The sequence below is a fragment of the Salvelinus sp. IW2-2015 genome, linkage group LG11 (genome assembly GCF_002910315.2).
Source record: "Salvelinus sp. IW2-2015 linkage group LG11, ASM291031v2, whole genome shotgun sequence".
In the NCBI taxonomy this organism is placed as follows: domain Eukaryota; kingdom Metazoa; phylum Chordata; class Actinopteri; order Salmoniformes; family Salmonidae; genus Salvelinus; species Salvelinus sp. IW2-2015.
The window spans coordinates 9113667-9185755 of record NC_036851.1 but is presented as its reverse complement, the minus strand read 5'-3'; the positions used below and the strand labels follow the sequence as shown (position 1 = coordinate 9185755).

Genomic DNA, 72089 nt, shown 5'->3' with positions numbered 1-72089 from the left:
GCGGCGTAGCTATCTGTCTCATCCTCGGACAGATGAGTGACTGACTTCATCTTCCAGGGACAATCCTCGGACAGATGAGTGACTGACTTCATCTTCCAGGGACAATAAAGGGGTTCAGTGGCATCAGTTCTCAGCGTCTGGTATACCTGTTTGGGCTGGCAATTTTTTTCAGCTTCACCTGCTATTCACGTCGAATGTCTAACAAATAGCCTAGGCTACAAAAGAACACGCAACAGCAGAGGAAATAGTTACCGTTGGCAACAGAACATCTGTTTGGACATTTGGGACAGATTCTCAGAAGATGTGTCTTCATTCGATTTACTTTTCCTAGACCGACTTTTGATAAGCACTGACTCGATAAATAGGAGATAAACACTTAGAAAACGTATTTTCAAGGCGTCAATGAACTGACAATACATCAAATTAGCCTTTTGAAACTGGATGGATAGAATGTTTCAACTTCTTTAGATAGACAGGTTTCCCCCAATGATGATCAGCAAACCATCGCCAAGGACTTTTATCCTTTATTATATGTTGTATGCCGTCTGTACATGAAATTAGAAATGTTTTGTTTCTTCAAAACCCGAGGATATTCCAGGAACAGGACGGGGTCTCGAAATGGGATACTATCCCGACACCCCTCAAGGATATACTTCACCTTTATTCTGCTGCTTCTCATCTTCACACCTAGAGCAGATTCTTCTTGGTGGTGAGTGGTGTCTTTCATATGCACTTGATGCTGCAGAAATAATCCTATCATTTCTATCCAAGATTACATCTATAATTGAAGTAATTGACATCCAAGATTAGATATGAGTTTCCAGTAGTTTTGGATGACCAGTTGTCTTAATTAGCGAATTATAAGACGTTCCAAGACCTTACAAAAGTTAGGCCTATTTATGTTGGCTATTTAGGAGTCCAAAATATAAGTTAGGAGAAATCATATGGCCTAATGCATATATGCTATAACGGATGGATTAAATATACAATTATAAACTGGGTGGTTTGAGCCCTGAATGCTGATTGGCTGAAAGACCTGATATATCAGACCATATTCCACCGGTGTGACAAAACATTTATTTTTACTCTCCTAATTATGTTGGTAACCAGTTTATAATAGCAATAAGGCACCTTGGGGGTTTGTGGTGTATGGCCAATATACCACGGCTAAGGACTGTATATCGAGGCACTCCACATTGCGTATTGCATAAGAGCAGCCCTTAGTCGTGGTATAATGACCATATACCACACCCCTTCGGGCCTTATTAATGAATTAGAACCTTACTGAATTATATAAATGTAATAAATAAAGCAAAAATTATAAGCTCATCATTAAATATGCAAAACGTTTTGAACAAAATCAAATATAAAGCATGTTTGGATGTCAATGAATTTGTAATTTTTCCTTTTTCAAGAGCATATTCCAGGTATCTACATTTGCTTTTCACTTAAACCTTGTTTATATTTATCCCAAGCCTGAGAATGATAATTATGTATTGGGGTGGCAGGTAGCCTAGTGGTTAGAGCGTTGGGCCAGTAACTGAAAGGTTGCTGGATCAAATCCCCGAGCTGACAAGGTAAAAATCTGTCATTCTGCCCCTGAACAAGGCAGTTAACCCACTGTTCTCTGGTAGATAAGAATTTGTTCTTAACTGACTTGCCTAGTTTAAAAAAAAAAGAAGAGATATTTGAATTATCCTAGGAATGCAGGAGATTGGGAAATAACTGACAGTTATATATCAGTTATGTGGCAAACAAATTCAAGATTTGAATAGTTTAACACAATAAAACCTTTGTAGTCAATACCTCCATCACACCTTAGAGTCAAACCTATACGCTGCTGGTACTTGTGTACCAGGCTCCAATTCCAACAGCCACAGGGAGGAATGTGTCTGGATAGGAGTTTTATAACATCAATAGTCTATAAATTGAGATCAACCAACAGCAGCACACTGTCTGGTGTTCATGAAGATTAATGGACTCGGGGACTTTCCGCTATCAATCTTGCATATTAGAAGTGGCAGGTGCAGGCAGTGGTGCATGAAAAAGTGTTCCTTGATGATTTCTCTTGAGGGTAAGAACCAAGGGTGTATAAAGGAAGTGCCTACCACCTCACTGCTCTCATGCCACAATACTCCAATCTTACTGCACAGAACATGGTAAACCAGCTTTCAGCTAGTGGCAAAATAAAAAATAAATAGTTGATATAGTTGATCATCCAAACCACGATAATACCACATACATACATTTTTAAAAACTTTTTTATTTTTTTATATTTTATGTAGACAACAGTGAGACATTTTAGAAATGGATATTTTCATAAAAATATCCCTGTGGTATTGTTGAAAAAGCTTCTCTGTCTCACAGAATATTATTATAAAAAGAAGGCCGTGCAATTAAACAGTGAAGTGAGGCGGAGCGGGGAGACATGGTCGATCTCTCCAAGGATCTACATATTTATCTAATCATGATTTATATAGTCCGGGGGTTATTTCCATCATGATTGTGATTATTCAGATAAGAGGTAGTGTGTTTTCTGGTGCGCTGGATTGCTTGTCCTCTCTCCAAACTAAGTATGAGGCGCAGAGACAGTCAGGGTCTTTTGGCTCAGTTCTCTACTCTCTCTATGGAGAGAGTAAACACTGTGTGCCTCCGCTCTGCTTTATTGCTCAGACTCAGGCAGCAGGAAAGGAAGGCAGATTTTTTTGGGGGGGAAAAGGGACAGCCATAACAGGAGTGGAAACACTTTTCTGTTTCTGTATCGGTGGCACGACAGATAATGTAGCTGTGATTAAGCCTGGCAGTAATGATGTCCGGTCGTCGCAGGGAGAGGGAGAGTTAGAGGAGCGTGCCAGCTTACAGGAGACAATGTCACACTGCACTTGGTGTTCCTGTTGTAGTCTCAGGGGTCTCTCGTAGTTAACCGTGTGGATTCTTTCCTATCTGTGAAAGAGCACCTGAAGGTCTCACATTTCATAACACTGTCCTCTGGTGTACCATTTATGGCATCTATAACCGCGTGGGATTGACAACGAAGCGGGACAGAGTTGTTAAATGCACAATTTGTAAGAATTCCTGCTGTTCAATCGGCAATTAAATTCATGATGAATACCCATTGATTCTTGAAGAATATAACTTGTCACACATCTTACTCGACCTAACTTTAAAATCTGTACGCCTATGTAGATATTCCATGAAAAAATCTGCCGTCTCCAGCTACAATAGTCATTAACAATTGTCTACACTGTATTTCTGATCAATTTGATGTTATTTTAATGGACAAAAAAAAAGTTTTTTTGTCCATTAACTTTTGAACGGTAGTGTTTATACAAAAGTATGTGGATACCCCTTGAAATAAGTGGATTCGGCTATTTCAGCCACACCAGTTGCTGACAGGTATATAAAATTGAGGGTACAGCCATGCAATCTCCATAGACAAACATTGACAGTAGAATGGCCTTTCTGAAGAGCTCAGTGACTTTTAAAGTGGAACCGTCATAGGATGCCACCTTTCCAACAAGTCAGTTTGTAAAATGTATGCCCTGCTAGAGCTGTCCCGGTCAACTGTAAGTGCTGTTATTGTGAACTGGAAATGTCTAGGAGCAACAACGGCTCAGCCACGAAGTGATAGGCCACATAAGCTCACAGAACTGGACCACCGAGTGCTGAAGCGCGTAGCACTCACTACCGAGTTCCAAACTGCCTCTGGAATCAACGTTAGCACAAGAACTGTTAGTCTGGAGCTTCATGAAATGGGTTTCCATGGCCGAGCAGCCATGCCAAGCGTCGGCTGGAGTGGTGTAAAGCTTGCTGCCATTGGACTCTGGAGCAGTGGAAACATGTTCTCTGGAGTGATGAATCACGCTTCACCATCTTGCAATTTGATGGACAAATCTGGGTTTGGCGGATGCCAGGAGAACGCTACCTTCCCCAATGTATAGTGCCAACTGTAAAGTTTGGTGGAGGAGGAATAATGGTCTGGGGCTTCTTTTCATGGTTCAGGGCTAGGCCCCTTAGTTCCAGTGAAGGGAAATCTTAAAGCTACAGCATACAATGACATTCTAGACAATTCTGTGCTTCCAACTTTGTGGCAACAGTTTCAGGAAGGCCCTTTCCTGTTTAAGCATGACAATGCCCCCATGCACAAAGCAAGGTAAATACCGAAATGGTTTATCAAGATCGGTGTGGAAGTACTTGACCGGCCTGCACAGAGCCCTGACCTCAACCCCATCGAACACCTTTGGAAAGAATTGGAATGCCGACTGCGAGCCAGGCCTAATCGCCCAACATCAGTGCCCGACCTCACTAATGCTTTTGTGGCTGAATGGACGCAAGTCCCCGTAGCAATGTTCCAACATCTAGAGGTAAGCCTTCCCAGAAGAGTGGAGGCTGTTATAGCAGCAAAGGGGGGGACCAACTCCATATTAATGCCCATGATTTTGGAATGAGATGTTCGACTACCAGGTTTCCACATACATTTGGTCATGTAGTGTATCTTGTTCTTTAACACGTTTTTTTAATGGACATCTGTTTTTGCACAACAATAGTCCCTGGCAGCTTTACTGGCCTACTGACAATGCACCTGTCTATCTGATCTGCAGGTACATTGGAGCCCTGGGTGCACGGGTGATCTGTGACAACATTCCAGGCCTGGTGAACAAGCAGCGCCAGCTGTGCCAGCGCCACCCGGATCTCATGCAGTCTATTGGGGAGGGTGCCAAGGAGTGGATCCGCGAGTGCCAGCACCAGTTTCGTCACCATCGCTGGAACTGCAGCACGCTGGACCGAGACCACACTGTCTTTGGTAGGGTCATGCTGCACAGTAAGTCTGTTTCAGTGTGTTTATCTCTCTGTGTGTGTTCAGTATTCAATCACTTGCATCTTGGATGTAAGATTCACTACATTAATCTGATTCAACACGTACAAGTTTTCAAATTGGTGGTTGTAGGCAATAGCAGAACATTCTGAGGGACCGCTTCCTTGCCTTTTAGACTTACAGATATTCAAGCCTTAAGGGTATAGCTATGTATATCTCAGCTCAACACATAATACAACAGTTCACTTCCATATATGTCTCCTTTGTTTGCCCCTCCCCAATAAGGTAACAGGAGAACGTACTAGTTGTCATTTCCGGTTGTACAATACCCAGAGAGAATGTGTGCCAGTAAATGTATCTAGTTTCACCTTCTCCAGGAATGAGGAGGGTTGGAGAAAGTGGATATTCTCCGAAAACTAGTAGCAGATAGAGTGATCCACAAGGGTGATGTCTAAACAGTAATAGGAGATGTAAATATTTGGGTAGATGTTTCTGGCAGGCAGACAAAGCCGTACTCCCTGACATATTGCCTGTGTTCTGGTTCATTGCGTGAGGAGGAATGAAAACTAGAGGTGGGTGGGAAAAGCAGACCAAATAACCCTGAATCTGCTCTCCTCTCAAATGAAAACATACCTAGTGACTGAGAAAGCTGCCATCTGTGCAAATTAAAGAGTGACAGATGTTTATTAAGCCTTCACAGAAGGCAGGAATCGTGGTCACAGGAAGGCAATAGTCAAACACAAGTAGGCAGTCAAAAACTAACAATACCTAACAACCATAAAGAACTGAACTAAATATGGAGCTGATGAGACACAAACACAGGTGAAATTAATTAACAAAAATTAAAGACAGGGCTACGTTCCAGAACAAAGAAAAAAAAACACAAGATTGACTAAGAAAAGAAAAGCAGAACCTTACAGTTCCCCCCCCAGGGAAACATGGGGGGTTGGTAACCAAGGACACACTGAAACAGAGTAAGGCGGAGGGATGAGTGCATGAGTGAGTTCTGAGCATATTCGGCCCAGGCTACATAACGACTCCAGTCGTGTGGAGAGCCAGAACATTTTTGGCGGAGGTACTTCCATATTTCTTGGTTCAGGTGTTCTGTCTGCCCGTTCGTCTGGGGGTGGTACCCGGAGGAGAGGCTGAGGGCGACCCCCAGTCGGTCACAGAATGCTCGACACACCCGGGAGACAAACTGGGGTCCACGGTCAGAGACGATGTCCTCTAGAAAACCCACGTAATCCCTTACATCGAATGCCAGTGAGGACCACCAGAACTTCCGGGCTAGAAGTTCAGTGGTTTGTGTAATGCCCGGATGTCCTGACCCCAAGGACGTGTGACACCATTGCATCAGTTGGGGTCTAACAGCTGCTGGTATGTAACTCTTCCCAGCTGGTGTCTCAGGAGGGGCTGGTTCTGAGGTTAGGGCTTCTTGTATGGCTGAGTGAACCTCCCACTGTACCGGTCCCATAATGCAAGAGGAAGGAAGAATGGGTGTAGGGTCTGAGTTACTGGTCGGAAGGTCAAACTGGCGGGAGAGAGCATCAGCTTTTACGTTTTTCTTTCCAGGGATGTAAGTAACATGAAAATGGAAGCGTGTGAAGAGAGCCCAGCAGGCTTGTCTGGTGTTTAACCTCTTGGCCCCTCTGATATATTCCAGATTACGATGATATGTTAGGACGATAAACAGATGTTGTACGCCAACCAGTGGCGCCACTCCTTGAGGGCCAGCTTGATGGCGAGGAGTTATGTTCCCCACATCGTAATTCCTCTCAGCAGGGGATAACTTCCTGGAGAAGAAGGTACAGGGATGTGATTTGGGAGGTGTTCCCACCCACTGAGAGAGTATGGCTCCTACTCCTACTTCGGAGGCATCCACCTCCTGGGTGAAAAGAAGGGTCAAATCAGGTTGGCGAAGGACAGGAGCTGAGGTGAAGAGGCGTTTCAAGTTGTTGAACACAGTCAGAGCGGTATCAGTCCATTGAAGGGTCTTGGTCTTTTGGCTGGTAAGGGCAGTGAGGGGAGTGGCAGTAGAACTGAAGTTCCGAATGAACCGGCGATAGAAGTTGGAGAACCCAATGAAACATTGGAGGTCCTTAACGGTGGTGGGTTTGGGCCAGTTACTGCCGGCGGTGACTTTGTTCTCCTCCATGCTGACCCCTCCAGGTGTCAGTACGAAGATGAGGAAGTTTACCGAGGTTACATGGTGCTCTTTTCAGTCTTCACATAAAGGTTATGGTCAAGGAGCCGTTGAAGAACCTTTTGCACATGCTGTATGTGTTCCTTCAGGGAGTAGGAGTAAATCAGGATGTCATCAATGTAGACGATGAGGAAGCTTGATCATATCCTGGAAAGTTGAAAGTTGGAAAGTTGATCATATCCTGGAAAACCTTGTTCATAAAGGATTGGAATACGGCGGGGGCGCTCGTAAGGCCGTATGGCATGACCAGGTATTTGTAGTGCCCTTGAGTGGTGATAAAGGCCGTCTTCCATTCGTCATCTTCACGTATACGGACAAGGTTATATGCACTTCGCAGGTCGAGTTTAGTATAGATGTTGTCGCGGCCCACTTGTTCAAGGGTCGCTGGGATCAGAGGAAGAGGGAAATGGTTCTTGACCGTGACGTCATTCATTGAACGATAATCAATACATGGACGGAGACCACTGTCTTTTTTTCCAATGAAGAAGAAGCTGGACGCAGCTGGGGGAAGAAGAAGGACAAATTAAACCGTTTGAGTGATTCATCAATGTAGTTCTCCATTGCCTCATTTTCCGGGATAGATAGGGGGTAAACACGACCCCTCGATGAGGACACTCCAGGGAGTAAGTCAATAGCACAGTCTCCTGGGCGATGTGGTGACAGAGTGGAGGCCTTGATTTTGCTGAAGACATTGCTGTACTGGGCGTATTCAGATGGTATGGTGGGTGGCACTGCCGAGGCAGAGTCATCAATGGTGGTGGCTCTGCAGGGTAGGCTGAGACAACTGGAGAAGCAGGTAGAAGACCAGGACAATAGTTCACCTTGTTGTCATGAGATGGCAGGGTCGTGATGACAAAGCCAGGGGTGTCTGAGGATGAGTGGCTGTTTGGGGGATGAGAGTCCCATGAGATGAATGGTTTCGGTGTGGAAACTCCAATCTGGAGGGTGACGCTCTGTGTCAAGTGCGTGATGAAGGCCGTGCCCAATGGCTGCCCATCTAGGGTGTTAATCCTTAAGGGAGGGTTGACAGGTGTTAGATCAATGTCAAGCTCTTGTACTAGCTGGTGATCGATAAAATGACCTGCTGCTCCCGACTCTATCAAGCCTTCTACGTACTTGGTAACCCCCTTCACGGTCATTAATACTGGGACGGAGAATTGCTTCTAGGAGATATTTAGAAATAAGGACACACCTACCTGCATGGCAGCGAGGGGACCCTTCTCATCTCTCCGTGGGGGGCGAACAGGGCAATGGCTGAGTAGATGATCTTTCCCTTCACAGTATAGGCAGAGCCCTTCTTGGATCCACTTTTGACATTTGATACACGGGAGAGGAGCATGGCCCAACTGCATGGGCTCTGGAAGACTCGGACGGGATCATGGAAAGAGAAGGTTTCGGGTTCCTGGGTGGCAGAGTTCTTCAGCGGTCGGCGATGAGGTGGTCGATGGAGATGGACATACGAATGTATTGATTTAAATCCTGAAGGTCACCTCTACAGGCCAGCTCCGCCTGAAGTTCCCTGTTGAGCCCTCTTCGGTAGACGGTAAGAAAAAGCAGCCTCATTCCATCCACTCCCTGCAGCCATGGTGCGGAACTCGAGGGCATACTTGGCGGCTGAATTGCGTTCTTGTTGAAGTTCTATAAGGAGGTCTCCTATAGGACGACCGGAGGGAGAGTGATCGAATACCTCTTTGAAGAGGGTGTGGAAATGGGGCTTGAATCCAAGTTCTGTGCCGTTGGCAGTCCATCTGGCGGTGGCCCAATCCAGGGCTTTGCCTGTGAGTAGAGACACAACAAAATCCACCCTGCTCGTTGGTGGCGAAGTTAGTGGGGTTGTACTCAATGTATTTGTTGCATTGAGAAATCCCTGACATTTCACAGGTGAACCGTCATATTTTCCAGGCATGGGTATGAATGAAGGAGGGCTATGGGTTACGATACCTGGCATCGGAGGAGTAGGGATAGGCTGGCGGAGAAGACGGCAGATTTCCTCCATAAGCTCCTCTTGCTGGGTTAGGCGCAGCTCTAGCTCCGCTGAATCCATTCCGTTTTTAGGTGAGGTATTCTGTAATGAATACTCAGGGAGAAAAAGGTGTAGATTCACGCGCAGGGCGCGGCAGATGTTTATTAAGCCTTCGCAGAAGGCAGGAATCGTGGTCGCAGGAGAAGGTCAAACACAGGTAGGCAGTCAAAACCAAACAATACCTCACAACCATACAAACAGAAAGAACTGAACTAAATCGGGAGCTGATGAGACCAGGTGAGAAACGAACACAGGTGAAATCAATGAACAAAAATGAAAGACAGGGCTACGTTCCAGAACACAAAGAAATAGGGCTACGTTCCAGAACACAAAGAAACAGGGCTAGGTTCAAGAACACAAAAAAAAAACAGAAGGGTTGACAAAGAAAAGAAAGCAGAACCTTACAATAGGCCTGCTGTACATGGCAAAACATCAACTCTTAACACAAAAACTCATGTGAAAATGTGAACTCAACTTGAACGGGGAGCAGAGCAGAATCATTTCAGTTTGAGACAAAAAATATAGTATTTGTTATACATACATGATTGTACACGAACATTGTACAGAGACAACCAAACCTATTTGATTCAAATTTGTTTGTGCTCTACATTACATTCTATATAAATGTTAACAGTGTCTGCGTTCCAAGTTTCAAGGAGCGTAGACACTGTTTAAATTCAGATAGCATGGGACACAGCACACACAAGCAATATTTGAATCAAATGCTGTGTAACGACATGGTTACTACAACGAAACAAACTTTGCTGGTATAGTGTAACCGGCTGTATGAGACTGACTTAGTTTATATATAAAACCAACCTGGGGCCACGTGTTTGAAGAGTATATTGTTACAAAAAATATGTCTAAAAATAAGCAAAATCAAAAAGGGTAATTTTGAGATAATAATATTCATATTTTTAATGTTGAATAAATTAATGTGAAAATGTGTATTTCAGAATCTAGACATGCTCCATATTTGAGAGAACACTATAAGGAGGATAATGACTCCAAGATGTTGTCTGTATCATGTGTGGTTCACAGAGCATAGGGTCTTACAGGAGGCATGTATAGGTTTAAAAAGGGTCTAAAATGGCAATTTTCATCATTATTTTTCTCCCCCAATTTTTTTATACAAAAGGTAAAAAGGATGTTAAACACCCTTCCTCCCAATGAAGTTCCTATGTGAGAACTTAGCTCCCGCTGGCGTGGAATCGCCCAATGACATCTTCTTACACATAATCTCCTACCATCATATCACCCCAGGTAGCCGGGAGGCAGCGTTTGTGTACGCCATCTCCTCGGCGGGTGTGGTCTATGCAATTACCAGGGCCTGCAGCCAGGGGGAGCTCAAGATCTGCAACTGCGACGCCCACAAGCGAGGCCGAGCTAGAGACGACAGGGGCGACTTTGACTGGGGCGGCTGCAGCGACAACATCAACTATGGCATCAAGTTCGCCAAGGCCTTCGTCGATGCCAGGGAGAGGATGGTGAAAGACGCTCGGGCGATGATGAATCTACACAACAACCGCTGTGGGCGAATGGTGAGCAATGGCTTCGGGGTTAAGGTGCCGTTTTGCTTTTTTGATACAGGCAGTCCCTTTAAACTAGCACTAGCATATGCTTTAACTACAGTGTAACAACATTGTTACTACAGTAGAACAAACATTGCTAGTACAATTTAATCCACTGTTGAACTGAATTTTTATAAATACTCTAGACATGAATAGTGAGTGTACTAGATCGGCCACAGGTGAGGCTTTGTCTCAACCTCTAACAAAATTGTCCAACCTTCTTGATTTCAGGCAGTGAAGCGCTTTATGAAACTGGAGTGCAAGTGTCATGGTGTCAGCGGCTCCTGCGCCCTCAGAACCTGCTGGTTGGCCATGTCGGACTTCCGGAGGACCGGGGACTACCTCCGGAAGAAGTACAACACGGCCATCGAGGTGACCATGAACCAGGATGGCACAGGGTTCATGGTGGCTGACAAGGACTTCAAGGGAACCACCAAGAATGAGCTGGTGTATGTAGAAAACTCCCCTGACTACTGCCTCATGGACAGAGCAGCAGGTGGGTCAACTCATGCAGTTATATATGTTAGGTAGGGCCAGGAGTTTTTCCTCACCACATGACCTGGCAGAGAAAAACCCAGAAGATTTAGCAATGTCTAAGTGGAAATTAATTTGAAGAGAAATTACATTTCAGTATATGATTCAACATAATATCCCATTTAGTCATTATTAAAATGTATGGGACGTTATTTAAGTACTTATCACCAAACTTGGGGAAAATATTGTCATCGGAAACCTTGTTGCTCTAAGTAAAAAGTATTACCCAGACGCTAGATAATACAGAAGCCTACGCATCAAATACAGCTATGAGAATCCCAGACTCATCTGCCGAAGGCCTGCATACCTGCATAGCTTAGAGTTCAATTATTTGACCTTTAACTTCTCTCTAATTCCAACTGTGTTTTCTCTGCCTTGGTAATCTCTGTCTCTCACGCCCCTCATGTCCCATCACTTCAGCAGTGTCCATAGAGCTCTAGAACAGCTAACAGGCTCTGGTCGTGATACTTTGGATGTATTGTGTGTTACTGGCATTATCCTCATCTCTGTTAGGCCTATAGTTATAGGTTGACACCTAGTAAATTGCTGTTAAGAAGAGGAGCTACGCTACGCCCCTAGCCTACTACAAGGTGAAGCAATAATCTATTGTATAGGAATTCACAGCCTAAGGATACAACAGGGTCATTTTTGAAATCCTTCTGTGGTCACTATTAAGCTCCACTCCCAAATGCTCAAGGGGAATACCTCCGCTCACACCTATTCTCATACCCCTTCACTCAAGGGCCGGCTGGTCTGTCTTGTGCTCTCTCCACAGGCTCCCTGGGCACGGCAGGGAGAGTCTGCAACAAGTCATCCAGAGGCACGGACGGCTGCGAGGTCATGTGTTGCGGACGGGGCTACGACACAATGCGAGTCAAACGAGTCACCAAGTGCGAGTGCAAGTTCAAGTGGTGTTGCGCCGTGGAGTGCAAGGACTGCGAAGACATGGTGGACGTTCACACCTGCAAGCCACACAAGAGACCCGATTGGTTGGACCTAACCTGACCCTGAGGCCCGGCCTTTCAAAGGATCTAGCAGTGGCCAACTGCATTGTGGGATATGTAGTCCCTACTCCCGACTCATTTCTGACCTCTGGCATGGTTCTCATTTGACAACCCCTTCTAAAGTGACATCCGAAATAACTTTTTGCCAAGGGGCCGTATCCCAATTTGGATTGGATGGTGCAGTACTGTATGGTTCTGTCATATAGGAAGGTAGTCTAAGAGAGTGGTTGGGCCAGGAGAGGGGATAGTTCCTATTTATGTTTTTGTTTGATCTTGTTGATCTGGGGAAATACTATTGTGTGCTGCTTCCAAGGTGCTGAGGACAGTTTTTTCTACAGAAAATAATTTACACATGATCTGTTGTGGACATGCAGCACAGGACATTATACTGTGAGCACACCAGAGATGGAGTTAGAATTGTTGCGTGGTGTATGTGTTGTTGGTTTTTGCTTGGTTTAAGACTATGTTCTCTTTCTAAACCGGTGACCACTTTGCTCAGTGTTTCATTGGTGTTACAATGAAAAGTGATAAAGAACTGAAATTGTACTCTGCTTGAGACACTGGACATGGAAAGACTGACTTGTATTCAGTAGTTAGGAGCGTGAACTTTCAGAAAAAAAGGACATCATGCCTCACCCGACTGGTCAAATGCATCAGAATGGATGTACAACAGAAAGTTAATTCAACTCTAACATCCAACTGTTACCACGGGCCAGAGAGCTGCACTATGGACACTAATATAGCCCAATATTGAGCAAAGAAATTCATTTAAACAAATGTTTCTGTTATATGAGTTAAGTGAAACAAACATTGTCGTCGACCGAGATGGATAGTATGTCTTCTCTCCCTTTAGTGTGACAGTTACCCTATCAACCTATTATTGTACGTGTTCCTAAATGAATACGGTATGATGGACGGTAGCTGTCATCTCTTGCTCATTATTTATCACTGGTTACTGAAGCTGCTAGCTGCTATATCTCCCAAGTTAGCATTCTCACTATGGGGCACTTTCATTATGCATCCGTACGCAACACTATAGTCATTTCACTCTCAGGGTTGTTTTTTAGGCTACATGGGGCTCTGACTGATCTATGAGATATGAAGTACTTTGTGAAACCCAGGCCAAGATGTTGCATGACGTAGAGGAGCTGAGAACCAGAATTGATTTTTCAAATCAACATTCACAAATGCACATAGGCCTATAGGGCCAGCGGGATATGACCAATTGAGACCGAACAAATGGTACAACGATTGACCGAAAGCAGTGAGGTCCACGTGACGATCACAACTACTTGTTAAAGACGTTTGTAAGATGAATGAGATTTCAGTTTATGTTAAAAAGATCAACATTTTCAAATGCAAATTGCCATTGATATGATTTTAATGCAATGTTCTCAGAACGGTAGGGAGTCACGGGCCAAGTTGTGCTGTGGTGTTAGTTGGAGTGTTATTGTCACCTTGGGAGGACCCTAAAATACCACACTTGTTCTATATTAAACCTTGTTGATCCTTCTGTCATTCACATCAGATCTCATCCATCCTCATATCGCTGACCATGTGACACTGTCATTGTCACTGACACACAAGGTGATATCACTGAATCTACTACTCGCTGTTCTTGAGTAAATCATTAAGTTATGATAGATTCAATTCCTCCCCCCCCCCCTCTAATGTCAGAGCTAGGCTCGGCACTCAACGAATCCGTGGTGTAGGTCCTCTAATTACAGCATTACTCTTCCCCGAGCCAAACATGGGAATTATTTATCTATTTCATAGTCTGTGTCAACCAGGGGATATTATGCAGACTGTTTTCTTTACACAGAGCATTATTGTAAAATGATTAGTCACATTAATCACGTTCGAAAAAAAGCTTTTATTGGTCTCTAAATCTTTTTAAAGGGCAGCGCAACTGTGTCCTTGTGGAAATGTCCTGCCAAATCTCATGTAGTGAACAGTGAACAGGGAACGGGAAGCGCTTGCTTTGCTTACATCAGTCTTCTGAAATAACCAGCGTGTCACCGTCTACATTCTCCTCCCATCATTGTGATATCTAATGGGCATCTATTTAGTGACAGCATGATCACTCTAAAATTGTCTCGGGGGGGGGGGAAGAAAGTTGAGGATGGAAGACCTAAATGTTTGGCACTAAGTGACACAATGTCATTTTGTTGCCCTTCAATAAAAATAAATGAGTCTGTCATAGACAGGGGCGTAGGAGTGACTCTGACAACCTGAGAAACAGGTTGTAAATGCTAATTTCTAGTGACTTTTGAGAAAAGGTTAGAGGCAAATCTTCTCTTACAAACGGGCAAATTTACAAGGCTAAGGGGGCCCTTGCAGAGGGGCACATACTCTGGTACAGTTCAATCAGTCTTAGGGCCATTGCCATTCATACTGTACTGAATACCAGTCTGTTCATGTGGATATATTCAATTAAACAACCATTTTGTACTCATTCGCTGCTACTGTATGATTAATTTCCTATTATTTTCTCACTTCCCCTGTGTCAGGTTGTTACTACTGCTGCTCTACATATTGTATGGTTGGAAACTTAACATAATATTTTCCACTTATAATACAGTTATTATACTGTATTATAAACTGGGTGGTTCAAACCCTGAATGCTGATTGGCTGACAACTGTGGTATATCAGACCGCATTTATTTTTACTGCTCTAATTACGTTGGTAACCAGTTTATAATAGCAATAAGGCACGTCAGGGGTTGCGTCGTGCCTAAGAACAGCCCTTAGCTGGTTATATACCACACGCTCTCGTGCCTTATTGCTTAAATAATAACCAGCAACATACACAGTTAAAAACTGTTTTACACTGAACAAAAATATAAATGCAACATGTAAAGTGTTGGTCCCATGTTTCATGAGCTGAAATAAAAGATCCTCAATATTTACCATGTGCACAAAAAGCTTATTTCTCTCATATTTTGTGCACAAATTTGTTTACATCCCTGTTAGTAAGTATTTCTCCATTGCCAAGATAACCCATCCACCTGACAGGTGTGGCATATCAAGAAGCTGATTAAACAGCATGATCATTTTACAGGTGCATCTTGTGCAGGGGACAATAAAAGGCCACTCTAAAATGTGCAATTTTGTCACACAACACAATGCCACATGTCTGAAGTTTTGAGGGAGAGTGCAATTGGCATGTGTCCACCAGAGTTACTGCCAGAGAATTGAATGTTCAATTCTCTACCATAAGCCGTCTCCAACATCGTTTTAGAGAATTTGGCAGTACATCCAACCGGCTTCACAACCGCAGACCACGTGTAACCACGCCAGCCCAGGACCACATCCGGCTTCTTCACCTGCAGGATCGTGTGAGACCAGCCACCCAAACAGCTGATGAAACTGAGGCATATTTCTGTCTGTAATAAAGCCCTTTTGTGGGGAAAAACTCCTTCTGATTGGTTGGGCCTGGCTCCCCAGTGGGTGGGCCTATGCCCTCCCAGGCCCACCCATGGCTGCGTCCCTGCCCAGTCATGTGATATCCATAGATGAGGGCCTAATTAATGTATTTAAATTACCTGATTTCCTTATATGAACTGTAAGTCAGTAAAATCTGTAAGGAGTGACACTGGAGAGAAGCAGGTACAGGGAGTCAAACATTTAATAGGGAACAGACATAGAACAAGACAGGAACAGCGTCAGAACACGGGTAACACGGACATATGACAATCCCGAAGCAGGGAACAGAGCTTGGGAACGCCAGGGGGAGGAAGAGTGGGAGCAGTCGTGACAAAAATCGCTATAGTGTTTATTTTTCTGTTCATTTTAATAATAATAAAGATTATGCATGAAAGGTCAAACTGGCCAGTAGAAATTGAAATCGAAATTGAAATATCATCATGGCTGCCTCTCTCCTGCATGAAGTTAACACATGCAGTACACCCTCTAGACATAAGATGCTATCATTTCATCAGAGATAAATCATATAATTCAGATTGTTTCACACTATGACAGAGCATCAGTCTGTGAACTCTATGGGCTCTAACCTGTTGTTTTGTGGCCTCGCTGCATGTCTGTCTGTTCATGGCTGTCACTCTCCTGCCATGATCATGATGGCACCAAACAAAGTCTTAACACATGGAACACACCTTCATGACCCATAATCACTGTGATGAAGTTAAAGACATCTAAGCTGAAAGCACTCAAATTTGCCATCTGGTTTGCCATGGGTGGTTTCTCTTTTTTTGACTGGTGGCATATCCATTGCTACCTTGCTGACCCTATGCTGAAGACTAAGACAGTGATTGAGCAAGTAATTCTGTAGCTAGCAAGTATTCTTTGCTTCAAAACATTCACTATTAGTTTTTCAAACAGACAGCATTAGCTAGTTAGATAAAACCTGACACAACTAAACATGAATAAATGGTAGTTGTAAAGCTAACTAGCTACAAGCCAGGAGAAAGTTTATAGTTGCTCACGTTCATTCTAACGTATCAAAGTTTATTCACATTCATACACTTTTTAGTTCAACTTACTTTGTTGTTGCCAACAACAATGACTTTCCCTGGTGCGGTTAGTGATGATGTTGGTGCAACATGCTTTTATCTCACTCTCACACTGCCACACTGCTTGTAACAACCAAGAGTGCAACCTGGACTCAGAGCATTTCGTATTATTATGTTAGAAAATCTGAAATACTACATTTAGTATGATATGTTACCTTTGGTATGGTTACATAAGACAGATGGTTACTTAAGGCAAAAATGAAAGTAGGGTGGTTGGTTGGGATGGATGGGTAGGTATATATTGCAAATGTCTAGCAACCCAAAGGTTACGAGTTGGAATCTCTTTATTGGCAACTTAAGCATTTTAGAAACTTTTCAACTACTTACAACTTTTTATCTACTTTGAAACTACTTAGCATGTTAGCTAACCTTTCCCCTAACCCAAACGTTAACTATTTTATCTAACCCTACCCCTAACCCTTTAACCTAACTATTGATGTACCAATATGACATTTTTGGCCAATACCGATATCGGATATTTTCCTTGCCAAAAAAAACCAGACACCGATAACCGATATTTACAATTTTAGCGGCCTTTCAAGCATTCTAGTACAGTTAAATAGTTAACACACACACACATGGACGCAGCGGTCTAAGGCACTGCATCTCAGTGCAAGAGGCGTCACTACAGTCCCTGGTTCTAATCCAGGCTGTATCACATCTGGCCGTGATTGGGAGTCGCATAGGGCAGCACAAAATTGGCCCAGCGTCGTCTGGGTTTGGCCAGGGTAGGCTGTCATTGTAAATAAGAATTTGTTCTTAACTGACTTGCCTGGTTAAATTATATATATACACACACACACACACACGCACACACACACACACACACAGACCACAAGTTATTTTGTTGGCATTTACATATATCGTCATTACCAGTAAAACTTACTCAAAACCTATTTCTTTCACTTACTTGCTGTGCTGTTTCGTTGTTCATTTGTTCAGTCGTTTCATTCTCAACCAGGATTGCTATGGAACGCCGTTTGGGTCTTTGCGTGTCAAAAAATATACTATTTAACACTGTTTGAAGTGTCAAATAACACTATTTGACGTGCCAAATAAGCTTGTTGACCAACCAGGACCTAAATATGACTGCACGTCACATAACAATTTAACACGTTCATAMATTTTTTAAGTAGTTATTACACATTGATTACACTCTCACTCGTATTTCATATGTCACAACGATTCATCGATACGCATGCTATGATGCTGGTAAAGTTGTCTCGCGCATCTACAGTGCTGGTCATAAAAAAATCTAGCTAGCTCATGGATGCAAACAATGTTCTTCCCCAAAAACATAGCAAAAGGGCATAATCTGTTTCATTAGCTATAGTTCGCTAGCTAACTATATAGCTAGGTGTCATTATCTAAAATAACCCTAATTTATAAGACAGTTCTTATTTGATTAATGGTGGTCGGACCCATCTATGTGAAGCTAGCCACAATAAGGATTAGCTACAATAGTGGACTTTGCGGTTAGCCTTCAAAATAAAAGTATGGCATAATTCTACTATTTGTATTAATTTACATCACTGTCAATTACATACTTTTTGAAGGCAAACCGCAAATTCCACTATTGTGCCTAATCCTTATTGTGGCTAGCTTCACAACACATAACCCGGTCAGGTCGAGCCTCACTAGCCAGATGAAGCTAGCTGGCTGCTTATAATGTCAGCTTTGGGCAACAGGGTTAAGTAACTGGCTAGCTATTATTTTCATGAACTGAACTTCAATGTCCATAGTCGAACATCAAGTGGAAACCTAGCTAATACTTACTCACAAGGATTCCTAAATCATTGCTAAAAATAATGTAAATGACTGTAGTTTCTACTGGCCATTGTTTTCAGGCTGGTTGTATTGGTGCTAGCTACGTACCAAGCTAAAGCTAGCTACCCCAGAAGTTGCGGTAGAACAAATTATGCTTTATTACCAACGCGGTATTGTAAACACATCGTTCGTGGCCGGTGTTTGCTTGTTTGCAGACTTTTTTGCACAGCTTTGACAGTCTTTTTTGACACACAAACACCCAAACAGTGTTCCATAGTATGTATGTTGTGAAGCTAATAGCAGTGACTCTATTACTGTGTAACTCCGGTAGGGCAACATCTGAAAAATAGCACACTTGGTAGTGTGTACTGGTGCGCGACCAGTCGGCGAAAGCCAACATCAGCCACGACAGAGAATGGTTAATTGTCATGGGCAATGAATTCCATTATCTTGGCATTAATGGATTTCGCCCTTTGAGTGGTCTCGCTGAAATTTTCTTACTCATTCAAATGACTGCTCGACTTGTTGATTGCTCGATCCACACAGCAGACATTGTGGGCTAGGTTAGGAATGCTCTGTTGCACATGTAGCTCAAAATTTTAAGTGGCGTCATTACATCATGTACCTACGTTATATACAGTAGGAAGGTTACATAAACTTAGGTTGGAGTCATTAAAACTCGTTTTTCAACCACTCCACAAATTTCTTGTTTAACAAACTATAGTTTTGGCAAGTCGGTGCATGAAACAAGTAATTTTTACAACAATTGTTTACAGACAGATTATTTCACTGTATCACAATTCCAGTGGGTCAGATGTTTACATACACTAAGTTGACTGTGCCTTTAAACAGCTTGGGAAAATCCAGAAAATGATGTCATGGCTTTAGAAGCTTCTGATAGGCTAATTGACATAATGTGAGTCAATTGGAGGTGTACCTGTGGATGTATTTCAAGGCCTACCTTCAAACTCAGTGCCTCTTTACTTGACATCATGGGAAAATCAAAAGAAATCAGCCAAGACCTCAGATTTTTTTTTTGTAGACCTCCACAAGTCTGGTTCATCCTTGGGAGCAATTTTCAAATACCTGAAGGTACCACGTTCATCTGTACAAACAATAGTACGCAAGTATAAACACCATGGGACCACACAGCCATCATACCGCTCAGGAAGGAGACGCGTTCTGTCTCCTAGAGATGAATGTACTTTGGTGCGAAAAGTGTAAATCAATCCCAGAACAATAAAAAAGCCAGACTACGGTTTGCAACTGCACATTGGGACAAAGATTGTACTTTTTGGAGAAATGTCCTCTGGTCTGATGAAACAAAAATAGAACTGTTTGGCCATAATGACCATCGTTATGTTTGGAGGGGAAAAAAGGAGGCTTGCAAGCCGAAGAACACCATCCCTACCGTGAAGCACGGGGGTGGCAGCATCATGTTGTGGGGGTGCTTTGCTGCAGGAGGGACTGGTGCACTTCACAAAATAGATGGCATCATGAGGGAGGGAAATGATGTGGATATATTGAAGCAACATCTCAAGACTTCAGTCAGGAAGTTAAAGCTTGGTCGCAAATGGGTCTTCCAAATGGACAATGACCCCAAGCATACTTCCAAAGTTGTGGAAAAATGGCTTAAGGACAACAAAGTCAAGGTATTGGAGTGGCCATCACAAAGCCCTGACCTCAATCCTATAGAACATTTGTGGGCAGAACTGAAAAAGCGTGTGCGAGCAAGGAGGCCAACAAACCTGACTCAGTTACACCAGCTCTGTCAGGAGGAATTAGCCAAAATTCACCCAACTTATTGTGGGAAGCTTGTGGAAGGCTACCCGAAACATTTGACTCAAGTAAAAAAAAAATATATATATATTTTTTAAATAACCTTTATTTAACCAGGTAGGCCAGTTGAGAACAAGTTCTCATTTACAACTGTGACCTGGCCAAGATAAACCATACCAGTGCGACAAAAACAACAACACAGAGTTACACATAAACAAACGTACAGTCAATAACACAAAAGAAAAGAAAAATAGAAAGATCTATGTACATTTTGTGCAAATGTAGAAGAGTAGGGAGGTAAGGCAATAAATAGGCCCTAGAGGTGAAAATAATTACAATTCAGCATTAACACTGGAGTGATAGATGTGCAGATGATGATCTGCAAGTAGAGATACTGGGGTGCAAAAGTGCAAGAGGGTAAGTAATAATATGGGGACGAGGTAGTCGGGTGTGCTATTTACAGATCGGCTGTGTACAGGTACAGTGATCGGTAAGCTGCTCTGACAGCTGATGCTTAAAGTTAGAGAGGGAGATATAAGACTCCAGTTAAACAATTTATAGGCAATGCTACCAAATACTAATTGAGTGTATGTAAACTTCTGACTCACTGGGAATGTGATGAAAGAAATAAAAGCTGATATAAATCATTCTCTCTACTATTATTGATATTTCACATTCTTAAAATGAAGTGGTGATCCTAACTGACCTAAGACAGGGAATATTTACTAGGATTAAATGTCAGGAATTGTGAAAAACTGAGTTTAAATGTATTTGGCTAAGATTTATGTAAACTTCTGACTTCAACTGTAGGTATGCACGTCAGCTTTGACGTCGGTTTTGCACATCGGCGTTAAACTAGACATCCGATATATCGTGCATCCTTAAACCTAACTCTTAAACATAACCCTTGCCTTAACCCCTAACCCTAATCCCTAGCCTAACTAATGTTAGCAACCTAGCCACTTAGGAAGAATTTATAATCATAACATATTGTATGTTTTGCAAATTTGTACATATAATACAAATTGTAATTTGTAACATATCATACAAAATGGGTGTTTTGATTTACTTACAGAATAATACGAAATGCTGTGAGACCAGGTTGGAAAGTGAGAACAAAGCAGTCAGTGGGGGCAGGGGAAGTGACTCACTTTCCAGCAGTGGAGGCCTTTAAAAATATTTTTTTTTACCCACTTCGTACATTTGGGGAGACATGTCCCCCCCTGTCCCCCTGGCTCCTACGCCCATGATCATAGAGTATTAACTTCTTAAATCATCTACCAAAGTTGATTGCATTAAAAAACAGTTTTATCAGTATGATGAATGATTAGGCTATAATTACCCTTTATTTATTACAAAAAGTTAATGGGGGCCTACGGCCTTATCTGTCCTTTTTAACAAATCCTGCAGTTCACCCTGCACTCCTTGCCAAATCTGTTTTGTTGAGTAATAGAGGAAAATATGTATGTTTACTTTTAAAAGTTGTCAAATGGCTCCCGGGACTGCATGCGGAAACGTGTTGAAAGTTACCTATGTCTTTGAGAAAACAGTCTGCCAGTTTCATTAGTTTAGTTTGGCCCTGAGCAGAGCCCCATCAACTGTAATCAAGATTTGTAGGTGCACACACTGGTCTTCACTGTGCTCTACAGAACAGCAGCTTCAGCCAAGTGACATCAGCACTAGCTGCTGAAAGAGAGTCAAGTCCTTTTCTTTCGCATCCTAAATTAAAGCTTCATGACAACACAGGCCCACATATCACACATAACCCAAATACGTAGCCCACCCTAACGCATGTAATCTACGATGAACTGCTTAATGGTTACGTTGGCTCATCCCTAATCTTATTTATTTCATAAATTCAACACCATATGAATCATACCACACTGATGTAATCCCATAATCACCACATATCCCGGTTCTGGTCACACTGTGCTGCGGCCTAGGAGGCTGCTTTAGAGTTGGGTGGTGGGTCTGTCTTTGGTTGGGCCGTGTGCTTATTACTTACCTGTCTGTCCGATCCAACCGCAGCGCTGCATAGCAGCGAGCTCAGGGTCAGTGCCAGTGAGAGGTCCCTGGGGGAGATTTATAGGGGAGTTTAGTGTATTATATACGTGACCTTCCGGGGCGTGCATGGCAAGGCTCCCAGGCTAGGTTCATGGTCTATTAACACACTCCCTGTCCGGGTGAGATTACCGGGCTGGCGGCAGAGGATTAACACATAAAAACCCTTATCTAGTGAGTCAACTGTCAAGAATGCGTCCCTCGCCGGGTTTTTGTCAGATGCAGGAGGCGGAGGTTCTGTCTGTCTGTTGCTGTAGAGAGGATGAACCGAAGATGGATACGAAGATAGTGTCTGCTCAGTTATAGGCCAACCATTTTCACACTCATGTTCACACAAACCGTATCATGCTGGCTCAGATTTTTTTGTCTTTTCTAGTATGGTTCCAGCAACTGTGGTGAATGTGAAACCAGGCCGGGGACGCAGTACATCTAAGCTTGGCTCAGTAGTGTAATAAGGTATTATTCTCCCAGCCATTCAGAGACTTATTAGCCTGGCCCCAGATCCATATTAAACCAACACATCTCACTATTGTTGTATTGCCTACATATTCAGAGGAATTGGCTAAAGCACTTAGACCAGGGACCAGGCTTGTGGCTATGCCTATATGACCTAGTTTGTCTACCCCGAGGTAGACAGCTTACCCTCTCCTCTCCAGCTTCTGACCTCTGACCACCAGCGTTGACCATCTAGGCCAGCCAGCTCCAGCGTTGTTTGGTTTAGTTGAGGTGACACCAAGTATATACAATACATCAAAAGGATGTATCAAAGGGACTTGTGTCCCACATCACTCTATTCAGTCTTCAAGTGCAGGAACACACCAAACGATCATCTCTATATATGTTATCAGGGGTCCCAACCAGAAGAATGAGGGCCAACCAGAGAGAATCAACTCCAAACCAGGGGTTGAAACCGGTTCAGGGAACAGAACAGAAAAATAACATAATTTCCCCGATGAACAGAATCAGAACTGAGAACGAAAGTGATCTATACTGTTCCGGAACAGAACCATTATTTTAAAAGAACAGAAACTGGTTAATGTTATTTTATATTCTAGGCATTTTTTTCCAGTCCCACAAAAAACGCAACCAAGTGCCTATGCAAAGCCCTCACTCTGAAACGTATTCCTGTGTCTGCCTGCCAGCCAGCTGAAAATCTTATCCAATGTGTGTGTAGGCTACCTGCCCTTTCCCCCTCCGAAGCAAAGTCTAGTAGCCTACTGACGTTACAAGCGTGATTCAGAAATTAGGGAGAGAGATTTGTAATTAGAGAAAAATTGATTAACCTTTTCAATGCTAGTTAAGGATATTATAGGCAGCATGTTTCACATTGGATTTATTAACTTCAAAAAGGTAAGATGTGTTTTTATTTTAATTCTGGTGTCGCTTTGCACACACAAGCTTGTTAGCTAGCTAGTTGGTCCAACGTTAAGCCAACTCTCTGAAGTTCAAAGACATTCAAAGTTCCTTCACAGAAGCCGCTCCTCTGTAGGTATAATTCTGTGGGCCTGATTCAGATAACGAATGTCATAACAACAAGATGCCCAGTGCTTCAAGCCAAGCCTCCTCCACCCTCTGTTGCTCTCTGCCCCACTCACAAAATTTCAGTCGCACCTTGCGCCTTACACTCATTTGTCTAATGCATGTAAATAGCTTGCCCGCTCCATAGCAAGCTACTTTATCCATATTGATTGGTGAAGCAATTTAATGTTGAGCTAAATGTAAAAAAATAAAAATAATTTAAGATTCAGAAATTTATTAACAGATTATTAAAGTTCTGAACAGGTTTGAACCCCAAAAATGTAATGGTTTATATCGTTCCTTTCTGTTCCATTTGAAACCTCTTAACCTGTCTAGGACTGGGGTTCCGCTCGCCAACAGCCAATGAAATTGCAGGGCGCCAAATACAAATTAACAGAAATCTCATAAATCAAATTTCTCAAACATACAAGTATTAGGCACCATTTTAAAGATAAAATTCTCGTTAATCCAGCCACAGTGTCTGATTTAAAAAATGCTTTACAGCGAAAGCTCCACAAATGATTATGTTAGGTCACCACCAAGTCACAGAAAAACCCAGCCATTTTTCCCGCCAAAGAGAGGAGCCACAAAAAGCACAAATAGAGATAAAATGAATCACTAACCTTTGATGATCTTCATCAGATGACACTCATATGACTTCATGTTACACAATACATGTGTGTTTTGTTCGGTAAAGTTCATATTTATATCTAGAAATCTCATTTTCCATTGGCGTGTTACGTTCAGTACTTCCAAAACATGCAGTGAATTTGCAGAGAGCCACATGAATTTACAGAAATACTCATTATAAATGTTGATGATAATACATGTGTAAAACATGGAAATATAGATAAACTTCTCCTTAATCTGTTCCAACCCCTGCTCTAAAAAGGAAATTCTCTCAGTGTAGCTTTGAGAGTATACTGTAGCTACTGCCATCTGGGGGTATGTAGTGTGAAGTTGGATTTTGCCCGTAATGCTTATCCAATCCTTTCAGGACTACACAAGTACCTAGGGGATAAGGGTTGTTTCAAACCCCACCACTTTTGTGTTGCAAGCACTAACCCTAACCCAAGCACCATTCTCCAGCCCAATGAGTTATGGGAATCACTCTCTATAAGTCTCTGTGTATCTCTCCTGACAAAGACAAAGTGGCTGTTAGTGTATCTTCATAGTGGGACCGATGAGAGTGTTTTGTCCCTGCTGTTGTTGTCATTGCCCCTGAGTCTGAGGAACATTCACCAGCAGTTTGTTGGTTCAAACACAAACATCGTCATTAGTAACTTTCACAAACCCCTGGAGCTAATACAACTTCAATAAGTGGCCAACTTCCTCAGCCTCAAATTGCACGTATAAATGTAAATATAACAGTTGAACAACCCCTAGTCTAGTGTTAGGAAATGGACTCTCTCTTTCACAGTGTTGGGGAAAGGGAACATTGAGTGGGCCATAATGTCAAAGCTGGTTCGCATCCAACCACCAAAAACAGTGAAACAGTTAGGCCATATAATATAGGTGGGTCTCTCTATAAACTAGGGTACGTACCAGTGAGCATTTCTGGAGCTATTACAAAGGCATTAATAATTATTAGATTTTTTTTTCATGTGAATACATTATGATATAAAAGGGGAACATACAGTATCAGTCAAAAGTTTGGACACATCTACTCATTCAAGGGTTTTTCTTTATTTGTACTATTTTCTTCATTGTAGAATAATAGTGAACACATCAAAACTATGAAATAACACATATGGAATCATGTAGTAACCAAAATGGTGTGAAACAAATCAAAATATATTTTATATTTAAGATTCTTCAAAGTAGCCACCGTTTGCCTTGATGACAGCTTTGCACACTCTTGGCATTCTCTCAACCAGCTTCATGAGGTAACCACCTGGAATGCATTTCAATTAACAGGTGTGCCTTGTTAAAAGTTAATTTGTGGCATTTCTTTCCTTAATGCATTTGAGCTAACCCGTTGTATTGTGACAAGGTAGGGGTGGTATACAGAAGATTTGGTAAAATACCAAGTCCATATTATGGCAAGAACAGCTCAAATAAGTAAAGATAAACAACAGTCCATCATTACTTTAAGACATGGTCAGTCAATCCGGAAAACTTCAAGTACTTTGAAAGTTTCTTCAAGTGCAGTCGCAGAAAACATCAAGCGCTATGATGAAACTGGCTCTCATGAGGACCGCCACAGGAAAGGAAGACCCAGAGTTACCTCTTGCTGACGGGATAAGGTTTTCATTAGAGTTACCACCTCAGAAATGCAGCCCAGTTCAAGTAACAGACACATCTCAACATCAACTGTTCAGAGGAGACTGTGTGAATCAGGCATTTATGGACGAATTGCTGCAAAGAAAACACTACTAACGTAGAGTGTACAGATGAACAGATGATCTCCGCATGTTGTGGTTCCCAGCGTGAAGCATGGAGGAGGAGGTGTGATGGTGCTTTGCTGGGTGACACTGTCAGTGATTTATTTAGAATTCAAGGCACACTTAACCAGCATGGCTACCAGAGCATTCTGCAGCGATACGCCATCCCATCTGGTTTGCGCTTAGGGGACTATCATGTTTTTCAACAGGCCAATGACCCAACAAACCTCCAGGCTGTGTAAGGACTATTTAACCAAGGAGGAGAGTGATGGAGTGCTGCATCAGATGACCTGGCCTTCACAATCACCCGACCTCAACCCAATTGAGATGGTTTGGGAAGAGTTGGACAGCAGAGTGAAGGAAACGCAGCCAACTCAGCATATGTGGGAACTCCTTCAAAACTGTTCCAGGTGAAGCTGGTTGAGAGAATGCCAAGAGTGTGCAAAGCTGTCACCAAGACAAAAGGGTGGCTACTTTGAAAAATCTAAAATCTATTTTGATTTGTTGAACACTGTTTTGGTTACTACATGGTTCCATATTGTTATTTCATAGTTTTTGATAGCATCACTATTATTCTACAATGTAGAAAATAGTAAAAATAAAGAAAAACACTTGAATAGTAGGTGGGTCTAAACGTTTGACTGGTACTGTTGATGCATTCAATATAATTAATGAGTTGAATCAAAACTTTGTTGTTTAATCCTTTTCTCATTTTTTTCTTCATTTTTCACCTTTATTTAACCAGGTAGGCAAGTTGAGAAACAATTCTCATTTACAATTGCGACCTGGCCAATAAAGCAAAGCAGTTCGACACATACAACAACACCAGAGTTACACATGGAGTAAACATAAACGACAGTCAAATGAATACAGTAATGAAACAAATAAGTCTATATACAATGTGAGCAAATGAGGTGAGATAAGGGAGGTAAAGGCAAAAAAAAGGCCATGGTGGCGAAGTAAATACAATATAGCAAGTAAAACACTGGAATTGTAGATTTGCAGTGGAAGAATGTGCAAAGTAGAGATAGAAATAATGGGGTGCAAAGGAGCAAAATAAATAAATAAATAAATACAGTAGGGGGAGAGGTAGTTGTGTGGGCTAAATTATAGATGGGCTATGTACAGGTGCAGTAATCTGTGAGCTGCTCTGACAGCTGGTGCTTAAAGCTAGTGAGGGAGATAAGTGTTTCCAGTTCATGCTTGGAGTCTTCACAGATTTGGCAAAAATCATGTGATATAAAACACTACCTTTCTTTCCTTAGATTTATGATACCATTGTTTATTGTTATATCATATACTAAGCATTTAACAATTGAATTACACATTGACTTTGGCCCTGTGAAATTCCTGAATATTGCTGTCAGGCTCTTTTTTTTTAGTATGGAGATCTCGGAAGTGTACTGTAACCTCCTAACATTTGTGTTACCCTGTGAAAACAGCTTTCATTGGCACATATATCCAAAATAACGCAAAGTACAATGCTTCAAACAGAAAGAGTAACTTTAATATTGATACTGTCATTAATGGGGTTCTTCAATAATTATGCGTAATAGTTGTTTGATACAAGTTTGATGTGTAGCTGTTTAGTTCCATGGGGACATTATTGCACAACATCAGCTGATTCGGGAAAGGATTTTTCTGTGATAAAGAGCTTGTGTGATACTGCACGCAATTTAACAACAGCCAAAGTGGCCAAAGTGCGGGAATTAATGTTGATCTCGAGGATTGACAGAACATTTTGGTGACTATGTTGTTGCAGTGGTCAAGATAATTAGCCTACTTGGTGGACAGAGCAATCGGGAACATGAAAACGGCTTATTTATGAGTTTTTTAATAGAAAAAAAATGGCTTGTTTTTTCCGTTTGTGCATATAAAACCAAAACACAACTTTATATTTCAATGTTCAAATGTGGGTGGGGTTAAATGAGGAATGCCTGGCCAAGTGCACAGCCAACTCTTCCTGTCCTTTCAAAGCAGGAGGTCACCATTCTAACTCCATCCTATGAATCCAAGTCATTCATTGATTAATACATAGCTGCCCATAATATTCCACAGTGCCAAGATAAGGTAAGACTTCTCAATTTCTGCATAATATTTAGTGTGTATTGACTTATTAATGAACTCTTGTTCATGCAAATGGTTAGCTCACTGATATATCCTAGCTACCTAGCTAACCATTGGTAATCTTATTAAATAATGCAATACCGCCAAAACAACAGTATCTATTGATAGACTAGAGAACAAATCATATCAAATCAAAGTTTATTTGTCATGTGCGCCGAATACAACAGGTATACGCTGCACCGACGCCACTCCGACAACGGATCAGAACCAGGGGGCTCTGCCAACGAGGCCTCCAACCACGGCTCTGGCTCTGACAGTGACTGAGGCTTCAAACTCAGAACTGACTTTTTTCCTACTGAACTTTTTTACAGTGAAATGCTTCCTTACAGGCTCTAACCAACAGTGTAATTTCTAAGTAAAAAAAAGCTATTAGGTGAACAATAGATAAGTTAAGAAATAAAAACAACAGTAAAAAAGACAGTAGCGAGGCGATATACAGGCACCGGTTAGTCAGGCTGATTGAGGTAGTATGTACATGTAGGTATACATACTTGCACAGGTGTATGCCCCAGCTATAGTTAGTCAGCGGTTTCACATCTAACTAGCTGGAATGAAGCAAGGGTATGAATAGTAGACATGTAAATATATCCTTTGACTGTTTACAGCAGGTCTTCACCTACCCAGACCTATCTGATCAGCCTGGTAGGGTGCCGTGGATGTGTCCAGCTTACACCTGTGCAAATCTCTGTGTGTATAGCAATGGAATTAAACATCCAACCAACGCCTCAAGTGTCGTGCTGTCGGTCGACCACACACCTGAAGAGGTGTGGGGTCCTGTCCAGAAACATCCCCTTGTCACGACTTCCACCTTGTTCCGGCAGCGGTCGTCGTCACCAGTCTACTAGCTGGCACCGATTCCTTTTATGTTAGTTTTGTCTTGATTGCTTTCACCTGTTACTTATTTGTTGTTAATTATTGGCCTATTTAAACTTCCAGGGCCCGCCTGCTTTTGTGCGGGCTTATTCTCACTGTCAGTGGTGAGATTGTTTGATGTCTGTTATTTTCCCTGGTTTTGGGGACAGGCCTGTTTATTGGTATTTTTGCCTGTTTTGTTGGCTAGATCCAGCTTAATAAACGTATGCATTGGAAGCATTGCTCTCTGCGCCTGACTCCACACCCACCACTCCTAGCTATCCGTGACACCCCTACTGTAGCTCCTACCCCTAGACACTTGTGGAGATCTGAGCGAATTGGACAGGTGTAAGCAATACCGCCACAATTCAACCAAGCCTATCAGAGAGCAAGGTGGAGCTCTCACCATGTCACCACCCATCAATCCCTCTAAGATCTCCAAGTGCCTATACTCTTGGCAGTAGAGACTAGGGGTTGTTTCTGGAAAGGCCATGGGTATTATGGTAGCTCAGTAAATCAGTCAGTCTGGCACTGTCAAAAWRTTTTAATAGCTGTCAAATACTTGCTTCACCCGTCCTTGGGAGAAAAAATCAATTGCATTTTCTTGATTCGTTGCGTGCTCTCTCCTCGTATCCTTCTCAAAACCCATTGGATGAGAATGTCAGCGTTCCCTCCCCTCTCACCTTCTTATCCAATGGGTTTTGAGGAGGCGGCGAAGAGAGCGGATGTGAGGAATGAAGGAAATGCAATTGAGATTCTCCCCTTGCATACTCCATTCCTCACCTCCTTCTCAAAACACATTGGAGGAGAGGAGGAAAGGTTCCTCCCCTCGGGTGCCAATGCACTTTCAAGGAGGGGCAAGGAGCGGAGGAAACAAGGACAGAGGAAGCAAGAATCAAATCAAATGTTATTTGACACATGCACAGAATACCGTGAAATGCTTACTTACAAGCCTTTAACCTAACAATGCAGTTTTAAGAAAATATTACTAAATAAACTAAAGTTACAAATTAAAAAAGTAACAATAAAATAACAATAATGAGGTTATATACAGGGGGTACCGACCGAGTCAATTTGTGGGGGTACAGATTATTCGAGATAATATGTACATGTAGGTAGGGGTAAAGTGACTATGAATAGATAATAAACAGCGAGTTGCAGAACTGTAAAAACAAAGGGGGGTGGGTCAATGCAAATAGTTCAGCAAAATAATTGTTCAGCAGTCTATGGCTTGGGGGTAGAAGCTGTTAAGGAGCCTTTTGGACCTAGACTTGGCGCTCCGGTACCACTTGCCATGCAGTAGCAGAGAGAACAGTCTATGACTTGGGTGACTGGAGTTTTTGACACATTTTTGGGCCTTCCTCTGACACTGCCTAGTACAGTATATAGGTCCTGGATGGCAGGAAGCTTGGCCCCAGTGATGTACTGGGCCGTACGCACTACCCTCTGTAGCACCTTACGGTCGGATGCCGAGTAGCTGCCATACCAGGCAGTGATGCAACCGGTCAGGATGCGCTCGATGGTGCAGCTGTATAACTTTTTGAGGATCTGGGGACCCATGCCAAGTCTTTTCAGTCTCCTGAGGCGGAAAAGGCACTGTCGTGCCCTCTTCACAACATTCTTGGTGTGTTTGGACCATGATAGTTTGTTGGTGATGTGGACACCAAGGAACTTGAAGCTCTCGACCTGATCCACTACAGCCCCGTCGATGTAAATGGGGGCTTGCTCGGCCCTCCTTTTCCTGTAGTCCACGATCATCTCCTTTGTCTTGCTCACGTTGAGGGAGAGGTTGTTGTCCTGGCACCACAGTCCCAGTTCTCTGACCTCCTCCCTATAGGCTGTCTCATCGTTTTCTGTGATCAGGTCTACCACCGCTGTGTTGTCAGCAAACTTGATGGTGTTGGAGTCATGTTTGGCCATGCAGTGGGTAAACAGAGCGTACAGTGGGACTAAGCATGCACCCCTGAGGGGCCCCCATGTTGAGGATCAGCGTGGTAGATGTGTTGCCTACGCTCACCACCTGGGGCGTTCAGTCAGGAAGTCCAGGATCCAGTTGCAGAGGTAGATTTTTTATGGAATAACTACTTTACATAGGCGTACAGAGGCACATTATCAGCAACCTGTGTTCCAATAACACGTTGTGTTAGCTAATCCAAGTTTATCATTTTTAAAAGGCTAATTGATCATTAGAAATTCCTTTTGCAATTATGTTAGCACAGCTGAAAACTGTTGTTCTGATTAAAGAAGCAATTGAACTGGCCTTCTTTATACTAGTTGAGTATCTGGAGCGTCAGCATTTGTGTGTTCGATTACAGGCTCAAAATGGCCAGGAACAAAGACCTTTCTTCTGAAACTTGTCAGTCTATTCTTATTCTGAAAAATGAAGGCTATTCCATGCGAGAAATTGCCAAGAAACTGAAGATCTCGTACAACGCTGTGTACTGCTCCCTTCACAGAACAGCACAAACTGGCTCTAACCAGAAGAGAAAGAGGAGTGGGTGGCCCCGGTGCACAACTGAGCAAGAGGACAAGTACATTAGAGTGTCGAGTTTGAGAAAGAGATGCCTCACAAGTTCTAAACTGGCAGCTTCATTAAATAGTACCCGCAAAACACCAGTCTCAACGTCAATAGTGAAGAGGCGACTCCGGGATGTTGGCCTTCTCGGATAAACTTGGATTAGCTAACACAACGTGCCATTGGAACACAGGAGTGATGGTTGTTGATAATGGGCCTCTGTATGCCTATATAGATATTCCATTCAAAATCATCCGTTTCCAGCTACAATAGTCATTTACAACATTGTCTACACTGTATTTTAAAGGGACAAAAAACAAGGACATTTCTAAGTGACCCCAAAACTTTGAATGGTGGTGTTGGTATTCCTTTTATCCAGGTAGGAAAGGGCAGTGTGGAGTGTAATTGAGATTGCGTCATCTGTAGATCTGTTGGGGTGGTATGCTTATTGGAGTGGGTCTAGGGTGATGTCTAAGAATGTGATGTCTAGTTTTAAACACACACACTCAGCTTGTTTAGTGATTGTAATGATTAGTGATTGTTTAGTTTAGTGATTGTAATGATTTTATCATTGGTTATTATTATTATTATTGTCAATGATTATGTTGACAGAACCCATTATAATAATTTAATTCAATAATATAATACATCAACTATTAAACACTATAGAAAAGCTGTTTATCCTTTTCATTCTCCTGGAAGGTTTAGCATGGCTATAAATGATGGAGAAGTTGTCTAAAGCACAAACAGACCTAGCTACTAGGCATGACAAAGAAACATGCAGTGTCCATGTTTCATATGACATTTTGAACGACATGTAGATGCTTTGTTGTTGCTAGGAGTTACGGTCTCATTGTGTCTGTCTAGACTCGTACTCCTGTAACTACACAAGAGAAGCTGCAAGAAAACCACATTTAAATGTATATCAAACCTTTCAGAAAATGGGACCTTGATGCCACACATTGGCCCCGTTATAGAAAGGTAGTCTGGACTTGTTTAACATGTATGTTCTCTGTCTAGGTAAACCATAGAGCCTCCTAGGACCAAATTCCCAAGACATAATCATAAAAACAAATTCCATCTTGAATCGTKTTTATTTTTATTGATTTATTTGTTCACAATGTACAACAAAAATTCAAACACAAACACATTCAAATTACATTCAATAACCAATTTATTGTGAGCTATCCAACTCATCATATGGTAGTTAGGTCAAATATTATGACTTCTGTCTTCAGCATTTCATCATGTTACTCAAATATAACCCAAGAGTATGGAATTAAAATAGTGGACAGTAAGTACACCCAGATAGTGCACAGTATAGCCAGACAGGAAGGCTGATGGCTTTGACACAAGTTGAATGTAAGCAAACCAATTATTAGTGCTGTTCAAGCAATGTGTGATAATTGACCGTGATGCCAATGCACCACCAGCAACCAATAAACGGTCAGCTCTCACTGCTGTCTTGACTCATAATTGGGTTCATGTATACTCAAACATATAATACAGTTGAAGGAATTAGCAAATGAATGAGCATGTTCTGAAACCACTGGTCTTCTACGGTGAATAAGGCACTGTATGCCCGCAACGTTGGTTCATCAACACAATAAATAAATATCTGGCAGTATCGTGGGCAATGTCTTTCAATTTCATCAAGCCGATTATTTCCAATCTGTCTGTTGAGCCAGTGAGGCACTTCATGCTATTCAAGTCCTGCCACAAAATATTGGCTATTGACTAGTCTTAGATCATGGTTCAGAGTATTTGCTGATGAGGATAAAGTGAGATCATACAGTACTTCAAACAAATAGTGTCCTGTTGTGATTGCTATTGCCCCATAACCAGTGCTTGACTTGGACTGAAATAGGTGCCGGTACTCATTTTGGGTGCCGGTACTGTTTATATTCTGGTGCAGGAGCTCCACAATACTTTTGAGCTAATATTTTACAAGAGGAACAGGAGCTCAAGCAGTAGAACATGCCGGTGCCGGTACCCAACACTGGTGAGCTCCTTCCCAAGTTAAACACTGCCCATAACACCTGAGCAATACGAGTTGCCTCCAACTCATAGAGGAGAAACTAGAAATGCAGCTTTACGTTATGTAATTGGCTGTGAGTGATGCCATGACCAGTCAATATCCCATTTACATTTTCATGCTACGTCTGAGGGGCTAGAGTGATATAATACTGAGGTGGCATGCCGTAGCAACAACTGGCAAAACGTTGCAGGTGTTGTATACACTACAGACATGGTGAGGCAGTAAATCAAGGATTTATTTTTAGACGGTCTCACAAACTCCACCCCATAGGAAGACAATGTACCATAAAGGTTATGCAGATTTTTTTTTTTACCTATCTGAACTGGCATGTACTCTTTTGACACACATACTTTGTTCTAGTGAACAGAAATCTGTCTGTGCATAACTGTGATCCYGGAAAACAGGCCTTTACCTCTATCTCGCTCCTGTTGCACCAGCTAACACAGGCAATACATTTGGCCAGATATTATCGACAGCAAATAGAACCGAGTAGGAACTGTAGTGTTAAGCTTTCAGAATGATGAAACGTGAACCATCACTGCACTCCAAAAGAAAAATAATTGTGTGCTCATTTAGAATCATTCATTTATTGTTTCATTTACTGTTTCGGCACTTCATCTATGAGAGAATGGCCCAATTTCGAGGTCAGACTTGGGAGTAAACTGTGGGTTGAAATACTCTCAATTTACCATTCTGTGTTACTCAACGTAACTTCAAGTTCATATAATAATAATAATAATAATAAATGAATGACTGTGTGAATATCTGGTAAACGTTTACTTTAAAAAATATCTGTCTCATGATACAAGACTTGGCCAACAGAATCATTACCAAAGTGTGTGTAAATGCTGAAGACAGGAGAGCAAACATTTCTGTCTATAGTTTTGGAGTGTTGGTGTCTGAGGAGTGTGTTTGTGTATGTGGTGTGTGCGTGTGTGTGTGATGGGGTCAGATTCGAGTCAGCTGATGCCAAAAACTGGACGGCATGAAGCTCTCCATCTTGTCAGCGAAGAAACCCAGGGGTGCGAATAGGGTGCTGAAGAACTGAGGAACGAAACAAAAGATATTTCAATACACTGCTTTCAATAGCCTACACAAGGGGTACTCAACTCCAACCCTACGAGGTCCGGAGACGGCTGGTTTTCTGTACTACCTGATCATTAATTGCACACACCTGGTGTCCCAGGTCTAAAACCAGTCCCTGATTAGAGGGGGACAATGCAAAAAAATGCAGTGGAACTGGCTTTGAGGTCTAGAGTTCAGTTTGAAGGGGCCTACATCATCCCAAATCATACCACACAGCTCTATCTTTGTACATGTATATCTTTACAAGCTCAGGCACAACAATAACACAATTGCACATGTGCTATAACTATATTTCTTACAATGCTATGACGTGGCATTGACCTACTGGGGGGTGGCTACCCCAACACGATATAACCGATGAACGGAAATGAACACACTTTATTTTGAATTTTGACAACTGCTATTCCCCTGTATTCAACAAACTACACAGACTGCTGTGGAAAAAAAGAGAGAGTATGGTGAAATCAAATTGAGATGACAAGCACTGGCCTGGCGAGTTGTATTGACGGGGCATGTTAGAATGTACCCTTCATCTAGGGTTGAATACCAGAGCTTGCATCACTACTACACCCTAGGGATCCGAGGTCTAATTCTATAAAACGCTCTCCCAAAACAAATAAGCAAGGAGAGAGGAGACCCATAACCCTTGTCGAGGCCTCTATCTCCAGCTTAACCAATTGAACTTGGCCCACGATCGCATATCTGAAAAATGTTTCAACCCCAATAGTTAAATCCACCATAAACAACACTTTCATGTGTTTATGAAGCAATACGTTTGCGAGGTGAACAGATGGCTGTGACGGGATAGGGGAAGCAAGGCCACAGCATTGCTCTAGTATCTGGAACCACAGCCAAAGCTTAAGCATGCAATGCCATGGGTCTCTCTCCCCCAATGCATTTAGCCTCAACCTGACGGCGATGACACTGCCCAACGTGATAGACATAGGCTAGTCCTCATGCCTAGTACAACAACAGGAATGGAAAAATATTTTGAAAACATACTTCACGTTAAGATATTAGCCCAATTGATCGAGGTTTTTCCAAATTCAGCTCTGCAAAAGTGGAAAGTTATTGAGTGTGGTCTTCACACATTATTTTGTTGAAAGGTATTTTGTCCAACTATTTGCTTGTGTTTAGAAAAACAAGCCTTGAGGTAAACATTTCAATAATCACAAGTCTCCAGACACGTCCACCCAGACCAAACAGTGTGCAGTCACCATGAGTCAGATGTGTCAGTGTTTAAAAACACCCAGTCAAATAAGATTCACTATATATACAAAAGTATGTGGATACGCCTTCAAATTAGTGGATCTGGCTGTTTCATCCACACCAGTTGCTGACAGGTGTATACAATTGAGCACACAGCCATGTAATCTCCATAGACAAACATTGGCAGTAGAATGGTCTTACTGAAGAGCTCAGTGACWTTCAAYGTGGTACCGTCATAGGATGCCACCTTTCCAACAAATCAATTCGTCACATTTCTGTCCTGTTAAGGCTGTCCCAGTCAACTGTAAGTGCTGTTATTGTGAAATGGAAACGTATAGGAGCAACAACGGTTCAGCCGCAAAGTGGTAGGCCACACAAGCTCACAGAATGGGACCGTCGAGTGCTGAAGTGTGTAGCGCGTAAAAATCGCCTGTCCTGGGTTGCAACACTCACTACCGAGTTCCAAACGGTCTCTGGAACCAACTTCAGCACAAGAACTGTTGTCAGGAACTTCATGAAATGGGTTTCCGTGRCCAAGCAGCCGCACACAAGCCTAAGATCACCACGTGCAATGCCAAGCGTCGKCTGGAGTGGTGTAAAGTTCGTCGCCATTGGACTCTGGAGCAGTGGATACGCGTTCTCTGAAGTGATGAATCACACTTCACCATCTGGCAGTCCGACGGACTAATCTGGTTTTGGCGGATGCCAGGAGAACGCTACCTGCCCAAATGCATAGTGCCAACTGTAAAGTTTGGTGGAGGAGGAATAATGGTCTGGGGCTGTTTTTCATGGTTCGGGCTAGGCCTCTTAATGCTACAGCATACAATGACATTCCAACTTAGTGGCAACAGTTTGGGGAAGGCCCTTTCCTGTTTCAGCGTGACAATGCCCCGGTGCATAAAGGAAAGTCCATACAGAAATGGTTTGTCGAGATCCCTGTGGAATAACATGACTGGCCTGCACAGAGCCCTGACCAACTCCATATTAATGCCCATGATTTTGGAATGAGATGTTTGACGAGCAGGTGTTCACATCCTTCTGGTCATGCAGTGTATATAAAAATAAACTCTCTCTCGTCATACCACTCGGTCACCTACTTCTGAAGACTTTGAAAACAACATCCATCCTCCATAAGATGGAGTGAGTTACAAAGCACACTTTGAATTAGGTTAGGCCTAGCTCTACTGACCAACTGCCACCAATGAGCCACAGAATAGGTAACCTAATAAAAGCTGGTTGAGGACAGACATGGCTGCCATGTAGTGGGGCTAGGAGTAGATAAGAGGAAGCGTGGGGTTCACCCCACTGTCCTGTTTCAGGCCGGGGATTTTTATCCTCTTCAGCAGAAATCTCTGTTTTTCCTCAGAGAACGGTGTGGGCCTGGGCAGTTCCCCTCCCTCCAGCCTCCGAGGCTTTCATGTAGTGCCTCTATCTGTCCCTTACACAAACCAGGCTCTCCACTGCGCTGTAAAAGTGTTATCTAGAGGCAGTCTTTCCCATAACAAAAGTGTGAGTGCGAGGCGGTCTCTGCGGACTTGTTTTTTGCCCAGGCTAATGGCCCTGCTCTGCTGTGTAAAGTGAGAGCTAATAAACAGGGCCACCGTAAACAGAGGATTAGCGTGAGAGAGGGCCTAGCCAAACAAGCTAAAAACAGAAACACTGACAGTCTGCCACACTGTCTTATAAATAAACAAGGGACTAAATCACATACATCAAACCCAATGCTTAAACCCTGGAACTAATGCGCATTCTGTAAGCCTATGTCGAATTGTGTTATCAGCTGCTGGCTTACGCTCTTTCGGCCCCCATATATTCCCATAATGTGCGGGAAAAGGGGCTCTGTGAAATGGGCTATGGGGGCAATTGGACTGCAGTTCTTTACTTTTGATGTTTAACAGGCACGGTGCATTAGGCAACTGAGCCYGGGCTGGAAAACAGCCCTTTGAGAAGGACTGAGTGGAGGTGTTAACCTGTTCTGGTAGTGACAGGCACACTCTATCATCCTAAACCTTAACCTCCGCATTCCCTGGAGACCCTCCTGACAGGGTGCGGCTCTGTGGAAAACCAGCATCATCAAAGCAAGCTTCCTCTTCGGGTCTCCTATAGTAGCCAAGTACAGTGCTGCTGAGCGAAGGTGTTGCTCGCTTGTTCTCAACCTACATTTCCGGCTTTCTCAAGAGACTTGGAACTGGGGAAGTGTGACAACGCAAGACTAGCCTGCTCTGGTTGAGAAATGCCCACGTCACTTATCTAGTCTGAACTAATCACTAGAGTGGCCCTCTTAGCTGTTRCTCTGTGGATGATCTTCAAGTCCTGCTATCCAATACATGAGTGAACTACKAACTACCTGGCTGGGACAGGGCTTAGTTGGAGATGCTGCTTTTGCGCCAAGTCATACAGTACAGTTCTCTAGGAATCTACTTGGACAACAGGATATGGTTAAGCTACATTTCATTCTCACACCTTGGAGAYAAAAACAACTCTATTAAATAATACAATATTAAATCCTAAGAGATTCTGGCTGTATTGCTCTAGCGCCGTGCAGTGAAGGACACAGGAGCCTCTTACAAATCAGACCCAGGCATCCCATGAGCCTCGWTGTCRACAGAGATGAGRGGCAGCGACTACACAAGAGGTCAACTGGGTCAGAGTACATGAGAATAATAACAGGCATACAACATGTCTTAATCATTTAATCGTTCCCGTTAAAACGCTTCTAAATTTAAAACAGATCCAGTTCGATATCAGCAAATCACTCTAGRTTCATGGTATTTTCTATACTAGGATATGTCAATGCCACACCTCCGCAACTCCTGAGAAAGTTGATAACAAAGCAGAGAAATACCACATCCAGATTCCATTTCTATATTGACAACCTTGTTTTTTGCTAGCCCAAATGACCATCAAGTATTCATTCAGTGAATGTAACATGAAAAGCCAAGTGAAGCGGTCCATAGTAAATATTACCCCCMAACAACCAAAACGATCAGTGGAAGACAATTGCACGACTTACTGCTTTGGCAAAGACGCCCATRAGCTCAGGAAACTGGTGTGTGAGCATGGCCAGCATGGCGGTGAACGAACAAAGGCCCGCTGTGAAGAGGATGAAGAAGGGAAGCTCTTTCTTTGGGTACACAGACACCTCGTGGAAGGCTGCAGAAGAAAATGAGAGAGAGGAGAAGAGAGAGATAGAGGCACATATTATCATCAGAATTCAAATCAAATTTTATTTGTCACATACACATGGTTAGCAGATGTTAATGCGAGTGYAGCGAAATGCTTGTGCTTCTAGTTCCGACAATGCAGTAGAGAGAGAATTGACCATTKCATTGAGTATACTGTATAGTAGTGACTTGTCCTACTACTTACAGGGCAGCAGTTCCCGATCTGCTGTTTCTGTGCACCCAGGGTAGGGGTAAAACAGGTGACCYTTCTCTAGAGGGTAGGGAATTATCCGAAAAGCTTCAAGGGCAGGAGAGAAACGCARAAAAACACATCAAGCATGAGAATAGATTCAAAAGATGTACATGCATAGATTTGAAATGTCAATTCTTTTTTTTATGCGAGTACTGCCAGAAATGCAATTAATGAATTAATCAACCTACTAATTAATCAAACAATCAATCAATGTCCCAGTACGTACTGCCTTCCCAGGTGCAGTGCAGCAGGTTTAAGGCTCCCTCGGCCCTCTTCCAGTGCTGCAGGTGAAAGAAGGCGTAGGCCACCGCCTCGCTGTCCCCCCTCTTCAGGATGTGTTCTGGAGGCAGGATCAGACTCTTCATCTCTAATAAATACTACAGACAGAGAGGCAGACAGGAGATAACGCCGTTACWGTACATTACAGGCAAAGGCGGTGACATAGTTAAACAGCAGACGCTCTTATCCAGGGTGGCTTACAACCAGCGCTAGGTAAACAACCGCATTTSGCAATAACAGTCGCTATCTGCAACATTTGCGCTGTTCAGAAGAGAGAAGTGTGAATGTGAGTGCAAGGAAGACAAGGGCAGTGTAGTTCATTTATTTGAATGGGAATTAGTCAGCACCTCATCCATATCCTGTTGAGCAATAATTCCCTAGGCTAAGGCTATCTGACCGATAGACTGAAATATACTTTTCCTCGTGAGGTATTTGTTGAGAGCCCTTGTTTTGCAATTGTTCAAGTGGGGAAAATCTAAAGCCTCTCTCTGCTCTGTTACTGTTAGATTCAGAGTGTAAACTCCCCTTGTAAGTTCCTCCCACCGAGGCAGTACTATGCTGTGTGGTGCTGCCGACTTTCCTCCGTGTCTGGACTGTGTGTGTGTGTGTGTGTGTGGCGGCGTGGCAGTGGCGTTAATCCCCTCTGAACTGGTCCCCTGGGCTGTGGGGCCAGTAGGGACCGTTGGGGTTGGGCCTTCTGGATTCCCAGGCAGCCTGCTTCACAGGACTACGGGTCTTAGACTGACACTTTGGGAAGGTTACCCTAAAGCTAATCCTGTTTAATCCCCCCCCATGGTCACAGGCTCAGCCAGCCAGCCAGCCCAGTGCAAAGCAGCCCAGAGCCGCCCTGCTTGCCCAGGAGGCTGCACCCAGGGCCCGAGGGGCAGACCAGCCCTCTGCACTGCTCTCCTCTTCCCTCAGGGACAGTTAGCTGGTGTGTTAGCTGGCTGGCTACAGTGTGTCTGCATGAATATTGGGCTCTGGCACCCCAATGGTGGAACAAACTCCCTCACGACGCCAGGTCAGCGGAGTCAATCACCACCTTCCGGAGACACCTGAAACCCCACCTCTTTAAGGAATACCTAGGATAGGATAAAGTAATCCTTCTAACCCCCCCCTCCCCCTTAAAAGACTGAGATGCACTATTGTAAAGTGGTTGTTCCACTGGATATCATAAGGTGAATGCACCAATTTGTAAGTCGCTCTGGATAAGAGCGTCTGCTAAATGACTTAAATGTAAATGTAAATGAATATGATGCTGATTGGTTATGCTTGGATAACCGTCTGAGTTTCACGTTTTTGAGAACGAGTGTCGAGCACATTTTAAAGACGTTTTCAGCGCACTCCACTCTTCGTTGCAGTGATTTATTTGAGCTGCAGTCGTTCAATGGCGTGCGCGACTTTCATGTCCTCGCCAAATTTGAGACTTTTACGCCAGTCAGCACTTAGGCTTACTGTATAGATCAGGGCTCTCCCACCCTGTTCCTGGAGAGCTACCCTCCTGTAGGTTTACGCTCCAACCCCAGTTGTCACTAACCTGATTCAGCTTTTCAACCAGCTAATTATTCAAATCAGGTGTGCTAGATTAGGGTTGGAGCGAAAACCTACACGGTAACCTACACGGTAGCTCTCCAGGAACAGGGTTGGAGAGGCCTGCTATATAGATGCTGAGCATACTTCATTCTGTTAGGAGCAGCACTTTTAACCAGGTATACCAGTGTGTTTAATAAGGGTAGAGGTGATGGTTACCAAAGCATTTGACGGGCAGCTGTCCTTCCTGGCATGCCCTGGCATAAGGGTGGGTAACACCTCGGCCCTCTGCGCTGCCTCCCTCCTCCGTACCTCCCCCCCCTTCACCAGTCGCCTCTTTGATGAAGGGATTGAGTTTCATCGACGTTCCTCTTTTATCTTGGAACACTCATAAGCCGGAGCATAACTCATAAGCCTCCCTCAGATTTTAATCTTTGGCATTTAGCACAATGGAACAAGTCGACGACATCTAGCCGTCGTCTCATTGGCTCACGGTGCTGTTGAAGGATAGGTGACCTCTGAGGCCGTCTGTCATGTTTGGTCACCCGAAGGTAGCGGTGGACTGAACTGATGCTGGAATAGGAGGATGATATTGACCCGAGAAAGTGATCTAAAAGGTCAGTTTTGTATTGCTCCTTCCAATGATTAAGGTTAGGATCTGGTGAARGTGAGCTGACCCTAGAGCTGTGCCAAGGCACTTCTTACTACCGTCCGTCTCCTCCAGTGAAGTGTTGGATCACACCTACTACTACCACCTAAGTCAAGCCTCCATCCACCTGAATTCTGTACAAGGCTGAGGAGGCCATCGCCACAACATAGGCTACCGGGCACAAAGCAGCACACTCCAAATGCGCGAGGAAGTGTTAACCGCAGGAGTGTGCTAAATATAAAACACATTCAGGTGTCCTTAACACTTGACCAGCCATACAGGCTTCCCTCTGTCTGGTTCCTCAACCTTCCTACTGTTCCTTGGAGAGARAGAGGGAGAGAGAGAAGAGAGAGCGAGACTGATTGGGACARACAAGAAAAAAGTGGCGAGGAGAGKGGTAGCGAGCAGAGCGGTTAAGAGGTTGAGCACTGAAACAGCTGGGTGTGTGGAGCATTTAGTGCAGTCTGCTCATGTGATGTAGCGTGATGTCCATATATAATCCCCTCAGGCCTGCTGCGATGCTGGCCCTAACACTCCCCACGCCTGACCTCCCAGAATGCCCATAAATCTTGCCTTCATTACACCACTCTTCCAAGGCTGCCTGGTGGGGGCTGGCTGGTGGACTGACTGACTGCTGAGGGGTCACGTTGCCGAGGCCGGTGGGAGGAATCGGGGGGTCTCGCTCGTTGATTGAAGCAGGGGAATGCGGGGAAGCTGCTGGGAATGGAAGCCCACCCACAACAGAGCCAGAGCAGCTCGCTCCAGTCCAGTGAACAACTGGTATCTGTGTGTGAACACTGGCTGCTGGGCAGAAAACAGCCCACGCCAGGCATGCCTCGGGCTCTACGGCTACAGGTGCACTCACTGACCATTTAGACAGACAAGGACAGGGGTCCCTTGTGAAAGAGATACACACCGTATCTTCATAAGATCTCAATGGGACTCACCTTGATAAATAAATAAATAAAGACAAGTCTGACACAAATCATTTAGACCAGGAAATAATCCCGCTGCATAATCTCAAACGCTTTGACTATAAGAAGACCAAAGCACCCAACCTCTAGTGGGCTCAATGAATTGACTTGGTGAGGCCGACAGAACATGCTTCACTCCCGCGCTCCTGAGGACAATCCGACAGACACAACTCTTTAAAAGTCGCCACGTTAAGTCAGTCGTCATGTCTGTCTGCGTGTAGCAAGGCGCATGCCACCCACCTGAGGATCTGCCTTTTCCAGCCATCTATTTCCTGTGTTTGAGGGGTGMAAAATCCACYTGTCACTTCAATCTCGCTGGATTGATTGCTTTCATTTGACTCCTGCGAACGTTTCATACTCTTGCTAGTGCCTGTTGTTTTTTYCCCATTAAAGGTACGACTGCAGAAATGTTTGTAATGGCCTGTCAAACACACCCTGGTAATGGCTGAAATGGACTCAATGGAATACGTTGTCTTTCCGTTGCGTCTATAATAACGCTAAAGCTTCATCTGGGATTCAACGCATCGTTTCGATACTTACATCACAAGAAAGAGAAGAAAGATCACTTTATTTTGATGRGTGTTGATTTTTTKGTGGAATTWAAAAAAGTAATAATTTAATACCGATGTTTACAAATTAGATGCGCTAAAATGAAACAAGTACCAAAAATGAACACTTGGATTATAGTGAWATTATGTCTGCTCTCGCAAACAATGTACAGTATGTTTAGATAGGTGTAATCTAGAGCCAAGTGTGGTGATTTCTAATCTAGGATATCCTGCTATTGACACACTTGTTGAATTACGCAACAGAAAGTGACAACAACCGTAATTAAGGCAGTCCAGACAGCACAGGTGAGTGCAGGGAGGCGTAAACAGGGCATGTTTTTGCATCCCGTTATGCTAATSTATTCATGTATGAAAATACACCCATTGTAGTTATGCAAATGAGGCATCTCATTTGACTTATTTTACCAAAGAAAAAAATACCTGATACCATTAGAAAATGTACAGTATCATCAGAAAGTATTCATACCCCATGACTTATTCCACATTTTGTTGTGTTACAGCCTGAACTCAAAATGGATGAAATACAAAACAATTCTCATCCATGTACACACAATACCGCATGACAAAGTGAAAACATGTTTTTAGAAATGTTAGCAATTGTATTGAAAATGAAATACAGATATGTATATAGGTATTCACAGCATTGAGCCAATATACGTTAGATTCACCTTTGCCATAGATTTTCAAGCAGATTTAAGTCCAAACTGTAACTCGGCCAATCAGGAACATTACATGTCATCTTGGTAAGCAACTCCAGTGTATATTTGGCCTTGTGTTTTATGTTATTGTCCTGCTGAATGTTGACTTCTCTGGTAGAAAGCAGACAACCAGGTTTTCCTCTAGGATTTTGCCTGAGCTTAGCTCTATTCTGTTTATTTTAATCCTGACAAACTCCCTAGTCCACTCTTTGCCGGTGACAAGCATACCCATAACATGATGCAGCCACCACCATGCTTGAAAATATGAAAAGTGGTACTCAGTGATGTGGTSTGTTGGATTTTCCATAAACATAATGGTTTGTATTCAGAACAAAGKTAATTTCTTTGCCAMATKTTTTACAATTTTATTTTAGTGCCTTATTGCAAACAGGATGCATGTTTTGGAATATWTTTTATATGTACAGRCTTCTTTTCACTCAGGCATTTATGTTAGTATTGTTGAGTAACTACAATGTTGTTGATCCATACTCTGTTTTTTCACTACCATTAAAAACTCTAACTGTTTAAAATCACAACTGGCCATGAGCGGTTTCTTTCCTCTCCGGCAACTGAGTAAGGAAGGACACCAGTATGTTTGTAGGGACTGGGTGTATTGATACACCATCCAAAGTGTAATTAATAACTTCACCATTCTCAAAGGGATATTCAATGCCTGCTTCTTTTTTYCCCCTTACCCATCTACCATTAGGTGCCCTTCTTTGTGAAAACCTCCCTGGTCTATGTGTTTGAAATKCACTGCTTGACTGAGGGACCTTACAGATAATTGTATATGTGTGGGGTACAGAGATGAGGTAATCATTCAAAAATGATATGTTAAAAACACTATCCATGCAACTTATTATGTGACTTGTTAAGCACATTTTTATTCCTGAACTGATTTAGGCTTGCCATAACAAAAGGGTTGAATTGACTCATGACATTTCAGCTTTTCATTTTTTATTAATTTGTAAAAATGTCTAAAAACATCATTCCACTTTGACATTATGGTGTAGGCCAGTGACACGAAATCTAAATTGAATCACAACAAAATCTAGAAAAAGTCAAGGGGTGTGAGTACTTTCTGAAGGCACTGTGTATATATATATATATATAAGTGCATTCTAAGAAAATAAGTGACATATGACAATACATGTTATACCTGAATTCCCTAGAAGAAAAAGAAACGCACACCTATTAAGGCGAGGTGCTGGCTAGCGGAGTAGAAAACTTGAAAATAAAAGAGAGCCGCACACTCTAGGAGCTCAGATGCAAAAATATTTAATCTACCAACGTTTCGACAGGCAAGCTGTCTTCATCAGGGTACAATCACCCGAATACCTGAATTCCCACCAAAATCCCTGAACTCCATTCATTATGTGTCAGTGCCAGTAAAATGTTTTATGTGCTATAATTCAGTCGATATCTGATGGATTTAAACAATTCTAAAAGGTTTGGAGTGTCTCCTGTCTGTCTGTCTACTATGAGACGTGAGATCTTCTTCAATGGGACAGAGATTGACAGACKGAGAGAACATATTAGTCTATTAGCTCAACGGTCTAGGGCAGGGCTATTCAACTCTACCCTACAAGGTCCGGAGTTTAGTTTGAAGGGTCTAGGGTATCACCAGTTGAAAGCAGAGGTGCTGTAGATGTGCAATATCTCTGGGATCACTACTTTATAGTCTGACCCGCCGTGTTTGTCAGTGCCGTGGCAGGGGAATGAGTGGGGGCAAAGGGGGGCTGAGAGGGGGGCTGAGAAGGGAGCAGAGGGGGGCAGCAATGCCCCTGGGGCGGGGTGGGGGACAGGGAGACACTCAGGATGAGGGCCCTCACATCAAAGCCTGGATCAAAGCACTGAGTTTCCCCCTCGCTGCCTGTGACTGCCACACATCGCAACACACACACACACACACACACACACAAACATTTGCTGTAGGGAGACTGCGACCTCTGTGTACGTGCGTGTGTATGTGAGTGAGTGTGAGAGAGAGAGTGTGTGTGTGTGTGGGGGGGGGATTGTGTGTTTTACTATAGGACATCCAAGCCTAATCCCTGTGGGAAGAGATGTGCAGGAATTGTTTCTGTCTGTCTACTGCAGGGGACACATCAGGGCCCCTTGTTGTCACCCAGACCAGAGCCCAGCCCAGTCATGTCCATGATCAATGAGGTTACACCTCAGGTTCTTTTTCAGTAGGTAGAAAATATTTTGAAACGGGGGATGTACAACCTGATCTTGTGCAGTAAAAATACAGATTTGTATTTTCTGTTGCAAAAGATTTTGCTACAGTATGCCCTACTGAACACGATCCAGATCTCACCAGGAACTCTTCATAGTCAACTGATAGATAGCTAATGGAATAATAATTAGGTTAATAGTTTCACCTTTGGAAAAATCCACTAAGTGCAGGGCACCATGTTCTACTGTGCTACAGAGAGTGAGTAGAAGTGGCTCACAGGTCCAGTCCTAACGACAGCAGCTACATTTACGATGCAGTGCAATACTGACACCTGCTGGCTATCCTAGGTCATTACAAGTACTAAAGTCAGCACACTTCTGATAGAGATGTTGATGCTCTCTGCTGCCATCACCCCAGAAGAGAATGGAGTACAGCAAAATAACTAATTAGCCATCACCTGTGTTTGTAAAATATGACAGAATTTAGGGTACGCTAAGCTGATTCTAGATATATACCTTTCTTGCAATTAATGATTAAGGTTAGGATTTGGAAAGCGTAAGCTTATCCTAGATCTGTGGCTGAAGGTCTCGACTGACCTTTGGCACATGTGGGTTGAACTCCACAGCTCTGTGTATAGCCTCCACAGCGTTCATCTCCGCAGTGCTCAGGCCCCGCCGGGACGCAGCCTCAGGAGAAAACCTGCGACGGATGGAGAGAGAGAGAGACAGAGAGAAAGACACACCCGTGTTAAGACAGAAGTCAGGAAGACAGCTTCAAGTGTGGGGGGGGGTCTCCTGTACTTCAGTCACAAAAAGAGTTGGACGTCCCACAAAAAAAGTATGATTGTTAATAGACAGAATTCCCCTGTGCTACTTATCTGACCTATAAAAACAGATGCCTCTTTGTCAAGTATAGATCATGCAATATACTGTTTTTGTATGTCTTATAAAAATGGTACAATAATGGTTACTAACGGATCTTTAAAATCAAAATTTCCCCCAAGGGGACACTTACTTCTCCGATACAGCCCGTGCTTTCAGCAGTGCAGACGTGTAGCATATAGTAGCTGACTTTGGCAAGCTGATGTCTACAACGAGAACACATGACGGTTATTTCACTTTAAGCTCAAACTAGGAGTCTGGAAATTGTGAACACAGAGGATTGGTTCAAAGTTATTGTAGTTTGTTGGCTTGAACCCTGTTTTTCTCATGTGGTCCTACGTGGTTCAGTTGGTAGCATGGGGCTTTCAACGCCAGGATTATGGGTTTGATTAACGCTGGGCCCACTAATATGAAAATGTACACACACATTACTGTCGCCTTGGATAAAAGCATCTGCTACATGCCATATAGCTTACCGTCATATTTGGCAAGGACTGCYTGTACGTCAGCGTAAGCCTGCAGCTCCAGTAACGCCTCTAGGAGATTTTCATGTATATTCAACATTCCCAACAGTGGGAATTCTTTCATTAACTGGGGAAAAGTTAGGAACAGTAAGTGAGAGAAGGAATCATAAAATGTCAGGACTAACCAGTATTAAAAAGGTGCATAGAAGAGGGCTAAAGACAGGAAGATAAACATCAGGGCCTCCAGGTCCACATTACTTCTGTTTGTTCTATCCTCTAAACAGCGACTAATTCAGACCTGGGATACCAGGGCTGCGTTCATTATGACGAAACGGTGTAAAATGTTGAATTCAACGGAAATGGTACTGTACTGAAAGACCAGTTGAAAAGCTTTGTGATTATGGTGGCCCAGAGGGCGATTATGAATGGGGTGCTGCAGGAGTTTTGGGATTTCAGATGGTCACACCCATATTGATCCGGCCACACCTCGCCACACCCACCAAACGGGAGCAAACATACCACAAAGGCTGTTTAAGAACGATGCAAACCGTCACGCAATGTAGTAAATGTTGAAGCGAACTGAATGCATCCCAGGTAAGAGAACTCTCCCTCTAGCCAATCAATGGCATCAATCAATAACAATTAATCTTACATACACCGGATAGGTACAGTGAAATGTGTTGTTTTTACAGGGTTGCTCCAGGGCACAGACAGATTTTTCACCTTGTCGGCTTGAGTATTTGAACCAGCTACCTTTCGGTTGCAGGCTCAATGCTGTAACTGCTAGGTTACCTGCATAAACAGCCATAATGCAGAACTCAAGGCCCTGATTTTAACACCCCTGGTTAAGGAAATGGCAACACTCACATCTCTCATCATTTTCACTGCCTCCTTGATGCGTCCCAGCTTGCGTGCACACATGGCCAGTCTGCGTTTKATATACACCAGCAAGTTGATGTCTTTGCCAGCTATGAAAGAGAGGAAATGTATTGCATTTAATTACAAAAGTCCCATCCCTGACTAATGACTTCAAAAGGTCTGAGGCTTGTGATTTGGTCCTGTGCTCTCTGTTCTCTCTTACCGCTCCGCAGGGCTTGTTTGAACAGCCGCTCTGCCTCTGTGATGGTGGTGGCTTCCTCCTCAGCCAGGAGTACATAGGCAGCAGCACACCTAAAAACCACAAGGAAGACACTTGCTATGYTTTCTACTTCATAGAATACACATACTTGTTTGGTTGAATAAGACTATTCATTTTGGATTTCCCGAAATGAGCGTGCAATGTCTTCGAACCGAAACTGTCATGGTGGTAGAACTCACTCGTGGTTCATCTCTATGGCCTGGTAAGCTGCTCTGATCCGGGCTTGGGGATTTCTCTCCCTCCAGGCCTTCTGCATAACTGTAAGAGAACAGAAAAATATWATAAAATACTGAACGTATTACCTAGACATGGATCCAGAAGACTGTCCGCAGGCCAATAAGGCCCAAAGCAGTCTTTTACAAAGAATGAAGGATTCTATTCCTTCCCAGAAATGWAAACTTTGGCTTTCACTATATCATAATATACCGGTTGAAAAGCTTAGATTCAAACCAGTATCTTCAGGCTTGAGTTGCTGAGTGTCGCCAGTGAAGAAGGTCTGGTGGTCTTGAGCAGACAGGTTCATATCGTAGTAGGTCAAAGGCTCTTTTCCAGTCACCCATGTGTACCTTTAGAGGGGTACAAAATAAARAGTGTCAGGGGCAAATTATTTACAAATAGCAATTTACCTTTAGATAGAAGGCCAGTGTAGCTAAAACTCAGGATGAGTGACATCCTGTGGTGGGGATGTACGTACCTGCTGTATTCTGCTCCTCTGAATAGATTTAAAGGATTCCTCCAAACTTTACACTCTGCAAAAGACAAGTGTCATTACAGTGATGGCCTTGAAAACCTGAGTCACATTCACTGGCCACCAAATGGAAGAAAAATGGACTGAAACAGTGAAAGAGTACCTGAACTTGTCCAATCAGAAATGCTCATTTTTGTTGTCCATTGCAAAATGTTTTGCTGCGGTTTGCTACAGTGTGCTGTGCACTAATTCATTTGACCCAGGTCTTTGGTCTGTTTGGGGAACCATACTATTGGAGAAATGTTTACCTGAGACACTGGGTCTAGGCTCAGCCTCTCYGTTGACTGAGGAGAACAGGCCAGTGGTCGTGCTGCTCTCCACCCCACCTAGGAGAGGCCGCAGATGGCTAACAGACACCTGCTCAATGAACGAGGTCCCATACTTACGGAAGTACCACCACTCAAATATCTGCAAGCAGGGGATTGGGACAGTCAWACAGAGAGCAATGTACCAGTGTACAAATCTTCTTGACAATTAAATTGATTGCCATTTATTTTAATCGTATCATTGTGCACTAGCTAACACATTTAGGTTACCTTTGGTGTTGGTATTTGAAATGCACATTTGCAAATGTGGAGTGTCCAATCTACAATCAGGGCTAACTATATTCACCAACCCCATGCAGTGAATAACCCTGTGATCTTAGAAATCAGCCAAGATGGCAGATTTCGAAGAACAGCTCACTGGGGAAGAGAAGGTAGCTACATAACTAGTCAGTATTTTGATAAACTTTGTTCACTGTTTTACGATGTGTAATATCTTCACAACTCACCAAGATTAGGCCAGAGATGAGAGAGGATGTTCCAGTGAGTGCCACATAGAATTTAGGGGTCAGTGTATTCAAGAACGCAGATGCTGAAACAACAGGTAACGCTATGTTAGATCAAATGCATAACACACAAATTAATGACACTGCACAAGCCTGACTGAATAATAAGACCGGGATTCAGATTTAACACTGARCGTAAATTAGAGGCTGATAATGCAGAGCCCACTACAGACAGAGCCTGTGCTGGGTCAGTGTACCTAGCTAGCGATGTTGAAGTACCATGCCCATAGATGAAGATAGATATAGCTAGTTAACTATGTCTCTAGCGAAAAGCCACACTGACTAAGAAACTCATGCAATTCTAGCAATCACTATGCATTCCTAGTTTGAATGATGTAAACTAGCGATCTAGCAAACAGGTTAGTTAGGTGTCTAATAGCTAGCTAATATTTAATAAATAAACCAACCTGAGATGCTGGCTATGGAACTGTCAAACTTTCACTTCATCCACTGTCTCTCGATATATATTTGTTAGCTAGCAGGCTGGCTACATTAGCTAACTAGCTAGCTTGCCCATTCTTTGATGGCTCTGCATTACAGCTAATGTTACTTTAGCTAGCTAACTCACCTGAGGTAAGAGTGTCCTGCAGTTTCAAGGGGCTTCGCAGAACATAGATCATAGTTAAAACCATGGCAAACCAAACTGCACATATGTATGTCCATGACCAGGACAACCACGATTTTAATTTCTCTGTAAATCCAATAGATTGAGGATTACTGCTGGTGGCGTCCTCCATGTTTTTACCGGATGGCTGTGCTGTAAACAGAGGAATCATGTGCCAGTGGCACCAAAGATTTGTTATAAGTAACCCAAGAAAGATCAGAGCCTGTYGTTTCCAATGGGAGCGAATTAATCATACTGGCCAGAACAAGCAAGGAGATGGGCAGAGCCAAGCACGAGATAGCGAGCTCCTATTGGCGCGTTTTAGCATTAATTTGCATATTCCGTTAGGGAACGCATACTATGTGATGTGCGCGTATGCAATWACACAATTCGCCCTCGCACTCCATCGAAACAACGCTTTTTAAAAACTTTGGTAAAGCCTAAAGTCTACAAAACGCAGTCCACTCTGTTTGTTACAGATTATAGTTTTGGAAACAGAAAACTGAGAAAATGTTCAGAATGTCGGACAAAATCCATCTCGCTCCAYCTTCTCCTACTGCCGGCCACTGGGCTTCCTCTCATCACCATATTTGGTAGTGAGTGGAACGCCAACCGGATGTTTGACATTTATACATCCGGTGAAATATCTGGCTCATTGTTTTTGTCTATTGTGACACTGTGGAGATCCGCTTCCTCACTGTCGCAGATCAGCCAAGATGGCAGATTTCGAAGAACAGCTCACTGGGGAAGAGAAGGTAGCTACATAACTAGTCAGTATTTTGATAAACTTTGTTCACTGTTTTACGATGTTTAGTAAATTAGCTAGGTTGTTGTGTCCTTCCTAAATGATTTTGGCTGCAAAAATAACGTTAGCTAAGCTAGTACCTAGCTAAAGTTAGCTTGCTGGCAGACTAACGTTAACGGTACCTAGTTAAAAACATATTTGAGCTAACTATYCTGTCTGCTAGGGAATAAACTGACGGAGTTAATTGAACCAACTATTCTCCATACGCATCATGTAAATGATACCGAACGCAAGAAGCAGTTTGCGTAAACACGAGTCTGTAACTAGCCAAAATGTGTGTAAACGTTAGCTAAGGTGTCTTAAGGTCTTAAGACTTAGACACATATACCCACTGTGCTAGACACAACTCCGAAGAACATAGCCATAATTCTATTCATTATCACATTGTCTGTCTTGGTGGTATTACATTGCACCTAGCCGATTGACTATAACAGCCAGGGCTGTCAAACATTAAATACAAGTCTTGAATAATGTCAAATTCAGAATTAGTTCAAATTAAGATGTAATTAAATCAGATTTTATTTTATTTTACTTTACCATAATGACTTCTTGGTTTTGTCTAAAGTAACGGTTAGCACAATTATGTAAATTGAAAAACAGCACACTTGTTTTTTTTTTTTTACTTAACAAAAATATAAACTCAACATGAAACAATTTCGAAGATTTTACTGAGTTACAGTTCATATAAGGAAATAATTTTAAATAAATAGATTAGGTGCTAATCTATGGATTTCACGTGACTGAGAATACAGATATGCATCTGTTGGTCACAAAAAAAAACGTAGGGGCGTGGATCACAACCAGTCAGTATCTTGTGTGACCACCATTTGCCTCATGCAGTGTGACACATCTCCTTCGCATAGAGTTGATCAGGCTGCTGATTGTGGCCTGTGGAATGTTGTCCCACTCCTCTTTAGTGGTTGCGGGAAGTGGAGCACGCTGTTTTACACGTCGATTCAGAGCCTACCGAACATGTTCAATGGGTGACATGTCTAGTGATTATGCAGGTCATGGAAGAACTGGAACATTTTCAGCTTCCAGGAATTGTGTACAGATCCTAGCGACATGSGGCCATGCATTAACATGCWWWAACATGAGGTGATGGCGGCGGATGAATGGCACGACAATGGGCCTCAGGATCTCGTCACGGTAWCTCTGCATTAAAATTTCCATCGATAAAATTCAATTGTGTTCATTGTCTGTAGCTTATGCTGCCGRCCCATACCATAACCCCATCGCCACCATGGCATTGACATCAGCAAACCACTCACCCACAAAACGCTATACATGTGGTGGTGAGGCCAGTTGGACATACTGCCAAGTTCTCTAAAATGACYTTGGAGGCGGTTTATGGTAGAGAAATGAACATTAAATTCTCTGTCAACAGCTCTGGTGGACATTCCTGCAGTCAGCATGCCAATTGAACAATCCCTCAATTTGAGACAATCTGTGTCATTGTGTTGTGACAACTGTACATTTTAGTGGCCTTTTATTGTCCTGAGCACAAGGTGCACCTGTGTAATGATCATGCTGTTCAATCAGCTTCTTGATATGCCACACCTGTTAGGTGGATGGACTATCTTGGCGAAGGAGAAATGCTCACTAACAGGGATGTAAACAAATTTGTGCACAGTTTGAGAGAAATAAGCTTTTTGTTTGTATGGAAAAATGTATTTAAGCTCATGAAACATCGGACCAACACTTTACATGTTGCATTTATATTTTTGTTCAGTGGCCATTGCATTGTTGTTTTTAGCTGTTTACCTTAGATTGTATTTGGGTTGCCCAAAGGCCGACAGATGGCGATATTGGGTCATTTCATTTTACCGTCCAAAGGGAATCTATGCAGCCAGCTATACACTCATATCCCCTGTGGATTGGTTTGTGCATAAAACATGATCCATTCAGGCTGCAAAGGCAACAATTTCCTCAACTGGATTAAAGGCAAGAAAGCAGATTTTTTGTTGTTGTTGAAATATATGCATACTTTCTTTATGAAACACCATTTTCCACCACCATGGTACAGTGACTAATGCTACTCCCGGATGTTGCGTATCGCGTTCAGCCAATCAGACCAGGGTTGAAAAAAKACTGCTGCAACCTGATTGGCTGAATACGATACGCAACATCTGGGACTTGCATTAGCCACTGTAGCATGGTGGTGAAAAATAAGGAGGAAATCGACACCTTGCAGCCTAAATAGAGATTGTTTTGTGTCTGAACCGGTTCACGGGGGATACGAGTGTATCCGGCTGCGTAGATTCCCTTAAGATGAAAAAATCGCCATCTGCTGGTCTTTGAGGCAGTATTTGGGATGTTTTCAGTGTATTTTAAAAGGGTGACTAAACACCCCGACTGGCAGGTGTTTTTCTGTTGCTCATTAGAAAAATTTGATTTCAGTCTTGGTGTGTTTTCTGACAGCTTCCGTGTTTGSTGGAAGCCTATTTCACTTCCTCAAAAGCCACAGAATAATCTAAGAACTCAAAATCAGTAATTAATTTGACTTTTTTTTGTAGAGGATGTTTTATTTGACATCTAAGGTGTTTGCAGTATTTCTCAAGTAAAAAAAGGGAAAGGTTTTGTATTAGGTAAACAAATTTGTGCTGCTGGGCAGGTCTCTCACTGYCTATGCTATTGGATAGAGAGCAATCACCACAGCTGTTAACCCCATGTTAGAAGGCAAATGGACATCGTCAAATCAAAACCCAACCTTAATTTACTCCTTGTGACGCACATACAGTGTTGTGAAAGTATTTGCCCACTTTCTGATTTTCTCTATTTTTGCTACTGTATGTTATCAGATCTTCAACCAAACCCTAATATTAGATAAAGGGAACTTGAGTGAAGAAATAACAAAAATAATTTATCCTTATTTATTTAATCAACAAAGTTATGCAACACAATTCTTGTGTGTGGAAAAAGTAATTGTCCCCTTGCACTCAATAATGGGTTGTGCCACCTTTTAGCTGCAATGACTGCAACCAAATGCTTCCTGTAGTTGTTGATCAGTCTCTCACATCACTGTGGAGGAATTTTGACCTACTCTTGAATGCGGAACTGCTTTAACTCAGTGACATTTGTAGGTTTTCAAGCATGAACAGCTCATTTCAAGTCCTGCCACATCTCGATTGGGATTAGGTCTGGACTTTGACTAGGTCATTTCAAAACTTCAAATTTCTTGCTTTTTAGCCATTTTCATGTAGATTTGATTGTGTGTTTTGGATCATTGTCTTGCTGCATGATCCAAAGACAACTGGTGGCACAACCAGTTGAGTGTAAGGGGGAAATTACTTTTTCACACAGGGGAATTGGGTGTTGCATAACTTTGTTTATGAAATAAGTATTTAATTGTTACTTTTTCACTCAGGTTCCCTTAATCTAATATTAGGTTTTGGTTAATCTGATAACATTCAGTATAAAAAAATATGCAAAAGTTGAGAATTTGAAAGGGGGCAAATACTTTTTCACGGCACTGTATGTTCCAAACTCAGTTTTTGACSAGACTAACTTTATGACCAAAATGATCCTATTCACTTTGTAGTCATTTTGTATACTACAATAACGGTTTCTGACTCATATTGATGCCACATAGGACATTTTCAAAGGGATTTGTTGCTTTTAAAGGCAGTCGGTCTTGAACACTTTCAGATAATTTAATTAATCGCAATAAAAATTGAATTACAAGAACTCTGACAGCCCTAATTACAACACAAGGAACTTTTGACCTCTTACTTGGTATAGGAATCATTGATCTCATGGAAAGTCCACGCAAACATATTGTACAACGATATTCACAAGACTTCTTCTGAAGGTAATACATTATCATGGTGATTGTGGCCATTTCAACCAATTGCGATTGAATCCCCAAAAACKAAACAACCWKCATATGAAAGCTTGTAAACGGACTRTTCTTGCTGTCAGCTGCATGCAGATACATGTTTGAAGCTGCCTAGTCCCTACTGGGGTGTAGCATTCCTATCACTTCAATGGCAGGCCCACAGCAGGGATACGGTCAGATACATGTACAGACCAGTAGAATGAGTATATGTATTTTGCAAATACTGCTCTGTGTGGGAAGGTGCCTAACAGTCTTTGGGAGCATCTACAGTGCTTTCAGAAGTATTCACACCCTTGACTTATTCACCAATCTAGACACAAGACCCCATATTGACAAAGTGAAAACATGCAAATGTATTGAAAATGAAATACAGATATCTMATTTMCGTAAGTATTCACACCCCTGAGCCAATGCAYGTTACAATCACCTTTGACAGAGATTACAGCTGTGAGTCTTTCTGGTAAATTCTATAAGAGCTTTACACATCTGGATTGTACAATATTTGCACATTATTCTTTAAAAATGTCTTCAATCTCTGTCAAGTTGGTTGTTGATCATTGGTGGACWGACATTGTCAAGTCTTGCCATAGGTTTTCAAGACAATTTTTGACAATTAAAGTCAAAACAGTAACTAGGCCACTCAGGAACATTCAATGCCATCTTGGTAACTTTGGCTTTGTGTTTTAGATTATTGTCCTGCTGAAAGGTGAATTTGTCTCCCAGTGTCTGTTGTAAAGCCTATTTGAACCAGGTTTTCCTTTTAGTATTTAGCCTGTGCTTAGCTCTATTCCATTTATTTTTATCCTAAAAAAAMCTCCCTATTCCTTGGCAATGACAAGCATACCCATAACATGATGCAGCCACTACTATGCTTGAAAATATGAAGTGGTACTCRGTGATGTGGTGTGTAGGATTTGCCCCAAACATAACGCTTTGTATTCAGGACATAAATTTCATTTTAATTGCCACATTTTTGACAGTTCTACTTTGCCTTGTTGCAAACAGGATGCAAGTTTTATTTTTATTCTATAGATGCTTCCTTTTCATTCTGTCATTTAGCTTCGTATTGTGGAGTAATTACAATGTTGTTGATCCATCCTCTGTTTTCTCCTGTCACAGCCATTAAACTCTAGCTTTTTTTAAAAGTCACCGTTGTCCTCCTGGTGAAATCTCTGAGCGGTTTCCTTCCTCTCTGGCAGCTGAGTTAGGAAGGATGCCTGCATCTTTGTAGTGACTGGGTTTATTGATACACCATMCAAAGTGTAATTCATARTTTCACCATGCTCATTGGGATATTCAGTGTCTGCTTCTATTTTTTCTAAACGTTTTATTTACGCATCTACCAATAGGTGCCCTTCTTTGTGAGGCATTGGAAAACCTCCCTGGTCTTTGTGGTTGAATCTGAAATTCCCTGAGGGACCTTAAAGATAATTGTATGTGTGGGGWAGAGAGGAAAGTTAGTCATTCAAATCACGTTAACACTACTGCACACGGAGTTAGTCCATGAAATTTGTGATTTGTTAAGTGAATGTTTACTCATGAAATTGAGGCCATAACAAAGGGGTTGAGTACTTACATATTGACACGACATTTCAGCTTTTCATTTTCAAATCATTTGTAAAAATGTCAAACACAATTCAACTTTGACGTTATGGGGTATTGTGTGTAGGCCAGTGACCCCAAAAATATATTTAATCAATTTTAATTTTAGACTAACACAACAAAATGTGGAAAAGTCAAGGGGTGTGAATACTTTCTGAAGTCACTTTAGGCCTAACTGTGCAGCAGCATACACACAGCAGAACTTGTTTGTTTCCATTTCTGACATGACCAGTGAAGAGTTGCAAAAATAGAACTATACAGGGAGTACTTTACTTGTATTGAATTAAGCTATATAACCCACACAACCTTTGGGTCTGCATCTGGACATAAACACAGTACCAGTCAAAAGTTTGGACWCACCCACTCATTCAAGGGTTTAAATAACACATATGGAATAATGTATTAACCAAAAAAGCCTTAACCAAATCCATATATTATATTTGAGATTAGTAGTGTGGCTACTATGAAGAATCTCAAATATAAAATAACACTTTTTGGTTACTACATGATTCTGTATGTGTTATTTCATAGATTTTATGTCTTCACTATTCTTCTACATTGTAGAAAATATAAAGAAAAACCCTGGACTGAGTAGGTGTGTCGACTTTTGACTGGTACTGTACATAGGCCTACAATACTGTCGTTCCATCAACGGATTTCAGTGCACTCTAGATTTTTTCAGGGGGGGCCCTTGTTAAAATGTCCTAGCTCCCTCCCTGTTTAACTGTCAGTGCCTCTGACACCCCACATGCTTACATATGCATTACAGCTGCTAAGAAAAGCTCCTTCCATCTAGGGAGTGGCTTGGACAGAGCAGAGGTAGGCTCATCAGGCAGCCAAGCCAGTCACTGCTCTCTGCTTCACTCTAGTGACCAGGGTAAAATGTCACTACACTGCCTCTGGGTGTAGTATCAGTGGTAGAAATATTCATATGCAAATATCATATAGTACCAACATGTTTTTCCACTGGCAGTCAGCCTTAAAAGTTGTATGGCAAAAAAAAGTGGATAATGGCCTGTTTACACCATGGTATTGTCTTTCCCTCAGGTCCGCATTGCGGCTAATTTCGTCGTCCATGCTCCACCTGGAGAATTCAATGAAGTCTTCAAYGGTGGGTATGCTTAGAAATAGTATGATCATTGTACTGTTTATTTACTACCCAGACTTGTTTTTTTTTATACAGTCTGTTAATGCATTGCTGTTGGTAGTCTCTTGATAATGCCATCTCTTGATTTAAGATGTGCGGATACTGCTCAACAATGACAATCTTCTCAGGGAGGGTACAGCGCAGTGAGTAGAGTTTTCTTTATTTATCTATATTCTGTTCATGCATTGTTGTGCAAATATAACCTYTTAACCTGCTGTATKTCAACAGTGCYTTTGCCCAGTACAACATGGATCAGTTCACCCTTGCCAAACTTGAAGGGTATGATGATCAGGTAAGATGCTCAGTCACCTGAACTGTGACTCTTACCCAGCTGTTTTGAAACTGGTTGGTCTCATACTGTGACATACATACATGCATGCATACATACAGTACCMGTCAAAAGTAGCCACCCTTTGCCTGGATGACAGCTTTGCACACTCTTGTTTGTTTGTATGTATGTTTGATGTCTTTGCTATTATTCTACAATGTGAAAATAGTAAAAATAAGGAAAACCCTGGAATGAGTAGGTGTGTCCAAACTTTTGACTGGTACTGTGTACGTATGTGTAAATATCACATTAACTGTAAGGTCAATGCAGCAACTGATGCCCTCTATCTGTGTCCCTGTGCTCCGTCCCTCTACAGGTACTGATCACAGAGCATGGAGACTTGGGCAACGGYCGTTTCTTTGACCCCCACAACAAGCAGTCATTCAAGTTTGACCACCTGAGGAAGGAGGCCAGTGACCCCCAGCCCCACGAGGGAGAGGCGTCTCTCAGACCCTGGAGAGATGCGTGTGACAGTGCCCTGAGGGCCTACGTCAAGGAGCACTACCCCAGCGGCGTCTGCACTGTACGTCCTCCCTTTCACCTGCAGGATAGGATTCTTTTTAAAAATGTAACCTTTTTATTTAACTAGGCAAGTCAGTTAAGAACGTTCTTATTTACAATGACGGCCTACACCGGCCGAACCAGGACGAGACTGGGCCTATTGTGCGCCGCCCTATGGGACTCCCAATCACGGCCGGTTGTGATACATCCTGGATTCGACATAATATTATTATCTTTAAAGAGCTGTTCATGCTGGAAACATTAATTATTTTGGACTGTACAAGTGTAGTTGATAAAGATGAGCATGGTAAACATTGACAGAACCTTGTTTTATTCATCACAGGTTTATGGGAAAACTATAGACGGCCAGCAAACCATAATTGCTTGCATTGAAGGTCACCAATTTCAACCAAAGAACTTCTGGTAAATGACAGTGTACAATGCAAGTACACTTTAAGAAGTCTTAATTTAAATTAAATTTTGTTTTGTTTTTGTTTACAACATAATATCTACTTCTATGACTGGGTAAGGAGTCAGGACTCATATTGATTTGTGTTTTCAGGAATGGCCGTTGCAGGTCTGAATGGAAGTTCAGTATATCCCAATCTACAGCTCAAGTCGTTGGAGTCCTCAAAATACAGGTAGGCTAGTGTCTGTCGCCAAGTGTCCTCCATTTTGTCCGGCTGTGTAAAAGCCTGTTCAAAGACAACGGGTTGGGCACAGGCCCCTGAAAGTCAAATTGATTTACTGAAAATGTGTATCTTGTTCTCATGTCATATTGTATATTGCTTCTCACCCCTATCTTGTGGTTATAGGTACATTACTATGAGGATGGAAATGTGCAGCTGGTCAGCCACAAGGATGTCCAGGAATCCCTCACAGTGAATGTGAGTTTCCCTTTCAGTAGAATGTGCCCACAATCAGTAGCACTAAAGGCATGCTTCTTTTGTAAAGGACACTGGTAATGATAGAACTCTTGAAGTGTCAGTCAACCCTAGTAGAGGAGACACTTATGATACTCTACTGTGGTTTTGTGGCCTATTTCCTCTAACCTGCACWTAAGTGTTAAAAGGAAGTAGAAGGGTGCAGACTAACTGTTCATTGGCTCATGAGGGGAAGTAGGATGAAGAAGAARAAAAAAGAAGTCCTTTATGATAGAGAGATGGTCTTCAATATCTGTCAAGTTTACAGGCAATTGTCAAAGGCATGAATTCTGATGTTTTTATTAGTCCTTTGGCATGACAACTCTTATCTTACATCAGAGGTGTGACACTTGTTTTTGATTCTCTTGTTTTGACAGAATGARACTCAGACTGCAAAGGAGTTTGTGAAAATCATTGAGGATGCAGAAAATGAATACCAGGTATGCAACTTATGTTTCCTCCCAGTAATATTTTGATAAATTGAAAGAAAAAAAACGATATATTGGGGGGGGGGCGGCGAGAGTCTAAACATTTCTCTCATTTCCAGACGGCCATCAGTGAGAATTACCAGACCATGTCTGACACCACGTTCAAAGCCTTACGCCGACAGCTTCCTGTCACCCGCACCAAGATTGACTGGAACAAGATCCTCAGCTACAAGATTGGCAAGGAGATGCAGAATGCCTAGAGGACAGTTTGTCTGTCGGTCTGTCTGTTACTGCAAAGACAAATCGCTTGAATGGGTGAAATCAGAAAAGGAGAGGGTGGTCTCATGAAATTTGTGGTCTAATGTGTCTATTTTGTCTGCGTTTAAGAATGCCACGATTTGATGTCAGGAGTTAGTGTACTTCCTTCGCCACGTTACAAGGTGATGCCTTCATTTTAAGAGGACATTTTGATGGGTTGTTCAGCTCTGACTCATTTGCAACAACAACAAAACAACAAAAAAAAATATATTTTTTAATGCCTTTACTGACACTGAAAGTTTGGGTCATTGGGTCATCCCCTCCTGCCCACACACATGCACACACTCACGCTTCAAATTGTAGTCATACCCCTCAGTTGGTTGTCTGGGTGCCACAGGTAGCAATCTGTTTAAGCACTGTTTGTAACCCTACAAGTGCTGGGATTCAAACAAATGCAGATAAACGACCTGTGTTTTGTGGTTGATCTTTGGTTAAAGGTGATTTCTGATTGAGCTGCCRTCCGCTTCGTTTACGGCTAATTTGATCTCTGTTTTAATGTCTGGGGATATTGCCTTTAACAGCATGCACACAGCGATAGGCTTTTAATCTGCGTTGGATTGAATTCTGACCTATATARTTTTGTATAGGTATTGGCAAATCTTTCTGTAACCCAAGGTCTCCTCTGAGTGAGGTGTATACTCCTTTTAATATGACAAAAATATAGTGCACCCTCCCACCCCAAAGAAAAGACCCAAGTAACAGTTCTGTTCCGTGCAATCTTTCCCGTGGTAAAGATATGTACTTTGAACTGTTTGAAAAAATTATAATAATTCATCACACTGAATGAATCTTCATTTCACACACGAGGCAGGCCTACGTGCTCGGCTCTCAGTGGTTTAATCAAGCCTAAACCAGTACAGTACAAATCAATACAAAAAATAAGAAAATACAAATCAGTATCCTCTATCAGTAATTAGGCTACGTTAATATATAATACCTATATTCCCTTTTTACCTCCTTTTTAGCTTTTTACTCTATTTTTTTATACAAAATGTCAAACATGTATAATTAACAAAAGGAATGAAGAAGTTGCACCAAATGCAATGCTGTAACTATTGTGATCATTAACTGTTAACCATAGTGTTTCCCATACCAGTGTGTAGAAATCTTCTGATTGGGGGAAATTCAAATCAGAATTGGTGCCAAATGTGTAAATGCTGAAAAACACTGAAAATACAGTAAAGGGACAATTTGAATAAAGACACATTATTGTATATCACTTTATAATGAAGTACCTCTTGACTGTTTACATATGAAATATGATACAGATTCATTGTCTGTGTACTGGTACATTTGTGTCCAATGTGTAAAAGCATTTTGGACAATATACTATTTTTGCMATATTGTCCTCTGCTTTCAGTTTTGTGTCTCTAAACTATTCTATACAGTGCATTTGGAAAGTATTCAGACCTCTTGACTTTTTCCACATTTTACATTACAGCCTTATTCTAAAATGGATAACATTTCATTTTCCCCCCTCAACACACAGTACCCCATAATGACAAAGCAAAAACAGGTTTTTAATAATTTTTGCAAATGTATATCAAAATATAAGTATTCAGACCCTTTGCTCTGTTGACTGTTGACGCACCTTTGGCAGTGGTTACAGCCTCGATTCTTCTTGGGTATGAAGCTACAAGCTGGCACACTTGTATCTGGGGAGTTTCTCCCGTTTCTTCTTTGCAGATCTTCTCAAGCTCTGTCAGGTTGGATGTGGAGTGTTGCTGCACAGCTATTTCAGGTCTCTCCAGAGTTGTTTGATCAGGTTMAAGTCCGGGCTCTGGCTGGGCCACTCAAAGACATTCAGAGGCTTGTCCYGAAGCCACTCCTGCATTGTCTTGGCTGTGTGCTTAGGGCTTAACCTTCGCCCTAGTCTGAGGTCCTGAGCGCTCTGGGGCAGGTTTTAAAGGATCTCTGTACTTTGCTCCATTCATCTTTCCCTCGAATCCTGACTAGTCTCCCAGTCCCTGCCACTGAAAAACATCCCCACAGCATGATGCTGCCACCATGCTTCACTGTAGGGATGGTGCCAGGTTTCCTCCAGATGTGATGCTTGACATTCAGGCCAAATAGTTCAATCTTGGTTTCATCAGACCAGAGAATCTTGTTTTCCATGGTCTGAGAGTCCTTTAGGTGCATTTTGGCCAACACCAGATGGCTGTCAAGTTCCTTTTACTGAGGAGTGGCTTCTGTCTGGCCACTCTACCATAAAGGCCTGATTAGTGGAGTGCTGCAGAGATGGTTGTCCTTCTGGAAGGTTCTTCCATCTCCACAGAGTAACTCTGGAGCGCTGTCAGAGTGACCATCGGGTTCTTGGTCATCTCCCTGACCAAGGYCCTTCTGCCCCGGATGCTCAGTTTGTCTGGGCGGCCAGCTCTAGGAAGAGTCATGGTYGTTGGTGGTTCCAAACTTCTTCCATTTAAGAATGATGGAGGCCACTGTTCTTGGGGACCTTCAATGCTGCAGAAATTTTTTGGTACCCTTCTCCAGATCTGTGCCTTGACTCAATCCCGTCTCGGAGCTCTACGGACGATTTCTTCGACCTCATGGCTTGGTTTTTGCTCTGACATGCACTGTCAACTGTGGAACCTTATATAAACAGGTGTGCGCCTTTCCAAATCATGTCCAATCGCTTGAATTTACCACAGGTGGACTCCAAGTTATAGAAATATCTCAAGGATGATCAATGGAAACAGGATTCACCTGAGCTCAATTTTGATTCTCATAACAAAGGGTCTGAATACTTATGTAAATAGGGTATTTATGTAAAAAAAAAAAAAACATAACACTTGCAAAATTTCTTAACCTGTTTTCGCTTTGTCATTATTGGGTATTGTGTGTAGCTTGATTGGACTTTTTTTTAATCAGTTTTAGAATAAGGGTATTGTGTGTAGCTTGATTGGAAAAATTCTAATTTGATCAATTTTAGAATAAGGCTAAAGTTTTTTATTTTTATTTAGTGGAATTTAGGGAAGGGGTCTGAATACTTACGAGTGCGCTGTATATAACCGTGCCTTCATAATACTCGCATGATAATCTTATATTGACGTCCTGTTTTGGTGAAAACTGTATGGCCCAGTTAGATTATGTAATTTTAAACAATTTAAACAATTTGAAATACACAATCATACCACAATGAACAGGGAAGGGTTGACAAACAACACAATCACTTTTCTTGGAATACTAAACTCAAAAGCTAGAAATCCATGTTTTAGATAAGAAATGAGTGATGTGCGACCCATGCCGGATTGTTTGCATCACGTACACAATTTCACAGTTTCATTGTGATGGTTTCAATTGTAGGGATTATGTAACAAATTGCCCTGGGAGGGACTACCGTTMATTCATGTTAACGTAAAGACGTCTCTTTTTATCATGAGTATATTAATCTAACATGTATCAAATATTAAAGGTACTATGTGACTTAATATGAACACTACATAATTTACACATATTCTGTGAAAGTTTGGTTTCAAACTACTTTTCGTTSCTGCGCTCAGTAAGCACTTTGYAGATATGTCCCTGAAAAGCTGAAAMAGTATTTACSKAATGCACACGTGAACACACGGCGCCGAAAAGCGAATAGGGGGTTGCCATTTTGACCATAGCCAATACCTTTAATTTGTTTCCACTGTCTGCAATACAGTCATTAATCCAAACACTATCAATCGTTGTTACGTTGCAACATGCCGTCGCTCATGGACTCGCTCGAATCCGGATTGGACTTCATAGAATTCCTCGGAGAGAGGAAATCGACTATGTCGGATAGAAAAGAACTTCGTGACATTTACAACTTAGAATTCAAATGCAGGTAATGAAAAGGATTGGTTTTCAAAGGCTGACTAACTGTGACACCTGACCTGTCATAGACGGCCTAATAGTACACAGTATGCTTCAGTCAGACAGCTGACATGACTACATGGTTTTGTTTTTCAGGGAAGGAATGAAAGACCCCCACTTTTCCAACGTTCTATATGCCCTGCTGAAATTCAACAAAGTCCGCATACGACAGGGGAAATTATACTTTAATGTCAAACCCCAGGTAATAATACCTTATTGCACTTTACAATCCTGATCAGCTCTATTCTACTGTAGTTATTATGTTCTTGATGTGAGGCTCAGCCTCAAACTAAGGCACCACACAATGTTTGGCCAAAGGGAAGACAAGTGAAACAGATTATTGATCAGCATATGGGCTATGTGCTTGTCAGGTAATACATAGAGCTCAATATCCCCTTTACACCCTTGTGGATATGCCCTAGACCAGGTATTCCYAAACTGKGGTACGCCAAATAAAAATGTGATTCACATTWWAAAAAATCGTCAMRTTTTCAAACAGTCCATTTATATTTTCCAACAGGGCTATACATTTGGGTGAGTTTTTTTTCTCTCGCCTGAGTAGCCTCGTTTAACTGCCAAAAATAAAATTAAACCATCTAGCGTTCAGTGAAATAACAACACAATGTCAAATACAGGTAGCCTAGTCAAATAATTAACATCCAATCACATTAACCGTTACTCTCTCGCGGGAATTCCACTAATGTGTAGCCAAACGTAGCTGCTGCTCATTCCGTTTGCGCGAAAATTGATAAATGGTTCAAAAAGTAAGGCCCGCGTCCATAGAGACACATCCCAGCAGTACTACACCTGCAGCTGTCGATGACACAAGTTGTTCTGCTTCCACGAGCAAKTCCAATGCTAGCATCAGTAATTCTACAGTTGTTAGCCCAGCTAGCATAGACACAGACAGTTGTGAATCTGATGCAGCCGATGAGCTACTGCCTCCTGACCCTGGAAAGCACAGAACAACARACAGGGACGTTTGACCATCGAAGAGGCGCAAATATGATGAGAACTACATTGATATGGGGTTCACTTATATTGGGAGTAGTGCCTTTCCTGCCTTTCCTCAGCCACAGTGCAAAAGTACTATCGCACAACTCAATAAAACCATCACTCTTGCGAAGACTTTTAGAAACAAAGCATGCCAATTTGAAAAATAAGCCATGGGAGTTTTTTGAGCGAGAATTAAAACAACTTTCGAGTAGTAAGACGTGTATAAAAACAACAGATACCATTAATTAGAAGGGGCTAGAAGCATCTTATATGTTGAGCTACTGAGTGGCTARGACAGGCAAGCCCCATACTATTGTAGAGGACTTAATTCTTCCGGCTGCCGTGGATATGGCTGGGACAATGCTGGGGGAAAAGGCCAAAAAATTATAMAGACAATGCCTTCATCAAACAAYACTGTTTCACGACGCATCAGYGACATGGCAGGAGATKTTTTGAAWCAATTACTGCTTCGCATACAAGCCAKTGAATTCTATGCGTTCCAGCTGGATGAGTCAACAGACGTGGCGGGCMTGGCACAGCTCCTGGTATATGTCCGTTACGTTTATGGGGGRTCAATTAAGGAAGARATSCTCTTCTGCAAACYACTGGAAACCAKGACAACAKGAGAGGATATGTTTAAAGTACTGGACAGCTTTGTGACATCAAGTGGACTTTGGTGGTCAAGATGTGTTGGTATCTGTACTGATGGCGCAAAAGCCATGACAGGGAGACATAGTAGAGTGGTAACGCGCGTGCAAGCAGGTGCTCCAGACGCCACTTGGGTACACTGCAGTATCCACCGAGAGGCTCTTGCTGCCAAGGTAATGCCSGACAGCTTGAAATACGTTTWGGACACTACAGTGAAAATGGTCAACTTTGTTAAAGCAAGGMCCCTGAACTCTTGTGTATTTTCTGAACTATGCAATGATATGGGCAGAGACTGTAACGCTTTTACAACATACAGAAGTGCGCTGGTTATCAAGGGACAAAGTATTGACACGTTTTTTTWWWAATTGAGAGACGAGTTTAAAGTTTTCTTTACTGACCATAATTTTCACTTGTCTGACCGCTTGCATGATGATGAGTTTCTCACATCTGGCCTATCTGGGTGATGTTTTTTCTCGCCTGAATGATCTGAATCTAGGATTACAGGTACTCTCCGCAACTATATTCAATGTRCRGGACAAWATTGAGRCTATGATTAAGAAGTTGGCGCTCTTCTCTGTCTGCATTAACAAGGACAACACACAGGTCTTTCCATCATTGTATGATTTTTTGTGTGCAAATTAACTCAAGCTTACGGACAATGTCAAATGTGATTTAGCAAAGCACCTGAGTGAGTTGGGTGCGCAATTACACAGGTACTTTCCCGAAACGGATGACACAAACTGGATTCGTTATCCCTTTCGTGCCCTGCCTTACTGATATCTGAACAAGAGAGCCTCATCGAAATTGCAACAAGTGGTTCTGTGAAAATTGAATTTAATCAGATGCCACTGCCAGATTTCTGGATTGGGCTGCGCTCAGAGTATCCTGCCTTGGCACATCGCGCTGTTAAGACACTGATGCCCTTTGCAACCACATACCTACAGTATGTGAGAGTGGATTCTCAGCCCTCACTAGCATGAAAACTGAATACAGGCACAGACTGTGTGTGGAAAATAATTTAAGACTGAGACTCTCTCCAATACAACCCAACATTGCAGAGTTATGTGCATCCTTTCAAGCACACCCTTCTCATTAACCTGTGGTGAGTTATTCACAATGTTCAATGAACAAATAAAGTTTTATATGTAAGATAGTTAAATAAAGAGCAAAATTATTGATTATTATATTATTATTTGTGCCCTGGTCCTATAAGAGCTCTTTGTCACTTCCCACGAGCCCGGTTGTGACAACTCACTCATTCTTATGTTTAATAAATGTATCATATAGTGTGTGTGTGTGGCAGGCTTACAATGATGGCAAAAAAAAACAAATTTGAGAGTGCGCTGACCCTGGTGCTAGAGGGGGTACGCAGCTGGAGGTTGAATGTTTGAAGGGGTACGGGACTATTAAAGGTTTGGGAACCACTGCCCTAGRCAATATCTTCTTTCTGGTCTTTGGTACGACAGGTCCGAGTGTACTACTGTGACCAGTGGAGGAGACCTTCAGTACGTCAACAACAGGACAATATCACACCTCAGGAAAATGGAGGAGCCCCAGAGCCTTTCTCTCCTCTCCTCCCATCCTCTTCCGTTACCCCTGTCGACACTGTGTTGACACCCAAGAAGAGGCTTGCTAAAGAAATCCTCCAAAGCCTAAAGGTGAACAGGTGAGATATTGTGTGAGCTCCTACAGTATAAGACTGGTTGGTGACCAGTCAGATGTGACAACAAGATAGCCATTAGATTAGTTGCAGCAGTTGGTCCATGTCCTATCTAGATTGAATGGTGATCCTGTAGATGATGATCTTCTGTGGTTTGACTGGTATGTCCTCCTCTCTCTCTCTCTCTCTCTCTCTCTCTCTCTCTCTCTCTCTCTCTCTCTCTCTCTCTCTCTCTCTCTCTCTCTCTCTCTCTCTCAGGGCAGAGTTGACCTCTGACAAGGGCGGCATTGAGATCACTTCAGATCCTGAGATGACCAATGGTAAGGTCACGTTCAGCGTGGAGCGCCTGCAGGAAATGTTTGTAGTCAAGTTCTACATTTCTAACAACGGAGCGAGCTTTGTGTATTTCACCTATTACACAGCTCTGCACAGGATCCGCTGTTTTACACTGATGGACGAGAGGAGAGTGACTCGGGCCTGTCCGCTCTTCCTATGTCCAGGTGAGAAAAAGACGAGCACCATCTGTCTCAGTGCACTGTGTCAAAATTGTCTGAATACATTAGGTTTTGCAAACAAAAGAACACCTTAAAATAAATGAACTTCCAGTGAGTTTGCCCTCACACCCTCTCTATTAAACCCTGCCTGGGTATGTGTTCTGTTGTTTTTCACAGGGGMAAGCTATGATGTAGAGGTTCACTATTGGCTGCATCATTATGGCCATTTCCCTGCCACCATGTACTTTGAGTTCTGCACAGAGTCAGACCCTCCAGGCTCCTCTAAGCCCTTCTGCATAGTGAGGGAGATGGAGGCATCAGCCAGGACTCACTTAGCTGTGGAGCTGGGGCCTTTCGCTCCCTTCAAGCCTTATCAAGTGGCGCCATACAAGCCTGTGGACACGGTGATAGTTGAGGGAGAGCCCCCTGAAAGGTACAGTAAGACAAAGTGATGTTTACCCATTTGTTTACACATTTTAATCAATAGTCGTATACTGTACATACTTTGTTCTAATTCTAATGAGCTTTCTTTTCACATTGTTTATGTGGCTTGATAATAATATTCCTTATAGTCAAACGTTACATTTAATCGTTCTCATTTGTCACGGCAGATCTGTTGTCCAGCCTCTGAAAATGCTAGTGAAACTCGGAGACTATAAGTATCCCTTTTATCTGAAGGACCTGGCTAAACAGAGACTGGAGGACTCTGAGTACCTCTCACCTACAGCCAGACAGAAGCTCTCATCAGTGAGGTCAGTGTGCTGCCTGCCTGCCTGCTGGGATCAATAACTGCCTAGACCCCATCCTCCCCAGACTGATAGCTTCTGTACTTGAAGGTCATTCTCATTGACAATTCTGTCTTGTCTCTATGTTCTTCCCAGAAACCTCCTTAAATGCCCCCTGAAGATGAGGAACTACCACCATCGCTTCCACCTCCTGCTGCACSTGGAGGAGATCCAGATGGAGGTGGACATCAAGAAATACGACCTCCATAACCAAACCATGACTCAGGACAGGGACAAYAGAAGACTCCTGGTTCTACAAGTAAGAAAAGGCAAAAGGCCATAATGTACTGTATGTCTGCAGTCGTCAATCAATCAATCATATTTATTTATAAAGCCCTTCTTACATCAGCTGATGTCACAAAGTGCTATACAGAAACCCAGCCTAAAACCCCAAACAGCAAGCAATGCAGGTGTAGAGAGAGAGAGAGAGAGGACAATGATCAGAGAGGACAATGATGACCTAAAGTGATAGTTCATTCCAAAACTAAATTGACAGTCTTTTTATTTTATTTTTATTTTTACCTCAAAGTTGTGTAATGAGTTCCCATCTCGTGCTCTGTTTTGTTTAGATCCAGTGATATAACTCAACCCCAAATGAATGGGTACGATCACTGACTCTAAATATCACTCTAACCATAAGTATGCTGAGTGTCTTTCTCCATGATATTCACCAGGTCCCGGGTGTGGCAGAGAATAGGCCGTCTGTCCTTAGGGGAGACTGCCTGAAGGTGGCCAAGTCTGAGGACAAGGTCCAACCCATCACAGTGTATACAGGCTACGTTCACAGAGTGGAGCTAGAAAGAGTCAAGCTGGGCTTCTCAAAGAGGTAAGAGAGAGAGACCCCCCCATAATGTTACAATGCAATGGCCATCTGTAGGATACTTTCCAACTCCCTCCCTGCCTCTCAGGCTAGTGCAGAGCTTCATCAGTAACACRAGGTTTGACGTGGAGTTCACCATCAACCGTTTCCCCCTGAAGCTTCAGCACCGGGCGGTGGACCTGGCAGAGAAGCACCGGATGGACGAGGTGCTCTTCCCATCRGGCTCTGGAGTCCGGACTACCCCCATGCTCAAACTCAGGTCTGGATCCCCCCCTTCCAGCCAATAGCAAAGCACTCACACTGGCTTTGCTCTGTTGTTGTGGGTAGATGGTTGTGTCATTATACAACAGGAATAGAGACTGTTTCTTGTAACACTCATGTAATAGCAAGAACCGTTCAACTCCATTAGTATGGAATCACAAGCCAATTACGATGATGTATCGGCGGTAATTATAGTGTCGCTACACAAGTACGAGAGCAACTTCATTTAAAGTGTTACAATGACATTTCATACCAAATAACAAACTGTCGGTGTGAAGGAATGAATATCTCTCTCAGAGGAAGGTTACGGACAGAAGCGTTGGTGTGATTCCCATTTATATAATACAATTTTGTAAGAAGGAGTGTCGCAATGACATTTCAAAACGTAGATTGTGAATTGCTCCTCTCATATTTCTAATTTTGTTCCCTCCGGCCTCTTGGTTTCATGTCAGTGACTAGACCKCATTAATGAGTTTGAAATCTAGACGGTCTGCCTTTTGTTAGCCTAAAAAGTCCCACGCTTATCACAAGATAGCAAGACATTTCCCCAAGGAGTTTTATTCAAATAAAGGATCCAACTGGCAGCTCTGGCTGTGTCAAGTTGGYGGGGCCCATATCTAGTTTCTACATCACATACCTTCTCGTAGTTTAGTGGCTCCATTTCTTCGGTTCAGTGTGTACTTGACATGCAAGAACATATTTTCCTATTCCGGATCAAACCGTTTGAGTGGAAACAGTTGATGACAGCAGATAAGCCTGGCATGTGATCTAAGTGATCGTTATCTCCTTCTGTCTCCAGCATCTTCTTTTTAAACATGTTTTTGATTGGAGATTACAGGTTCACACATATATGATATGACATTAGGAAACAATGGTCCAATGTTTCCTCCACATTTCTCCAGCATGTTTAATCGTCAGCTGGAGAACAACCCGGAACAACATGCAGCCATCCAGCGCATCGTGTCTGGGGCCTCCAAGCCTGCTCCTTACCTGGTGTTTGGCCCTCCAGGGACCGGCAAGACTATCACTCTAGTTGAAGCCATGAACCAGGTATAAACTCCCTCCATCACACAGAAATTAAGTATAACATATTGCATACATTTTCTAYGATGTGTCTTAATATTTGATGTACCATTTCGTCTTCGCTCGCTTTGATGGGGCAGTGGAGCGCTCATATTCTATATACCATATGTAACATTACATGTAAATAGCATAACATAGCACTACATAAAAACAACAGAAACAATATGCCACCCCCCCCCCCACAAACCTGTCTTAAACTCGGGAGTGMTGGAATTCATTCTGACTGTTGATCTTTCAATTGTGTACATTTTCCACAATAAATTATCAATTGCAAAACGAATCCATTTACGATGTTAAAATATGTCATAAGAAACCTCAGGACACTAAATGTAAATTGTAATAAGTCTGAAAATGTATTTATACGTAAATATAAGGAAAATTATCGGGTTTCAAGATATGGCAATTGAGTAATTTATTGGATAGTGGAAAATTTAGCTACTGTATGGAGACTGCCAGTCTGTCATCAATCAATCATATTTAATTTATAAGCCCTTCTTACATCAGCTGATGTCACAAAGTGCTATAGACAGAAAACCCAGCCTAAACCCCAACAGCAAGCAATGCAGGTGTAGAGAGAGGAGAGAGAGACAATGATCAGAGAGGACAATGATGACCTAAAGTGATAGTTCATTCCAAA

At 42.5% G+C, this 72089-nt stretch overlaps 4 protein-coding genes across 6 annotated transcripts in view; 3 read left to right on the top strand and 1 right to left on the bottom strand.

The window, feature by feature from the left end:
• The window catches only part of wnt2ba (wingless-type MMTV integration site family, member 2Ba), a 14653-nt gene extending 47 nt beyond the window's left edge, over positions 1-14606 (top strand). Inside the window, exons 1-5 of the mRNA XM_023995994.1 lie at positions 1-709; positions 4602-4822; positions 10306-10583; positions 10845-11109; positions 11923-14606. The exon at positions 1-709 is cut by the window's left edge and continues 47 nt beyond it. Coding sequence (XP_023851762.1) covers positions 552-709; positions 4602-4822; positions 10306-10583; positions 10845-11109; positions 11923-12152 — 1152 coding nt within the window. The 5' untranslated portion in view covers positions 1-551 and the 3' untranslated portion in view covers positions 12153-14606. The remainder of the gene's footprint in view (positions 710-4601; positions 4823-10305; positions 10584-10844; positions 11110-11922) is intronic.
• Positions 14607-34486: 19880 nt separating this feature from the next.
• Positions 34487-51240, bottom strand: st7l (suppression of tumorigenicity 7 like). Of its 3 annotated transcripts, none has more exons than XM_023995988.2 (15): positions 50940-51239; positions 50315-50397; positions 49791-49950; positions 49489-49543; positions 49221-49360; positions 48974-49052; positions 48738-48826; positions 48524-48624; positions 47669-47783; positions 47326-47398; positions 46908-47010; positions 39663-39813; positions 39389-39481; positions 39033-39172; positions 34487-34768 (listed from the first exon to the last, which is right to left on the bottom strand). In XM_023995988.2, exons 1-15 carry the CDS (start codon positions 51145-51147, stop codon positions 34673-34675), a joined length of 1686 nt encoding a protein of 561 aa, XP_023851756.1. In that variant the 5' UTR covers positions 51148-51239; the 3' UTR covers positions 34487-34672. The 3 variants fall into 3 exon arrangements, with proteins under 3 accessions (XP_023851756.1, XP_023851757.1, XP_023851758.1); XM_023995989.3 differs by having other exon boundaries at positions 49245-49360; XM_023995990.2 differs by lacking the exons at positions 34487-34768; positions 39033-39172 and having other exon boundaries at positions 39393-39481; positions 39625-39813; positions 50940-51240.
• A 382-nt stretch (positions 51241-51622) lies between these two features.
• On the top strand, positions 51623-61531 carry LOC111969748 (F-actin-capping protein subunit alpha-1). Its single transcript, XM_023995991.2, has 10 exons — positions 51623-51730; positions 58268-58331; positions 58459-58510; positions 58596-58659; positions 59012-59218; positions 59540-59619; positions 59759-59837; positions 60012-60083; positions 60497-60559; positions 60667-61531. Exons 1-10 carry the CDS (start codon positions 51692-51694, stop codon positions 60805-60807), a joined length of 861 nt encoding a protein of 286 aa, XP_023851759.1. The 5' UTR covers positions 51623-51691; the 3' UTR covers positions 60808-61531.
• A 2912-nt stretch (positions 61532-64443) lies between these two features.
• The window catches only part of mov10a (Mov10 RNA helicase a), a 24703-nt gene continuing 17057 nt past the window's right edge, over positions 64444-72089 (top strand). Inside the window, exons 1-10 of the mRNA XM_023995987.2 lie at positions 64444-64676; positions 64802-64907; positions 67816-68015; positions 68268-68509; positions 68681-68936; positions 69115-69255; positions 69385-69547; positions 69963-70114; positions 70197-70367; positions 71272-71419. Coding sequence (XP_023851755.2) covers positions 64552-64676; positions 64802-64907; positions 67816-68015; positions 68268-68509; positions 68681-68936; positions 69115-69255; positions 69385-69547; positions 69963-70114; positions 70197-70367; positions 71272-71419 — 1704 coding nt within the window. The 5' untranslated portion in view covers positions 64444-64551. The remainder of the gene's footprint in view (positions 64677-64801; positions 64908-67815; positions 68016-68267; positions 68510-68680; positions 68937-69114; positions 69256-69384; positions 69548-69962; positions 70115-70196; positions 70368-71271; positions 71420-72089) is intronic.